The sequence below is a fragment of the Medicago sativa genome, chromosome 7 (genome assembly GCF_051527215.1).
Source record: "Medicago sativa cultivar Bolivia chromosome 7, Bolivia_mono, whole genome shotgun sequence".
Taxonomy (NCBI): Eukaryota; Viridiplantae; Streptophyta; class Magnoliopsida; order Fabales; family Fabaceae; genus Medicago; species Medicago sativa.
The window spans coordinates 83,372,136-83,433,083 of NC_140755.1; the positions used below are offsets into that span (position 1 = coordinate 83,372,136).

The 60,948-nt window shown below is 38.3% G+C and overlaps 4 protein-coding genes, 1 long non-coding RNA gene and 2 pseudogenes across 7 annotated transcripts; 6 read left to right on the plus strand and 1 right to left on the minus strand.

The window, feature by feature from the left end:
- The first annotated feature begins 5,938 nt into the window (after nucleotides 1-5,938).
- Nucleotides 5,939-19,863, plus strand: LOC146909358 (uncharacterized; annotated as a pseudogene).
- A 13,833-nt stretch (nucleotides 19,864-33,696) lies between these two features.
- On the plus strand, nucleotides 33,697-37,774 carry LOC146909359 (putative glycosyltransferase At5g03795). The gene is made up of 3 exons (XM_085726593.1): nucleotides 33,697-34,411; nucleotides 36,218-36,824; nucleotides 37,125-37,774. The coding sequence occupies exons 1-3, from the start codon at nucleotides 34,057-34,059 to the stop codon at nucleotides 37,618-37,620; spliced, it is 1,458 nt and encodes a 485-aa protein (XP_085582719.1). The 5' UTR covers nucleotides 33,697-34,056; the 3' UTR covers nucleotides 37,621-37,774.
- A 1,628-nt stretch (nucleotides 37,775-39,402) lies between these two features.
- On the plus strand, nucleotides 39,403-40,867 carry LOC146909360 (uncharacterized). Of its 2 annotated transcripts, none has more exons than XM_085727538.1 (2): nucleotides 39,403-39,468; nucleotides 39,742-40,867. In XM_085727538.1, exon 2 carries the CDS (start codon nucleotides 39,865-39,867, stop codon nucleotides 40,693-40,695), a length of 831 nt encoding a protein of 276 aa, XP_085583664.1. In that variant the 5' UTR covers nucleotides 39,403-39,468; nucleotides 39,742-39,864; the 3' UTR covers nucleotides 40,696-40,867. The 2 variants fall into 2 exon arrangements, with proteins under 2 accessions (XP_085583664.1, XP_085583663.1); XM_085727537.1 differs by having other exon boundaries at nucleotides 39,827-40,867.
- Nucleotides 40,868-46,469: 5,602 nt separating this feature from the next.
- LOC146909361 (receptor-like kinase TMK4) lies at nucleotides 46,470-49,482 on the plus strand. The gene is made up of 2 exons (XM_085727535.1): nucleotides 46,470-47,960; nucleotides 48,149-49,482. Exons 1-2 carry the CDS (start codon nucleotides 46,556-46,558, stop codon nucleotides 49,270-49,272), a joined length of 2,529 nt encoding a protein of 842 aa, XP_085583661.1. The 5' UTR covers nucleotides 46,470-46,555; the 3' UTR covers nucleotides 49,273-49,482.
- An 825-nt stretch (nucleotides 49,483-50,307) lies between these two features.
- Nucleotides 50,308-54,199, minus strand: LOC146909362 (cation/H(+) antiporter 15-like). Its single transcript, XM_085727536.1, has 4 exons — nucleotides 53,779-54,199; nucleotides 52,584-53,600; nucleotides 51,721-51,975; nucleotides 50,308-51,578 (listed from the first exon to the last, which is right to left on the minus strand). The coding sequence occupies exons 1-4, from the start codon at nucleotides 54,004-54,006 to the stop codon at nucleotides 50,559-50,561; spliced, it is 2,520 nt and encodes an 839-aa protein (XP_085583662.1). The 5' UTR covers nucleotides 54,007-54,199; the 3' UTR covers nucleotides 50,308-50,558.
- A 269-nt stretch (nucleotides 54,200-54,468) lies between these two features.
- LOC146909363 (uncharacterized) lies at nucleotides 54,469-57,176 on the plus strand. Its single transcript, XR_015019713.1, has 2 exons — nucleotides 54,469-54,736; nucleotides 56,203-57,176. It is a non-coding gene; the product is annotated as an uncharacterized LOC146909363 (long non-coding RNA).
- Nucleotides 57,177-58,074: 898 nt separating this feature from the next.
- LOC146909364 (hydroxycinnamoyl-CoA:piscidic acid hydroxycinnamoyltransferase pseudogene) lies at nucleotides 58,075-59,864 on the plus strand (annotated as a pseudogene). The gene has a single exon (XR_015018199.1). The product of XR_015018199.1 is annotated as a hydroxycinnamoyl-CoA:piscidic acid hydroxycinnamoyltransferase pseudogene (transcript).
- Nucleotides 59,865-60,948: the final 1,084 nt, after the last annotated feature.

Consider the following 60,948-nt stretch of genomic DNA (forward strand, 5'->3'; position numbering starts at 1 on the left):
GTTCATCAAGAACTTCATCAATATTCATCATCACCAAACCCTAACCAACTCAATTTTCTACCAAAATTCATCAATCGAAGCCTCAGATTCAACATAACCGATTGAAATTCACAGAAACTCTCAGAAATTCATCATCATCGAGTTGTTAATCCAGCAAAAGGTCACGTAATCACTTGCAATTCGAATGCGAGTTTGTTACAAAGTGTAACAAACTCAAGCACGATCGCAAGGACGCGTGTGAGCCAGAGAAGAAGAAGAAATTGAAGTTGAATTCAACTGGAGAAGAAGAAGAAGAGAACTAACACCGATTTATTTTCGGTTTGCAGAATCAAAAGCGCTTACCAGAGGAATCTGAAGTTCTCCGAAGAATTCTTGTTTGAATCTCCAAATCAAACTTAGGTAATCTCTCAAAACTCCTTCGTTTTCATCGCAAAAGCTCAACGAGAGTTCGTAAGAACAAATAAACGGTGAATCGAAGCAGATCAACAAGTTCTAAGACTTGTTCTTTCAAAGAACTTTGAAAAAGATTAGAAAATGTTAAAACCGAACCCTAAAATGTAGATCTACGAAGATTCACTGTTTATTTTGTAAAACTGAGTTCATATTCGTAATCAGTGTGAAAAAACAAGTGGATTAGGGTTTAGATCCAGGCAAATCGAAGTTGTTTGAAGTGTTGCCGGAATCTGGAATTCACGGCGGTGACGATGAAGATTCCGATGAATCTTCATCTTCCCCAGCCGTTTCTTTCCAGAAACCGGCGAAGGGAAGAACACCGGTGAGGAGAGAGGTGAGAGCTTCTTTCACTAGGAGAAGTTAGAGAGAGAAAGAGAAGAGGAGAATGAATTGGACCGGCCTTTAGGCATTTATATAAGCACCTGAACCGGTCTGGTTCAACCGGTCCATTCCCTTTGCATCCTGGCCGTTGGCTCTAGGGTTGATCCATCTGGATCAATCCTACGGTCCCTGTTGTTCCCCAATCTGTCTGGATCTTTCTCCTTTGAGCCTGAGCTTCTTTTTTCGTTTTCCTTTGTTTTTTTGCTATGTACACTTGTTTTCTTGCTGATTGAACCCCTGCATGCTTGTTTTTGTGCTATAAAATTCCTAAAAAATTTGTTCAATGTTTTCTTGTTATTTTCAATAAATTTTGATGTGTTTTACATGTTAATCTTGATAAAAAATACATGAAAATAATTTGTTCCTTGTTGATTCAATTCTTTTTCATTTCTTGATAAAAATCTTGTTAAAAACTTCTAAAATTTTGTGAACTTCCTTGCAATTAGTTTTGACACTTAAAACTTGTTTCTTGTGATATTTTGGCATGTTAAAATTGATAAAAATATATGTGTAATTTTCTTGTGATTTTTGTGTTACTTTTTGTTAATTTTTTGTGAATTTTTTTGCATGTTCTTGATCCTAAAATCTCACTATGATCGATTGATCCTTGATATGTGAATTTACAATGTGTATGCCTCTGATTTGGTGCTATTCTTTACTGTTTTGAGGTTTGATTGGTGAGTTGCTTGTTTTACAAGTTATGTGAATACTTTAGTATGTGAATAAATTGTGAAATAGGCTTATAATGAGTCATAATTTTTTAGAGCTTGATATTGCTTTGTAATTTTCATGTTGTGGCTGAAATAAACCTCTTGAAAAGCTTGTCATAACATGAGGATTATGGGACATGATCTTGCTTTGATATTATGGTGCATATTAGGCATATTTTACTACCTTTTTGATTAAGTTTTTTTTTTGCTTCTTGCTTGTTAATATTGCAATTGTGTCTAGTATTTATTTTGCTTATATTTTCTACCACTCTTTGCCTTATGCTACTAACCCTCTACTTCATGTTTCATACATCCATAAGCATCTCATCCCCCATCCCATATTCTTAGCTTTTGTTTCTTGCCCCTTTAAATTTTGCCAAGACTTGGCATGTAAAAACTTAGGGATTTTGTAATTTTCATTATACTTTTAAATTCTTGTAAGACCATAGCATGTAAACTAGGGCATATGTAAAGGACAATTGACTCTAATGATGTACACCGACACGAGCACCGACATATGCACACACATCACATGGATAATTTAGATGAATGTTTAGGGAATGTATGCTTTAGATGTATGCTTAGGAATCACGATACTTAGAAAAATTCTCTTTTCCAAAAAAAAAAAAACATGAACAACTTCACTCAAATAATTTTCCAAAGAAACCTTGGGATCAAAATCCCATTGAATTTTCCCGTTATTTTCTTAAACAAAAACCTTAATGAATTTTTAATCATACTTAGACCTTTTTGCAAAATAACTAATTCCACCTCTCATTTTCCAAATCTTATGCCCTTGAGGCCTCTCTCTCTTATTCTTCAAAATTATTCCATTTTCAAAATTAAAATCAACCAACAAAAACAAAAACATTTTTTGGAAGAGAACTACATGGAGTTTGATCCCTTAAAAGGGTATGTAGGCAAGAAGTCAAAACTTCTCCAAGTCCAATAAAACAAAAATTCAAACACCTTCTTCTCCCTCCAATTCTTAACCTAGCAAACCTTTAGGTGTAAATGACACTTTCAAATAGCATTTAAAAATAAAGCGCGCGCGTAGAAAGTAAAGACGGTTCCTATAGGATACTATGGTCGTTATGGGTGCCTAACACCTTCCCGTAACGAAAACAACTCCCGGACCTCGATTCTCAAGGGTTTTTTTTTTCTTATTTTTCCCATCCCAAGAAAAAATGAGATATCAAAGGTTAAAAAGGTTCAAACTTAATCAATGTTTGACACCCGAAAAACCAAGATAAAACAGCTGGCGACTTCACTGGGGAGATTCGAGAGTTACGCCTAGTCTTTATTTTCACGCTTGCGCTTTTGTTTTTACTTGTTTCCTTTACTTGTTTTCTTATGTGAGTAAATGTTTAAATTCTTGCTAACGTGTGGGGGTGAGAATATCAAAAGTCCTACACCCGGGCTGAGTGAACTTAGGATTTAGGGGGGATATAATCGACAATTCATTCCGAGGGTTGCCTCGTGTATTGGATTATGCGATCAATCCCACATAGCTGAGGCATTTTGGGGGTGATGTTGTCGGCGCGTGTTGTCGCGTTTAGGCACTTTAATTCTAATTGTTCTATGACGCTATGAACCGTAGATAACCGAACCCATCCATGGCCATTTTCTAGGATGTAGTGCGGAGGCTAAACCGAGTGTTGTCTCGAGTTTTAGTCGTCACGCGATACTACACTCAAGCTAGACCTTCTTACGGATAATCACGGAGCGAGTGTTTGTCTCGTGACACCATGATATACGTGGGAGAGGTTGCGACTTGGGAACTTTTTAGAACCCGGTTACTACTATCCAAAGCCTTAGATTCACCGGACACCGTGTCCACCCATGACTCCTTGACTTTGAATCTCAACCCACCATGTTTTCTCCGTACTTGAACATGATCATGCATACATGCATAAACTTTTTCCATGCATTTATCGAAGGGCTTAGACGAATTGAATTTGTAAACATTGTAGGAATGGGGAAGACTAAGTCCTACAAGTTCAAGGAGGTGGATTTGGCTAGTTTGAGAGATTTGGCACTCAAGATCAAGGATCCGACCGGTTTCCGACATCGTTACGGGGCCTTACTTACTCTTCTCCGGACTAATGTGGATGAGAAGCTTGTACACACTCTAGTGCAGTTTTATGATCGGGACTATCGGTGCTTCACTTTTCCCGACTTTCAGTTGGTGCCCACACTCGAGGCTTATTCTTGCTTGATGGATCTATCTATTGCTAAGGGGGTACCTTTCACGGGTCTTGAGCATCCCCCTACTCCTTTGGTTATTGCCCGTGATCTCTATCTCAAGACTTCCGATGTTTCCAAGAATCTTGTCACTAAGGCTCACATCCGAGGATTCACTTTGGAGTATTTACTTGAGAAAGCCAACCTCAAAACGACTTGTCAGGACACTCTTGAGGCTATTCTTGCACTACTCATCTATGGGCTTATTCTCTTTCTGAATCTTGATGACTTCGTGGATATGAATGCTATTATGATCTTCCACTCCAAGAATCCGGTTCCTACTTTGCTAGCTGACACATACCATGCTATTCACGATCGATCCGGCAAGGGTCGTGGATACATTCTTTGCTGTGTACCTCTCCTTTATAGGTGGTTTATTTCGCACCTTCCGAAGTCTTTCCATGATAATCCAGAGAATTGGACTATTTCATAGAGGATCATGGCTCTCACCTCCTAATGAAGTGGTTTGGCTCACTCCCGCTGCTAGAGTCAAAGAAATCATCTTCGGTGGTGGAAAGTTTCTTAATATACCTCTTCTTGGTACCCGGGGTGGAATCAACTATAACCCGGAGCTCGCCTTGCGACAATTTGGTTTCCCAATGAAAGAGAATCACATCCATCTTGCTACATCTCCTTATTTCTTCCATTACTCTAATGCTCCCACAGGAATAAGAGAAGATTTCATAGAGGCTTGGTCCAAGCTTCGGAAGAAAGAGGTAAAGCATATGGGTGTGAGGTCCGGTATTGCTCATGAGGCCTATACTCAGTGGGTGATAAATCAGGCCGAGAAGATTGGCATGCCTTACCCCGCCATGAGATATGTGTCTGCATCTATTCCAACCATGTCGTTGCCTCTACTACCACCTACTCAGGAGATGTATCAGGAGCATCTAGCTATGGAGAGCCGAGAGAAGCATCAGTGGAAGGCTAGATACTATGAGGCTGAGAATTTGATCATGACTTTGGATGGAAAAGATGAACAGAAGACTCATGAGGTTTTGACATTGAAGAAAGAGTTGGCTAAAGCTAGGAAAGAAATTGAAGAAAAGGATAAGTTGCTTATGAGAGATTCCAAGAGGGCTAGGGGTGCCCGTAACTTCTATGCCCGATACTGCAGTTATGAGTCTGAGACTGAGTCCGAGGATGATACTTCCACTTCCAATGCTTGAGGATTTCTGTTTCCTGTTGTTATTTCCAGTTGTTATTGTCGTTTTACATTTCAAAGTCTATCTTTTGGCTTAGTACTTCAAAGGGAGTTATCTTGTAAGACCTTGTGACGTTTGAATGTTTCAGTTTGTTTAGTAATGTTTACAAAATTCTAATTTGTCTAAAACCCTTCGATAACACAAAAAGAGTCTTTTTGCATATGCATTTACACATCTCATGCATCATATGCATTCATTGGTCACAAAAGACTTCCCTCGTGCTCATTGCCTCCTGGTTTTTCCGCCGCAGTCTGAAAAGTGGCTCGTGCACGCAAGATTCACCAACCAGATAGAATTCATCAAACAAGATTATACAAGAGAAGAAACATGGCTAACTTTGAAGAAGAGAATGCTCAGCTCCGTGCCGAATTGGCTGCTATGAAAGAAGACTTGGCTAAGGCTCATGACGCTATGTCTACTCTGATGGCTGCACAAGAACAACCAGCCACATCTGTTCCAGTTTCTACTGAAATGATTCCATCCATCCCATTATCCACTGTGGTTTCTGATGCTCGGTTTGTTATGCCCAATGGACGCCCTTATGGACTCTCAGCTTTCTATGCTCCCAATACTGCAGCTAGTATTTCTGGTATTGCCCATCAAGGAAATATTCCCGCAACAACTTTCGCTTCTACATCTATCTCTATGCCTCAAGTGACTACTGTTGTTACCGATCCTGTTGTGCACACTGTGCAACAGGTAATCGATGTGGACACTCCGCGTGGACAGGACCCTATAATGGAAGCTATGAAAAAATAATTAAGAGAGCTAGCTGGGGAGCTCCGTGAGGTCAAGGCTAGTCGTGGGAACGGTGTTTCTGCTAAGGCTCGTGATCTATGTCTGGTATCCCGATTTGAGGTTCCTAAGAAGTTCAAAGTGCCAGATTTTAACAAATACAATGGATCTTCTTGTCCATATAGCCATGTCATTCGGTACGTCCGAAAGATGGCCAACTATGCAGATAATGATGCGCTGATGATCCACTGCTTCCAGGATAGCTTGATGGAAGATGCGGCAGACTGGTACACTGGTTTGAGCAAAGACAATATCCATACTTTTGAAGAACTCGCTGCTGCTTTTGAAAATCATTATGAGTTTAACACCCGCTTGAAGCCGAATAGGGATTCTCTTAAGTCTTTGTCTCAGAAGTCAGATGAAACCTTCCGTGAATATGCTCAGAGATGGAGAGGGTCAGCTGCCCGTGTTTCTCCTCGGCTTGATGAGGAAGAACTGACACAGACATTCCTGAAAACTTTGAAGAAGGAATATGTTGAAAGAATGATAGTCTCTGCTCCGAATAATTTCTCCGACATGGTTACTATGGGAACTCGTCTAGAGGAGGCCGTTAGAGAAGGTATCATTGTTCTTGAAAAGGGTGAGTCCTCAGCTAGCGCGCCAAAGAAGCATGGTAATGGCCACCATAACAAGAAAGAATCCGAAGTAGGGATGGTATCTGGTAACCAGGCTACAGCTGCTGCTCAGTTACCTCTGCCCTACCAATACATGCAGTACTCTCAACATCCTTTCTTCCCACCATTCTACCAGCAATATCCTCTGCCACCGGGTTAACCACCAGTGCCCGTTAATGCCATTGCTCAGCAGGTACAACAGCAGCCTCCTGCTCAACAACAGCAGCAACAGGGTCCTCGACCCAAGACTTATTTTCCACCAATACCAATGCGGTATGCTGATCTGCTCTCAACTCTACTCGCTAAAGGCCACTGCGTCACCAGACCAGGCAAGCCTCCGCCTACGCCATTGCCTCCTAGGTTCCGACAGGATCTCACATGTGAATTCCATCAGGGCGCTCAAGGCCACGATGTGGAAGGTTGTTATGCTCTGAAGTACGTTGTAAAGGATTTGATAGACAGGGGACGATTGACTTTTGAAAATAGTGTTCCTCATGTTCTTGACAATCCACTTCCAAACCATGCTGCCGTTAACATGATCGAGGCTTTCGAAGAAGTTCGTGTTCCTCGAGAAGCTCCCACTTTAGATGTCCGTAATGTTGCTACTTCTTTGGTGCCGCTACATGTCAAACTTTGCCAAGCTTCTTTGTTTAATCACGATCATGCTTCTTGTTCAGAATGTCTTCAAAATCCCATGGGTTGTCGTGTGGTGCAAGATGATATACAGAGCCTAATGGATGATAAACACTTGATTACCAGTGATGTTTGTGTGATTGTACCAGTGTTTCATGATTCTCCTACTGGGAGTGGGCCCCAGGCAAGGAATGTTGAACCCTTAGTAATCAGGTTACCTGGCCCGGTATCTTATGCCTCTACCAAGGCAATCCCCTACAAGTATGATGCAACTATGATTGAGAATGGGGTAGAATTGCCTCTGGTATCCCCAGCTACGGTTGATAACGTTGCTGAAGAAATTACAACTCTAAGAAGCGGAAAGGTCCGTCCACCCTTGTTCCAAAAGAAGGTGGTTACACCTGTTGCCACAGTAACTCCACCAGCTGCTCCTCCTGTTGACAAGAACGCCGGACCATCAGGCCAGTCTATTGAAGAGTCTAATCTGGACGAAATTCTGAGGCTTATTAAAAAGAGCGATTATAAGATTGTAGACCAGCTGCTGCAAACTCCGTCAAAAATATCCATCTTGTCTCTGCTCCTGAGCTCAGAAGCTCACAGGAAAGTGTTAATGAAGGTACTGGAACAGGCCTATGTTGATCATGAAGTCTCTGTGGATCAGTTCGATGGAATAGTGGGTAACATTACTGCTTGCAATAACTTGGGGTTTGGTGACGATGAGCTCCCCGAAGCAGGGAAATACCACAATTTAGCTTTGCATATCTCCGTGCACTGTAAGTCTGACATGATATCCAATGTATTGGTGGACACTGGATCGTCCTTAAATGTAATGCCTGAGTCTACACTGAGCCAGTTGAATCATCATGGACTTTCTCTAGGGAGAAGCAGCTACTTGGTTAAGGCGTTTGACGGATCTCGTAAGGATGTTCTTGGAGAGGTAGATCTGCCAATTACCATTGGTCCTGAGACGTTCCAGATCACTTTCCAGGTCATGGACATCAATGCTTCTTACAGTTGTCTCCTCGGAAGACCGTGGATTCACGACGCTGGGGCAGTAACTTCTACTCTGCACCAGAAGCTCAAGTTTGTGAGGAATGGTAAGCTTGTCACTATACATGGTGAAGAAGCGTATCTGGTTAGCCAAGTGTCTTTCTCTTGTGTTGAAGCAGGGTCCGCTGAAGGGACGTCATTTCAAGGCTTGACTGTTGAAGGTGCAGAGCCCCGGAGAGTTAGTGCTAGTATGGCTTCATTGAAAGACGCCCAAAAAGCTGTTCAAGAAGGGCAAGCTGCTGGCTGGGGCAAAGTGATACAGATTTTGGAGAACAAGCGTAAAGAGGGCCTTGGGTTCTCCCCGACCTCAGGCGTTTCAACAGGAACTTTCTATAGTGCTGGGTTTATTAATGCTATTGCTGAAGATGCTACTGAAAGTAGTTATGTGCCTACGTTTGTTGTACCAGGAGGCACCGTGAGGAATTGGGAGGCCATTGATGTTCCTTTAGTCATGCATGCTTCATGTAATGTGTTTTGTTGCTCATGCTTTTCATTGTTTTCAAAATTACAATCCTTTCGCTCTGCCCGAGGCGAAAGTGATATCTTTGTAAGGGCATGTTTGTTTCGGCATTGCCGTTATCAATAAAAGTTGTCGTCTTTCCCGCGAATCTTTGTTTCCTTTTTACTTTTAATGCCTTTTTCTTGGAAATGATGGTAATGCCAGAAAAAACCAAAACATCTGTATTTTCTTATTAATTTCAAAAAATCTGCATGAAAAACATTTTTCTAAAATCATCCCAATCATATTATGCAGATTAAACCATAATAAACCCGTTGAACACAGTGACCCTATGGTTCCTCCAAATTTTAAACTCCCAGTATATGAAGCCGAAGATGAGGAAGATGATGAGGAGATACCGCATGAGATCACTCGATTGCTTGAGCAAGAAAGAAGTGCCATTCAGCCTCACCAGGAAGAGATTGAGCTTGTCAACCTGGGTACCGAAGAGAACAAGCGAGAGATCAAGATTGGTGCTGCACTTGAGCCAGAAGTGAAAAAGAAGATTACTCAGCTTCTCCGTGATTATCCAGATGTCTTTGCATGGTCCTATGAAGATATGCCGGGTCTAGATCCCAAGATTATGGAACATCGGATACCGACAAGACCTGAATACCCACCCGTCAAACAGAAATTGAGAAGGTCTCGTCCAGACATGGCTCTTAAGATTAAGGCTGAGGTGCAAAAGCAAATTGATGCGGGCTTCCTTATGACAGCTGAATATCCTGAATGGATTGCCAACATTGTACCAGTACCAAAGAAAGATGGGAAAGTTCGAATGTGTGTTGATTACAGAGATTTGAATAAAGCCAGTCCGAAAGATAATTTCCCATTGCCTCATATTGATGTACTTGTTGACAGTACTGCTCAGCCTAAAGTGTTCTCTTTTATGGATGGTTTCTCTAGCTATAACCAGATACGGATGTCGCCTGAAGATAGAGAAAAGATGTCCTTCATCACTCCGTGGGGAACGTTCTGTTATAAAGTGATGTCGTTCGGCTTGATAAATGCTGGTGCTACCTATCAAAGGGGTATGACTATTTTGTTTCATGATATGATTCACAAAGAAATTGAAGTATATGTTGATGACATGATTGTGAAATCAAGTGATGAAGAGCATCATGTTGTGTATTTGAAGAAGATGTTTGAAAGATTGAGAAAGTACAAGCTGCGGTTGAATCCCAACAAATGCACATTTGGTGTAAGATCTGGAAAGTTGCTAGGCTTCATTGTCAGTCAAAGAGGCATTGAAGTTGATCCTGACAAAGTCCGAGCCATCAGAGAGATGCCGGCCCCTCAAACTGAAAAGCAAGTCAGGGGTTTCCTCGGACGCCTGAATTATATTTCAAGATTTATATCTCACATGACTACTACCTGTGGACCAATTTTCAAATTGCTCAGAAAGAATCAGCCTGTTGTATGGAATGATGAGTGCCAGGAAGCTTTTGATAGCATTAAAGAATACTTGTTGGAACCACCTATCCTTGTCCCGCCAATGGAAGGAAGGCCTTTGATTATGTACCTGTCAGTGTTAGATGATTCCGGGGGTTGTGTTCTCGGTCAACAAGACGAGACTGGAAAGAAAGAACATGCTATCTATTATCTAAGCAAGAAATTCACCGACTGTGAGACTCGGTATACAATGCTTGAAAAGACTTGTTGTGATTTAGCTTGGGCCGCCAAACGCCTACGTCATTATATGGTGAATCATACAACTTGGTTGATATCCCGAATGGATCCAATCAAGTACATCTTTGAGAAGCCTGCTGTTACTAGAAAGATTGCACGTTGGCAAATGTTGTTGTCTGAATATGATATTGTGTACAAAGCTCAGAAAGCAATCAAAGGAAGTATCCTTGCTGAGCATCTTGCTTGTCAACCTCTTGATGATTACCAGCTGATTAAGTTTGATTTCCCTGATGAAGAGATTATGTATCTAAAAGCAAAAGACTGTGAAGAACCATTGATCAATGAAGGGCCAGATCCCAATAGCAAATGGGGATTAGTCTTCGATGGTGTTGTTAATGCTTATAGTAAAGGGATTGAGGCCATTATTGTAACTCCACAAGGGCACCACATTCCTTTCACTGCACGAATAACTTTTGAATGCACGAACAACGTGGCTGAATATGAAACATGCATCTTGGGCATTGAAGAAGCCATTGACATGAGAATCAAACATCTTGATATCTACGGTGATTCCGCGCTTGTCATTAATCAGATAAAAGGTGAATGGGAGACCCATCATGAGAAGCTGATCCCTTACCATGACTATGCAAGACGTCTGTTGACATACTATACCAAGGTTGAGTTGCATCATATCCCTCGGGATGAAAACCAGATGGCTGATGCCCTTGCTACTCTGTCTTCTATGTTTCGTGTGAATCACTGGAATGACGTGCCCGTAATCAAGGTACATCGTCTTGATAGACCCGCTCATGTGTTTACTATTGAAGATATGCCAGATCAGGCTGATGAAGATGTGAATGATGGAAAACCTTGGTACTATAATATCAAACAATTCTTGCAGAATCATGAATATCCACCTAGTGCTTCCAACAGGGATAAAAAGACCTTGAGGAGATGGGCTAGCGGATTCCTTCTGGACGGAGAAATCCTATACAAGAGGAACTATGATATGGTCTTATTGAGACGTGTTGATGAACAAGAAGCCGAGAAATTGATGCACGATGTACATGACGACACCTTTGGGACCCATGCTACAGGTCATACTATGTCAAGAAAACTGTTAAGAGCCGGCTATTACTAGATGACTATGGAGCGTGACTGCTACAGACATGCCAAAAGATGCCACAAATGTCAAATCTATGCTGACAAGATTCATGTGCCTCCACATGCCCTCAATGTTATATCTTTCCCATGGCCTTTCTCTATGTGGGGCATTGACATGATCGGAAGAATTGAGCCAAAAGCTTCCAATGGACATCGTTTCATTCTAGTGGCGATTGACTATTTCACCAAGTGGGTTGAAGCTGCTTCCTATGCGAATGTGACCAAGCAAGTGGTAGTGAAGTTTATTAAGAATAACATCATCTGTCGATATGGTGTTCCCAACAAAATCATTACTGACAATGGCTCCAATCTGAACAATAACATGATGCAAGCTTTATGTGAAGAATTCAAGATTGAACATCACAACTCTTCTCCTTATAGACCTCAGATGAATGGTGCAGTTGAGGCCGCTAACAAGAAAATCAAGAAGATTGTTCAGAAGATGGTCACTACTTACAAAGACTGGCATGAGATGCTACTTTTCGCATTGCATGGTTACCGTACTACTGTGCGCAGTTCAACCGGGGCAACACCTTTCTCTTTGGTGTATGGCATGGAAGCAGTTCTCCCTCTGGAAGTAGAGATTCCGTCTCTTCGAGTGATCATGGAAGCAAAGTTAACTGAGGCTGAATGGTGTCAAAGTCGGTATGACCAGTTGAATTTGATCGAAGAGAAACGCATGGACGCTATGGCTCATGGACAGTTGTATCAAGTGCGAATGAAGAATGCCTTTGACAAGAAAGTCCGACCTCGAGAATTCAAGGAAGGCGAACTTGTATTGAAAAGAAGGATAAGCCAGCAACCTGACCCAAGGGGCAAGTGGACACCTAACTATGAAGGTCCTTATGTTGTCAAAAAGGCTTTCTCTGGTGGTGCCTTGATCCTTACACACATGGATGGTGTTGAACTTCCGAACCCTGTAAATGCCGATATAGTCAAGAAATACTTTGTCTAAAAATGTGAAAAAGAACAGCGTGGTAGGTCGAAAACCCGAAAGGGCGGCCTAGGCAAAAATGCGCTTCCCGGTGGATCGAAAACCCGAAAGGGCGATCCAGGCAAAAGTTAGGGACAAAAAAATGAATATGAAAAAGCTCGCTGAGATTGTACGCAACTCAGGCAAGAATGAGCGTCTCGATGAGCCGAAAACCCGAAAGGGCGGTTCATGCAAAAATGAGATTGATAATAAAAGACAAGTAACTATATCTGGCAAATCACCATCACCCCTTAGGGCATCTGCAGCTGTCAATGATCGTCTTCATCAGAAGCTTCTGTACTTGTGAATTCAAAATTTCTATGAAATGTAGCGGTCATCGTGTTCAATGTACCACCAACCAATAAAATTACCATTTTCCAAGCTTTGTAAATCCGTGGAGTTATGCCTTTGGTTGACTCTCACTCTTCTACATCAATTTGAGCCTGTGCTTTTGTTTGAAACTCTATTTTCTTCCTATTTTCAATACTATATACAAAGTATTTTCTTTCTATTTGATAATGTCAACGTCTGAAACAAACATTTTTGAAAATTGAAAAAAATCTTTTCCGTCTGTTTTGAAAGCAAACATGAGCAATAGGGTGCATTCCAGTGAAACATGCATGAATAAATGAGTGTCAATGTCTATTTCAATACATGTTACAAGCAGGTGGTTCCCCAGGACGATCTGTGGTCAATGGCAAGAATGAAAAAACAATGAAAAATGAAAAATGAAAAGATGAAAATGAAAGGCTCGCTAGGTCGAAAACCCGAAAGGGCGGCTTAGGCAAAAATGAGCACCCCGCTGATTGACAACCTATGAAGGCAATTCAGGCAAAAATGGGGCAATGAAAAGAATTTATTCCTGGCGAATCGAAAACCCAAAAGGGCGGTTCAGGCAAAAATGGGATTGAAGATTGAAAAATGAAAAAATGAAAGAATGAAAAGCATTGACCACATATGCGAACATCCAATGTTTACCCAGCACCGACACGCCTAACAATGGCGACTTGTATCAAAGAATCTTCCAAGGTCCCTCTTCTACAAGTTTTGTATGTGATATGATATATTGCCCTCAGCCATGGCTTCGATACGTCTCTCAACGACGGTCTCTCCAAAGAGGATTCTGGTGTGTATATGTTATAGCACGAGCCACCGCGTGCCCAATCTTCCAATGTTTTGTCTGTCTCTGCGAAACTTCTCTGCCAAATCATAAACCAATCATGCATTTCCAAGCATTCATACATGCATAATCATGCATTTTATGTGCTCATATATTTGATAATATTGTTATACCATACATACATGTTGCATTTCCAATCTCAATTTCAATTTAACTCAATCTCAACTTCCAATTCAATTCAATTTCAACTCTCAATCCAATGTCTATGTCTATGCCTATGTCTACATCTATGTCTCTGTTAAACTCTCAATTCAACACCATGTCTATGTCTATGTCTCTGACTATTTTCAACTTCCAATGTCTCTTTCAATGTCAACTTTCAATTCAATTCAAATCAATGCTAATCCACTCTCAATTTGCTTTTGGGCCAACAATAATGGTCATATCTATCTTCAAATTAAGTCAATGTCAGTCTACCCTCAATTTGTATCTTGTTAAATCAAACCTCCAATGTATCTTGCTATATGTCTTGTTATTGGTCAAGTGGCTAGTTCGATCCAAAGAACAGCTTGTACCTGCTTATATGCCTGTGTTTCCGGTCAAACGACAAGTTCGATCCAAAGAACAGTTTGTACCCGGCTTATGTTTTGCTATCGGTCAAACGACAAGTTCGATCCAAAGAATAGTTTGCACCTGCCTATAGGTTGTGATAGTGATCAAGCAGCAAGTTTGATCCAAAGAACAGCTTGTATCAGCCTTTTGTCTATGTCTCCAGGCCAAACAGTAAGTTCGATCCAAAGAACAGTTTGTACCTGTCTATCTGCTTGTGTTTTCGATCAAGTAGCAAGTTCGATCCAAAGAACAGCTTGTATCTACCTATATGTCTATGTTTCCGGTCAAGTGACAAGTTCGATCCAAAGAACAGCTTGTACCTGTCCTGTATTTCTATTCCCCGTCAAGCAGCGAGTTCAATCCAAAGAACAGCTTGTACTCACCTTCTGTTTGTATTACATGGTCAAGTGGCTAGTTCGATCCAAAGAACAGCTTGTACCTACCTTTTGTCCTCTGGTTTGTCTACCCTGTCGATGTCTACCAAGATCCCCAGTGGTATGACATGCTTTGTAGACTCCAGTTGTTTGTCTTGCATTCATAATCAAAATGCTGCATGGCATTCATGTTTTTGAAAATGTGAGAGCGTATTTTTATGTCCAAAAACAGTGCAAATGTTAATATTTAAGTATCTTCGTCCCGTCAAATCAAAGACTTCGTCTCTTGACCCTCCGGACAAAGAAACTAAAATAGGGGCAGCTGTTATACCCTAATTTTGGACCTAAAAATACTTGCTCAAAATATTTTTCCATCTCAGATATGTGTCTATTACTATTGAGTAATTGCCAATTTGATATTGTTTACCCTGATATTTTACTATGTTTTAGCTGCATGTTTTACTGTCTTTGTTTTGAAAATATTTTCAACTGTGATTTTGACTGTGGTTTTCTTGCATATCAAGCCATCCAAAATGTTTTTCTTGCATATCAAGTCATTTGAAATTGTCTCTGATCAATTGCATATTTCTCTGCATCTTATTTCAATGTTATTTGCAAAAATTCATGAAAAAGGGCATTTTAGTCATTTCCTGCATTCAAACTCATTAAAATCTCTGAAAATTGTCTCTGAGTCTTTTCAATTGGTTGGTATAAACCTTTGTTCCAATTCTATGTTAAAATCCATTTCAAAAATTGCATTTAAGTCATTTTGGGTCAGTTTAGTCCCCAGGGGCATTTTGGTCATTTCACATAAAATTTTGACAGAGAGAGGTTACTTTAAAGTACCTCATTTGGTAGTTGGTTCATTTTAGTCCTTTTGTTGATTTTATTTTTGGTTTCACTTTACGTTATTTTCAAATTACCAATTTTAACAAATTTTGTTATTATTTTCATTTTGGTCCCTATTTTTCTTTTATTTTTATTTTTAGTCCTTTTTGTTATTTTTTCTTAGTCCTTCAATTTTTGATTGATTGAATTTTAGTCCTTTAGTGTTTATTTTGCAGTCCAGTCCTTTAGTTTTAATAATTGCAGAAGGGTCCCAAAGTTCCAAAAATTGCAGAAAGGCCCCTATGGCAAGAAACTCAGCAAGGCCGAATTTCTCAAGTCTAGGAACACATGGCAGCAATCCATTGGCTATCAAATACACATGTCAAGCTATAAAAGGATCCAATCATCACAATTCCAGTCAGATTTGGCCAACTCATCAAATCACAAGAAACAAATCAGAGTTTTCTCTCTCTTTACGGTTAGATCAAAAGCTCAACAGAATTGAAGAACGTTGTTGAAGTTCATCAAGAACTTCATCAATATTCATCATCACCAAACCCTAACCAACTCAATTTTCTACAAAAATTCATCAATCGAAGCCTCAGATTCAACATAACCGATTGAAATTCACAGAAACTGTCAGAAATTCATCATCATCGAGTTGTTAATCCAGCAAAAGGTCACGTAATCACTTGCAATTCGAATGCGAGTTTGTTACAAAGTGTAACAAACTCAAGCACGATCGCAAGGACGCGTGTGAGCCAGAGAAGAAGAAGAAATTGAAGTTGAATTCAACTGGAGAAGAAGAAGAAGAGAACTAACACCGATTTATTTTCGGTTTGCAGAATCAAAAGCGCTTACCAGAGGAATCTGAAGTTCTCCGAAGAATTCTTGTTCGAATCTCCAAATCAAACTCAGGTAATCTCTCAAAACTCCTTCGTTTTCATCGCAAAAGCTCAATGAGAGTTCGTAAGAACAAATAAACGGTGCATCGAAGCAGATCAACAAGTTCTAAGACTTGTTCTTTCGAAGAACTTTGAAAAAGATTAGAAAATGTTAAAACCGAACCCTAAAATGTAGATCTACGAAGATTCACCGTTTATTTTGTAAAACTGAGTTCATATTCGTAATCAGTGTGAAAAAACAAGTGGATTAGGGTTTAGATCCAGGCAAATCGAAGTTGTTTGAAGTGTTGCCGGAATCTGGAATTCACGGCGGTGACGATGAAGATTCCGATGAATTTTCATCTTCCCCAGCCGTTTCTTTCCAGAAACCGGCGAAGGGAAGAACACCGGTGAGGAGAGAGGTGAGAGCTTCTCTCACTAGGAGAAGTTAGAGAGAGAAAGAGAAGAGGAGAATGAATTGGACCGGCCTTTAGGCATTTATATAAGGACCTGAACCGGTTTGTTCAACCGGTCCATTCCCTTTCCATCCTGGCCGTTGGCTCTAGGATTGATCCATCTGGATCAATCCTACGGTCCCTGTTGTTCCCCAATCTGTCTGGATCTTTCTCCTTTGGGCCTGGGCTTCTTTTTTCGTTTTCCTTTGTTTTTTTGCTATGTACACTTGTTTTCTTGCTGATTGAACCCCTGCATGCTTGTTTTTGTGCTATAAAATTCCTAAAAAATTTGTTCAATGTTTTCTTGTTATTTTCAATAAATTTTGATGTGTTTTACATGTTAATCTTGATAAAAAATACATGAAAATAATTTGTTCCTTGTTGATTCAATTCTTTTTCATTTCTTGATAAAAATCTTGTTAAAAACTTCTAAAATTTTGTGAACTTCCTTGCAATTAGTTTGACACTTAAAACTTGTTTCTTGTGATATTTTGGCATGTTAAAATTGATAAAAATATATGTGTAATTTTCTTGTGATTTTTGTGTTACTTTTTGTTAATTTTTTGTGAATTTTTTTGCATGTTCTTGATCCTAAAATCTCACTATGATCTATTGATCCTTGATATGTGAATTTACAATGTGTATGCCTCTGATTTGGTGCTATTCTTTACTGTTTTGAGGTTTGATTGGTGAGTTTCTTGTTTTACAAGTTATGTGAATACTTTAGTATGTGAATAAATTGTGAAATAGGCTTATAATGAGTCATAATTTTTTAGAGCTTGATATTGCTTTGTAATTTTCATGTTGTGGCTGAAATAAACCTTTTGAAAAGCTTGTCATAACATGAGGATTATGGGACATGATCTTGCTTTGATATTATGGTGCATATTAGGCATATTTTACTACCTTTTTGATTAAGTTTTTTTTTGCTTCTTGCTTGTTAATATTGCAATTGTGTCTAGTATTTCTTTTGCTTATATTTTCTACCACTCTTTGCCTTATGCTACTAACCCTCTACTTCATGTTTCATACATCCATAAGCATCTCATCCCCCATCCCATATTCTTAGCTTTTGTTTCTTGCCCCTTTAAATTTTGCCAAGACTTGGCATGTAAAAACTTAGGGATTTTGTAATTTTCATTATACTTTTAAATTCTTGCAAGACCGTAGCATGTAAACTAGGGCATATGTAAAGGACAATGGACTCTAATGATGTACACCGACACGAGCACCGACACATGCACACACATCACATGGATACTTTAGATGAATGTTTAGGGAATGTATGCTTTAGATGTATGCTTAGGAATCACGATACTTAGAAACATTCTCTTTTCCAAAAAAAAAAAAACATGAACAACTTCACTCAAATAATTGTCCAAAGAAACCTTGGGATCAAAATCCCATTGAATTTTCCCTTTATTTTATTAAACAAAAACCTTAATGAATTTTTAATCATACTTAGACCTTTTTGCAAAATAACTAATTCCACCTCACATTTTCCAAATCTTATGCCCTTGAGGCCTCTCTCTCTTATTCTTCAAAATTCCATTTTCAAAATTAAAATCAACCAACAAAAACAAAAACATTTTTTTGGAAGAGAACTACATGGAGTTTGATCCCTTAAAAGGGTATGTAGGCAAGAAGTCAAAACTTCTCCAAGTCCAATAAAACAAAAATTCAAACACCTTCTTCTCCCTCCAATTCTTAACCTAGCAAACCTTTAGGTGTAAATGACACTTTCAAATAGCATTTAAAAATAAAGAACGCGCGTAGAAAGTAAAGACGGTTCCTATAGGATACTATAGTCGTTATGGGTGCCTAACACCTTCCCGTAACGAAAACAACTCCCAGACCTCGATTCTCAAGGGTTTTTTTTCTTCTTATTTTTCCCTTCCCAAGAAAAAATGAGATATCAAATGTTAAAAAGGTTCAAACTTAATCAATGTTTGACACCCGAAAAACCAAGATAAAACACCGTTCACACGGCGTATCCGGGAAGCTCCTATCCCTCGCGGACTGGAAAAGCCGCCGCAAATGGACTCGTACGACAGAACTACCGATCCGGACGAGCACATTGAGAACATCGAGGCAGTTCTCACTTACCGATCGGTCCGGGGCGCCGTTAAATGCAAGCTCTTCGTCACTACTCTGAGGCGAGGAGTCGTTACGTGGTTCAAGAACTTGAGGAGAAACTCCATCGACTCTTGGAGCGACCTCTGCAACGAGTTCACCACCCACTTCACCGCGTCAAGGACGCAACCAAAAACGGTGGCTTCCCTCGAAGCCATCGTCCAAGGAAGAAGCGAACCTCTCCGAGACTACATCGAGAGGTTCAACAAAGAAGCCGTCCAGGTCCGGGGCGCAAATGAGACAATGAAGCTATACCTCATTGCCAAAGGCCTACGCGACGAAACGGACGTCAAGAAAGCTATCCTCCTGGATCGTCCAAGGACTCTCAACGAGTTCCTAGCGATCGCCAAGATCTACATCGCCTACGAAGAGGCTTTGTACGCGGACAACCTCAACAAGGTCAGGAAGGAGGAACTTGCTGCTGAATCCTCCAAAAAGCCCTTCCATGAGAAAAAGAAGGAAGGCAAAACTGCTCGCGAAAGCAAGAGACCAAACGGTCACTTCACCGAGTACACTCCACTGGCTATGTCAAGGGAGAAAATCCTCTCTGAGATCGCTGTAGCCGATCTAACAGAAGTCGGCATTAAGCCGCCAAAGGCTCCAACTCAAGAGAGGAAGAGAGTCGACAAAACAAAATACTGTCGGTTCCACAAGTGCCACGGACACACAACCGACGACTGCATCCATCTGAAGGACGCCATCGAACTCCTCATCCAAAAGGGTCGACTCAAACAATACGTGAAAAATCCAGAATCAGAAAGGAAAGCTGTCGATCTCGTCTGTGACAGTTCTGAACTTGGCCGAACCATCGCCATGTCCGTGGAACATCTAGGTGATTTCCCAGACAACGTGGAAATCACCCCCTATTCATGCACCTGGGAACAGTTTCCGACCGCCAACATCATCACTGGAGGGACGCTGAACATTTCCATGGGCAGCATGAAGAGGAAGTTCCAGGAGCTCATGGACGTCAACACCATGGCCCCATCCATCCGAGGGGGAAGGCCACCCTTGGCTTTCTATGACTCCGAACTGCCTGGTGGAGCTTCAAATTCTGCCATCCCTTTGCTCGTGCGAGCATCGATGGCCAATGCAGATGTCGGATGAATCTTGATAGACACAGGGGCCTCATGCGACATCATGTACACCAGCCTGTTCAGAACTCTCCAACTGACGGAGAAAAACCTTTCTCCCTACGTTGGGGATGAACTCTATGGCTTCAACGGCTCATCCACTCAACCATGGGGGTACGTGGAGCTACTGGTCACCTTCGGCGAAGGAGAGGCCAAAAAGACAATAAAGATCCCATTCCTGGTGATCGACTGTCAGTCTCTCTACAATTGCATTATAGGGAGAACTGGGCTCGCCCAGCTAGGGGCCACATGTTCAACCGCTCATCTGAAGTTGAAATACCATGCGAAAGACGGCATCTTCGCCTCACTCAGCGGAGACATCGAAGCTGCAAGAAGATGTTTCCCCCAAGCCAACAAAACCCAGAACTCGGTTTCCCAACCCAGCAAACCTACTGAGGACAAAGGGAAAGCTGCTGCGAGTACCCTGGACGCTAACTTGGTCGAACTTGACCCCAGGTTCACCAAGGAGGACCTGAAGGAGCAAAAACGGGAGAAGAAGGATCCGCTCAACGCGAAACTTCTTCGACCTGTTCCTGATGGTGAATTCGAGCTGGCCCCGTTCGGCAACGACCCCTCGAAGAACATCAAGATTGGCAAGGATCTCCCCGAACTTGTCAAGAACCAGCTGGTCGCCTGCCTCAGGGAAAACGCTGACCTGTTCGCCTGAAGCGCAGCTGACATGCCCGAAATTGACCCCAACGTCGCCTGTCACCAGCTTACGGTGGATCCCGGAGTTAGCACTGTAGCCCAGCGTCGTAGGAAGCAGTCTCCAGAGAAATCAGAGGCTGCAGAAAAAGCTGTAAAAGACCTCCTAGAGGCAAAGTTTATTTCCGAGGCCAAATACACTACCTGGCTCTCCAATGTTGTACTCGTCAAAAAATCTAATGGAAAATGGCGTATGTGTGTTGACTATACCGATCTTAATAGGGCCTGCCCTAAAGATGCATATCCTCTTCCTAACATCGACAAACTCGTTGATAATTCCTTTGGCTATAAACTTTTATCCTTCATGGACGCCTATTCTGGGTACAACCAGATACCCATGGCTGAAGAAGATAAAATGAAAACAACCTTCATGACCGAATCAGGGAACTATTACTACAACGTAATGCCCTTCGGTCTACAAAACGCGGGGGCTACTTATCAACGGATGATGAACAGAGTTTACGACAAGGCACTTATGGGCGACATTCTAGAGGTTTACATGGACGACATGATCGTAAAATCCCAACAAGAGGTGGATCTTGTCGCTCATCTCAAAAGAGTGTTCGAGCAAACTCGGAAATACAACATGAGACTCAACCCAGAAAAATGCACGTTCGGAGTCCAAGCGGGTAAATTCCTCGGTTTCTATCTTACAGAAAGAGGAATTGAAGCAAATCCAGACAAATGCCGCGCATTTACCGAGCTTCCAACGCCCCACTCCAAAACGTGCATCCAAACACTCAACGGAATGCTGACCGCTCTCTCCAGGTTCGTTGCAAAGTCCGCTCAACACGCACTTCCTTTCTTCAAACTCTTGAGGAAAGAAACGAAGTTCGAATGGACTGACGAGTGCGAAGCTGCCTTACAGCACCTCAAGGAAACGCTTTATGCGCCACCAGTGCTATCGCAACCAGATCAAGGCGAAGTACTGTACCTATATCTCTCCGTTTCCTCTGACGCGGTAAGCGCCGTCCTCGTCAGAGAAACGGCGGAGGGGCAGAAACCAGTATACTTCACCAGCAAAGCATTGTTGGGACCTGAAACAAGGTACCAAAGGATCGAATAGGTGGCCCTCGCACTCCTCACCGCAGCCAGAAGACTAAGGCAGTACTTCCTAGCGCACACGGTGGTAGTCCGGACGGACCAACCCATCAGGCAGATCCTGGGTCGTCCAGACGTGGCTGGTCGGATGATGAAATGGTCACTCGAGCTATCCGAGTTCGACATTCATTAAGAATCCAGAAAGGCACTAAAGGCTCAGGTGTTCGCCGATTTTCTCGCCGAAATGACTTTCCCAACTAAGGAAAGCCCTGAAGAATGGACCGTCTTTATAGATGGATCATCTAACGCCAAGGGAAGTGGAGCCGGAATAATCATCGAAGACAACAAAGGTATCGTTGTCGAAATTTCCCTCGCTTTGTCTTTTCCTGTTACCAATAACACTGCAGAGTACGAAGCCTTCCTAGCTGACTTGCGGACCGCCAAAGACATGGGGCCACAAGGGTGAAAATCTTTACCGACTCGCAACTAGTGGCTTCCCAAGTCACATGAGAGTTCCAAGTAAAAGAAGACCACCTCCAAAAGTACGTCCAGTTAGTACTAGAGAAAATGAAAGAATTCGACGCCGTAGAAGTAATTCACGTTCCCCGCGAATAGAATACTCGGGCAGACATTCTTTCGAAACTCGCAAGTACACGAACTGCGAACGGAAACAAGACAGTAATACAAGAGGTCCTCGACGAGCCAAGCATCCAGAATAGAGGGACTCTGCATCAAGAGGTCAACTCGATCATCGGACTGGAAGATTGGAGGGGACCCATCTCTCGATACATAGAGAATGGAGAGCTCCCGACCGATCAACAAGAACAGACAAGGTTGAAACGGAGGGCCTGCTCATTCACTTTAGTGGAAGGAACCTTGTACAAAAGAGGTTTCAATATTCCATTAATCAAGTGCCTAGGACCCAATGAGACCCAAGAAGTCCTCGCCGACATCCACGACGGCATCTGCGGACAACATCTTGGTGCAAAAGCTCTCGCAAAAAAGGCCCTACGAGCAGGATACTACTGGCCTACCATGCTGAAAGACGCCCAAGACTACGTGAACCTCTGCGATAAATGCCAGAGACACGAGGACATGCACCTAACACCCCCTGCTGAGCTAACGTCCTTGGTCTCACCTTGGCCTTTTGCATGGTGAGGCATCGACCTTCTGGGACCATTCCCCAAAGCCGATGGGGCAACTAAAATATCTGGTCGTCGCAATCGACTACTCAACCAAATGGATCGAAGCAGAACCATTGGCTAAATCACAGCTAAAAACGTACTCCGCTTCTTCAAGAGAAACATCTTAGCAAGATTCGGAGTGCCAGCATTAGTGATATCCGACAATGGTACACAGTTCACGGACCAACGGTTCCAGGACTACCTAAGGAATATCGGCATCAAGCAAAGCTTCACCTCCGTCGAACACCCTCAAGCCAACGGTCTCGCTGAGGCTGCAAACAGGGTAGTTCTGCGAGGAATACGAAGGAGGCTAGACGCGGCCAAAACACAGTGGGCGGAGGAATTACACGCAGTCCTCTGGGCCTACAGAACTACTCCCCATTCCACAACTGGCGAGTCACCTTTTCGACTCACGTACGGGACGGAAGCGGTCTTACCCATTGAGCTAACCGAACTCACATGGCGTACGGACGCCAGCACTAACTTCCCGGCCAACACGGCAAATCTACGTGAAGAACTCGAATTCGTCGACGAAGTCAGGATAGGGGCAACCTTGCGAGAGGCAGCACTAAAACAGAAAATAGCTGCTCGCCACAGCAAGAAAGTCATCAAAAGAGAATTCGAAGTAGGCGACCTCGTCCTCCTGCGAAACCAAAAGGACTCCGAAGAAGGGAAGCTCGCCGCCAACTGGGACGGCCCCTTCAGGATCCGGATGAAGACCGAGACAGGAGCTTACGGGCTCGAAGACCTCCATCAAAACGCAATTCCAAGGACTTGGAATGCAGAAAAACTCAAAAAGTACTACACTTAGATGGCAAACAACGCCAACTCACTCTAATGTATGTACTTAGTTCGATACAACGAACTCATCGCTCCCCGTCGAGCAAATAAACGGAAGAGGAAAGTCGTGCCACTCCGAATCCAAAAAGAAAAAGGATGAGAGGATTCTACATAACAAATTCTCTTACTCCTAAGTATGTACGCTTACCGCTGCGACATCACTGCTCGACATGTTAGGTAGAACCCCAGCTCGCGATGGGTGTTTCACGCCTCAGTGGAGGGAACTTAGAAAAATTTCTCTCGTTCATCCGCTGTTACACGTCCATAACTTTGGACACACATTCAGATAAACGATCTCTTGGATGTGCAAACACTTCTAACTAATGCTCCGCGTAAACGGTTAGAAAACTTCTTGCATGAGCTCTTCCTTGCAAAACTACGCAAAGGTAAAAATTTTCCAAGCGAAGTCAATTATTACCTGGAAAGCAAAAGGCACAACTTTGATTTCATCAAGTCAAAGCTACCAAACGCCAGGCGGGCGCACAAGACTCCCCAATCATTAAGTCACTTCGTCGAAATAATGACTGCGGGGGGTAGCCCGTCCCGCTACACTCAACTTAAAGAGCTTTGCGATCCAAAAAGCAGACAAGTTTGAAAGTTGAACAACTAAGAGCATACGAATTATTGCAATCTGTCAAAAACACAAGGCAGATAGATAATCCGCTCCCGACAGCAGCTAAGAGCGTACAAATTATTACAATCTGTTAAACATACAAGATAGATAGATAATTCGCTTTCAACAAATACTTCAAACAGTAGTAAAGCCTCACACAACGAGCATGCAAAATTCAAAACATCATATCGGAAAATAAATCATGCATTTCAGAAACAAATGTTTAAAAGAAAATAAACGTACGAGCCACAAAGGACCGTATAATGTCAGTGGCACGAAGGCCAGTCAAGCAAAAGTAAAATATATTACAGGGCAACACAAAGCCCGGGCTTTTCAGACATGCCCTCGCCGTCTTGGTCGACAATCTCACCATTCCGCACATACTTCAGAAAGCTAAGCCCGTCCTCACCGAGCTGTAAGCCAGGGTTCACTACCTTGAGTTGCTCGATAGCGTTGTCAAAACCATGACGAGCAGCACCTACAAGGTTCCTCTCCAGTTCTTCAAGCCTGTACACCAAGGCAGGACGGCCCAGCACCGCCGTATCCTCTGTCTCATCCTCAGCAGGCTGAGTTGCATCACGAAGAGCATCTTCCAGAGCCCTTTTCTCTGCAGCGAACTTGGTACGGACCTCGGTCAGCTCACGACGGCAGCAGGACCCCACTTCAGCTTTCTCCTCCAGAAAGGCTATTATCTTGGCCAACCACTTCAGCGCGGCCACCTCCGCCTCAAGATCAGCTATTCTCTTGGTCGTCACCTCCCGCTCGCGAGTAAGAGCATCTGCTCGAACAGCTTCCTCCTTGAATGAGTTGTTGAGAAAGACGGCGACCTCAAAGGCTCTCATAGCACCAACAACCCCCTCGGTCACGGCACGAGTCCGGCCAGCAGTGACCAAGTCACGAATGGCCTTCAACTCAGAATCGCCAAGGTACAGAGAAGCCCGAGGACCAAAGCGATCCGACTGGGACCACACCTTCGGTAGCTGAAATAAGCCTTCATCAGCAGAAGGAACACCCCGGGAAGGAGCAACGTCCTGAACTTGAACCTGCTTACCCTTGTCAAGGGCAGCAATCCTCCTCCTCTTCAAGGGGACTTCCTCTTCCTCCGCCGGATCATCTGTCAAACGAGCAGGGAACCACGCATCCGCCATCCTCTCCCGCTGCTCATCTCTTCTTCTGCTGCCACTACCTTGACCGGTCACTTTCTGGTTAGCCTTGTTCACTTGGGAACGGATATGGGACATCTTTCCTGCACGTGAAAAACAAGGAAGAATCGTTAGTCAGGAACTCAAGGTAACGAGCGGTAAAGAAAAACACATCAGCACTAGCATACCTAGAAGAGCTAAATGATCCTTGGAAAACACCAGAGAACGGGTATCAATCAATCGGGGCTTGGTAACAGGATTTCCTCGCAAATCCATCACAGGATCGCCGCCATCATCGACCACCACCGATCGAGAAAAGAGTTCACAAACCTCACTAGTTTGGCGAAACTATCTTTGTCCCGCTCGGTCAACTTGTCATAACTAATCCTATACATGGCGGGCTCATGCTTCAGGTGGTCACGACTCCAGTTATAACGGATTCGAGGAACGCACGCAGGCCCGACACCGCCCCCCCGCGGGGCCTATCGACCATCTTCGAGACACTCTGAAGCGCTGTTTCCGTTCGAGGCCTCACCAGGAAGAACCTCTCACGAAACTCGGCAACGCCGGCACCAAAAACCTCAAAGAGAGAGGTGCGCTGATAAAACGACACCCAGCTACAACCGCCATCTGTGTCCAGATTCCGTCGGACAGCAAAGATAGCAAAGAAGAGGTCTCTCGAGGCAGAAAGTCGGAGGAAGCGACACACCAACTCAAAAGCCGACATATAGGCGAAGCAGTCGGGTCTCAATTGGGAGGGGCACACCTCCAGCCACTCTAGAACACCGATCTGGAAAGAGGAAAAGGGGAGCCTAAAACCCACTTCCTTAAAAGTCGCTTCGTACATGGGGAAACGATCTCTTGGGAAACGCGAGCATACTCGGTCCGCAGCCTTGGGGAGGAGGATCTCCCAATCTTCTTTCCTATCTATTGGATAATGCGGAACCACCCCAGCGCCGTCTACCGCAAACTGGGATGCCGCCCCTAAGATCTTCCCGCTTATCCAAGAATCAACGGACATTACTCCTGTGTCCCCTCTTAAGTTCTCACCTCGATCAAACCTGGAAGGAGGAAAACAGGGAGAAGGTCACTATCGTCTTCTCCAAAGCTAAGGGGTTCAATCGCGAAGAAAAATTCTAGAAGGTCCGGGGGCACTCTAAAACAGTGAAAAAGGCCTACGTTACGGCTAACCCTAACCCTAGAAGCACAAGCCTGTCGCCAATGTTTCTCTAAACACTAAACAGAAAAAAGACAGCATACCTACAAACTCTTTGATGCACGGTGGAAAACGCCTGAACCAACGGCGGAAACCACCGAGTCAAACTACTCCTGCCCCAAGAAGCATGCATTCCTACGGTTTCTAAAAGTAGAACAGAAACTAAAATACAAAAGTAAAAAAAAAAAAACGAGTCTCAGAACTCTGTCTGTGAGGAAGAAGAGATTGAAGTTGCGGTTGGGATGCGAAAACTCGAAAGAACTTTGCCTGTGGAAACTGTGGGAAAACTCTAAGTCTCTGAGAAATTCAAAAATACAGTGACTCTCCAAAACAACAGTGGAGTTATTTATACTCGTTGCACGAACCACCCAAAGGTCACAAAGTCTTTCCGGTGCATCCCTTCACTCGCTACTCCTCCTCTAAAGCACTGCTTCGACGGCCCAGATTCGATCATACCCCTTCATCTAAGGGCTATGGTCCTTCACTACGTTTCTCCAAACGTCAAGATCCAATCAACGGTGATGATGGCACCTCAGAAATACAACCCGGGAACACGCTGGAAACTATAGGCACTCAAGTGCTACTAACAGCCTACACACGTGTCACTCAGAAACCAAAGGTCATGTCCCCTCAACTTCTTCCTTGAGATGCTGGCATTAATTACGGAATGACATCCGACCAATCTGCCTGACGAGGGAATCTTCCCATCCGATCTCACCGCCGGACATACGTATACCGGACTCCGCCACATTGACAGGCGAACTTACATCGTTAGAGGGAGAACAAGCGCTTCGAGACAGGCGAGCCTATCTGGCCCAAAGCCTCAACATTCTCAGTCCGCCTCGCAAACGATCCTCCAAGTCAAGGCACGCATAAGTCCGCTAAACGAGATCCATCTCTACCTCTAGCACGGGGGTACATACCAACTGAATTTCCTTTGAGATCGGCTCCTTACGAGCAAAACGCCCGCACTTAAGTCATCACTCTTTATCAAGAGCAACGACTTGGGGGGCTACTGTTCTGGACCGACCAAAGAGATTCTTGGCCCATTTACTTAGGCTCAATATCATTCAAAGCCCACACTCCACGTTTGGCATTATTGCTCACAACGTACCCCCTCCCCTGAAGGGGGTGCACGAAGCAAAGAGACCGGTTCAAACGAACCCCAACGTCTCTCTTGCACGTTGTGCACGTTCCCGCAATAAAATCTCTGGCGGTTACACTTCCCACGATTTCGTAACCGCCAGAGCCAGGTGTGCCTCCTTAACGGCTCTGCAGCCCTCCACCTCTATAAATAGGGGACTCCCCGCAGTCCCCAAGGTAGAACTCTATCTCCTTCTAAAACCCTCACTCTCTGATCTCTACTGACTTGAGCGTCGGAGTGCCTGTAGGTACACACCCCCCATCCGCTCCAAGAAGCATCCTGACGCATTACACCACCGTCACAACCACCGCATTCAAAGCACTGGCAGTCTCCTTCTGATCAGGTACGATCAGTACATATTGTGCTCAATTAATATTAAGGTAAATAGTATTATAAAAAAAGATAAATATAAATATTAAACTTAAAAAGAAAAATAAATTTATGATTGAACCTAAATTTAAAAATAAATAATAGAACAATATCATACCATACCATGTGAAAGTTCATATGAAAGATATTTCCTTATTTCAAAAAAAAAAAAATGAAAGATATTTCTTAATATAAAAAAGACGATGGAGTAAAAATAAAAGGAAAATATCAACTTAAATGTTGTAAATTAATTACGTTTAAAAATGAAAAAAATTAACTTCTATCCGCTACCAAGTAACCAAAAAAAAAAAAAAAAATTGTGTGCAGCTATTTGAATTAAAGTTTTTCATTTTTTTCTTTTCCTTTAAAAAATGAAAAGTTAATTTAAATAGTTGTTACAAAATGTTAACTCACTCGTGTAACCCAGAAAAAATGTTAACTCACTCATATGTAAATGTTAGTTAACTCATTGGTTCTAATAAACAAAACGTGTTTAGAGTAGACAATATTTATATGCTTGACTTCTTTCACAAAAAAATTTATATGCTTGACTTAGATTAAGTTTCTTTGATATGAAATGAGTAGGAGTGAAGACTCTTGGTTTTATTTGATAAAGAATGCTTTTGATATCCTTCACACAATAGTAGGTAAACCGATCTTTACCAAAAATAAATATTGAATAACATAGAACATACATTAGTTTTGAGTTTTGACCGTTGAAGTTTTCATTAATTTTTTTTTTTTTGTTACAAGGCAAAAAGAAACATAAAAACGAACAAAAAAAGGAAAAGAAAAACACAAAGAAACTACTCTTTATAATACAAAGCATCAGTCAAAGGAGATACAAGAGATCTATCAAAGGAGAGGTATGGTAAATCAACTCAATATCTTAATAGACTCAAAGTTTTGCCAAAGAATCCGCACAATGATTACCCTCTTTATGAGTATGGCAAATAATGTTGTTGCTCTGCCCAATCAAATGATTTACATCTTGAATCAAGACCACATAAACATTAAACTTCATTGTTGGACCTTTGAGAAGGTTGATACAATGCAGAGAGACATAGTAACAAACGAGCATAGTTATATTCATGGTTTTTGCCAAAATTATATCCTGATAGATAACGTAAAGTTCAGCATAAAGGTGTTAATTCCAAATATAAAATATTTGGTCGAAATCATGATTATATTTTCAACAAGTTATATGGGTTATTTTGACATGCTGCAAAGTGCAAAAAGATTTTGCCTAAGAGCATACAAACTTCGATATACTTCATTTTTTACCAAGTGTTTTATGTGTTGCATTCATATGGTTTTCGACCAAAGACAAGTAGAAATAATCTGAAGTTATAATTGGAGTGCAATAAGGCAAAGTGGAGCATGTAGCAGCAAATAAGGCTGAAGTGCATGGAAGTTATTTCTACTTTTAATTTAAACCGAAGGGTTTAGTGGTAGTTTTTCCTACAAGGTGTGTGTGTGTGTGTGTGTGTGTGTGTGTGTGTGTGTGTGTGTGTGTGTGTCTATAAGAACAAAGGGTTGGATCCTATTTTCTAAAAGCCTTGTAACACCCACGCCGTGTTGGCAAATGGGTTTAGGGGCGGATAGAGATGGATTTCAATCACCCTTTACATTCACTGCAATTCAATATTACTTTGTTCTTGCTTTATTTTCCTCTTTCTTTTGCAATTTGTATTTCTTTTCATCTTTCTTTATTTTCCTTTCTTTTGAGTATGCTCACTTCAGCATTTTTCTATTATGCTGTCATAAGACAACTTGTTACTAAGTTGTAGGATGCAATTCTAACATTAATAAAAACAATAATTTTGTTCTTAAAGAATTCATGAAGTGATATCATAAATTGCGATACTTGAAGGGACATTATAAAGAGACATTTATCCAGACCTGAAGCATTGATGGATAATGAAGTTTACATTACCAAAAATCGGTGTAAACAACTTGATGTCAAATAAGTCATGAATATGGCCTAAAAATCCTAATAAATGAAAGCTTGCATTATTGTGAACGACTCCACCAAAGCCAGCTCTAACGGGAGTGTCCACCCAACTACCGTCATCATTAAGGATGACACAAAAATGTTTATCTTTGTTCCACTTAATTAATTTGTCATCTAGAACAACATTGTAGTCGGGAGCAAAACTAAGGTTTGAAAAAAATCTACCATACTGTGAATGTTGTAGGAGAGAGTAGGGAGTCAATGGGTACCCATGGGGATGGATAATATGATACATGTCCCCGCCCCATTGGATAAATATGATATATGTGCCCGCCCCGTACCCTCGTGTGTACCCACCATGCAGGTACCCGCGGGTATTGAGGTATCCATGGGTACTCATGAGTACCCATGAATTTTTGAATTTATTTATTTTTTGGTACAAATAATAACTTTTTTTAATTACCAAAAAACTTCAAATTTTAAACATCCATACACAATCCATTCAAAATTTCATAAATCATACATAATCCATGGAACATTGATGATTCTTACATAATCCATAAGATATGTTTTATGATGTGAATGAAGTGGAAACGGTGAACTAATAATATGAATTAAAAATTAAAATAGGTTATTAATGAGGAATCTTAGGTGGACGGTAAAATTTACTTAATAAGGTAACAACTTTAAGTAATATATATATTGCACCCACAGTGAGTGTGTTCTAGCAAATCCCATATATATATATATATATATATATATATATATATATATATATATAAGGATATTTTACTTAATTTATTATCGGGTCTGGGTACACGTGGATATGAGTACAATCAAATCCGTGTCTGTATCCATATAATAATGGGTAGTCAAATACATGTTTAGCTATCCACCTCGTGCCCGTGACGGATTTTACCCGCGGTTACCCGTGGGCATGAGTATTTTTGCCAACCAATTCTTATTGCCTAAACACATAGGATTACGGTGACGCCAAGTCCTCCAAACAGTAGCAGCAAAGAGGAAAGAATGGGAGCTCATATAACTGACCTTCGAACAATCACTCACATCCATATTTATGGAGAAATTCACGCATGGAAGCCAACATGGTGCCAAATAATTCTTGAGAAATTACGGTCACAAGCACATGGAAGGAATATCTCATCTTCAAGACCAAAACGAGAGCAAACAATCAATGGTGCAATATTCACGTGGTTGAGCAATAGACACAATGGTTGTATAAATATCACATCGCTATTTTCCCCTCGTCAACAAACCTTGCTTCAAATCAAACACGCATAAAGCTTTTTCATCATGATCATGGACGTGTTTCTATCGCAAGAGCTTCCGTCTGAAGAGTTCGACATGCTGCAAAATAGTAATAAATATATTTTATTACTATTTTTAGAAATTTGTTCCATTTTTCAGTTGATGTTGTGAAAGCTTGAAAGGCATGTCGAAACAAAATACACATACGAACTGGATACAACACGACACGAACAAGCATACACCAGCAAAAATTTGAGAAAATAGATTCGATTAAGCATGTGTTGTGCCTATGAAGCACAAACACGACTGATACTTGAATTGAGAATTAGACATTGTTAGGTACCTATTTATTAATTAAAAGGTCATGTTAACTTGTGTATTTAGGGCACAAGTTAAGGTGCTAATAAATTTTATATTGAATGTATAACTTTTGCAACTTTTAAAACATTGAATGCACAAGTTTTAAGAAAAATCTTCTACATTTGGTTTCTTAACTTATGTCTCAAGGGTAGAAATTAATATTTCTCTTAATATGACTTAAATATGTTATTGGTCCATGCACTTTCACCTTATTTTGGTATTAATCTCTGCATTGTTTTTATCTGCATAAGTCTTTACACTATGTAAAAATTTTAAGCTAGAGATTCCGAACAAAATTCTTGACTTTAAGCAAGAGTTCGCGATCAAAGTTCTCCACCATATGATTTTTCTATTTCATTTTCTAAAGGTTTCTAGATGCCTTTTATTGAAGGTTTGTTATCTCATCTTATTTCATTGAAAAAAATGATGTTTAAACACCGGTCACTTAAGAACTTCAAGGGTGTTGGGTGTTGACTTAAACATGTTATTTAATATGTGTATTACTAAATTAGTTCTAAAAAATTGTTAAATAAGTTTTTTTTTTTTTGATTTTAAAAAATGTTAAATAAGTTTTTTTTCTTCTTATAAACATTTCATATGTTGTTTTTAGTCCTTCTAAATAGTTCTTAAAAAATTGTCATTCAAATGCTTATAAAAAAATGGTTCTTCAAATATTGTTTATAAGTATTTTTGTTCATGTTTTCAAGTAAACTCAGGTGTATCCTTTATAATTAGATTTTTTTAACAAAACAATATTTAAATATGAATTCTTAAGTGAAAAAAACATAAAAATTCATATCTAATTCATTCTTTATTAAAAAAATCTAAACTTTTGCATAAAAGATTTCTATAATGTGTTAAACTTGGTTGTAAAAAATAATTCAAAATTTTAAAAAATACACATGAGTCGACTAAAAGTAGAGAGCCAAAATGCTAATAAAAATATTTAAAGGACCATTGTTTAAAGAAAACTTTTAGAGAGACTACTAAAATATGATCAATGGCAAAATTAAACAATTATTTAAATAGCAAACTCTTATTTAACCCATTGAACAATTTGGTTTCAAAATTTTATGAATGACAAATTTGCTTTCTAATTTAATACTATCATTAATGCAGTCCCATGATCATCATGGTCAAAAAAATGTCAAATTGACATGTTGAATAATATTTTCTTTTATCATTAGAAATCAAACTTGGTACATTGAAGTTTATAACACTCCCACACCCTGGATTATAATACACAAATTCATCTTTGTTCTATTTACTTTGTTATTGTTCTCGACCGGTCAAAGACCTGGGCCCATTTGCTTAGGTCCAATAACAAACCAAGCTCAAATGCTGCATTTGGCAAATTATTCTCAACACATCCCTTCTCCGCAAGAGGGGGGGGGGGGGGGGGGGGGGGTGCTCGGAGCAACTAAGATATGTTCAAACGAACAGTAACGTCTCTTTCCCACGTTCCCGCGAATATCTCACCAGCAGTTGCACTTCCCCGGTTTCGTAACCGCCGGGCACACGTGTGCCATTACAACGGCTCTGCATCCACCCACCTCTATAAATAGGAGGCTCTTCGCAAACTCCAAGATAAAATCTTTTTCACTCTCAAACCCCCCATTCTGAACCTCTACTGACTTGAGCGCCGGAGTGTCTGCAGGTACACATCCCCATTCGGTCCAATGCTCACTGAAGTATTATCACCTCCGTGAACCACCACATTAAAGAAAGCACCGACAACCACCTTCTGATCAGATACAATAGTTATATTTATTGTCGATTTACAAGAGAGATAGACAAATGTGCTAACCTAATGAGATCCACTAAATCACAAATCTATTTCTTGCGTCTTTCACTCTCTCCTAAATAGACAATAACTATATGAAGGTAAAACAAAACCGAACTTATAGTACACACCAATAATTGAGCTAGCAGCCATACAAAAATTTATTAAATGAATTTGTAAAGAGAGTGAATTGAGTATAAGTGTTCTATTTCAATCATTAACACGTGATTTCGTAAATTTAGAAATTGAAGTTGACCAATAACCAATCCCTACAATTTTATTATTAGATTAAAAATTGTGATTCCCTCGTTATGCTAATTTTTAACTGAGTAACTATAAATTATAGACTAAAATAGAGATTCTTTAGTTGATTATTGTCATGGTAAACAGATTAACTGTCTACTAATTAATGTCATGATGGTTGATAGGTATTAGTTTGCACGCCACCTCCTGTTACATTAGTATATAAGATATTGCACACAAAACTGATTAATACTTACAACATAATTGAGACATATTGGATTGATTTTATCTCCCTCTCCATGCCATGCTTCGTCCTTCTTCCCTTTACCAATACTCTCATACTCATGTTGCAAGTTCATTCAAGAGCTTTTTCTTCTTCATTCCAACTACCTTAGCTCTCTTAACCATATTTTCCATTCTCTTCTATGCTTACTATACCTCAATCATCTTCACACACCATCGTCCACATAACCACCAATCCACTCTTAACTTCAAATCATCATCTCCAAAATTCATTCTTCCTTCTCCAACCCCTCACTTAACCAATACCTTACACAACAATCATTCTGATCAGTTCATCAAGTCTCATACTTTCCAATTGGGTCATGGCCTTGGACCACAAAGTCAACGGGGTTTGCCACCCCAATCCAGCTCAAAGGGTATGCAAAATGTTTCAATATTTTTTTTTAATATTGTTGTTTGTTAATATGGTTTGTGTGGTATAATTTTTTTATTTGAGTTTGACTTTGTCAAAATAAATACTATATATCATATTATCATTCATTTTAAGGTGGCTTTTGTTGGAAGAAGTAGAAACTTGTTTAGTATTCAAAGTTTAAGTCTTTCACGTCTCTTGATCCATGAGATCATTTTTACAACCATGGCATGCTGTTGTTGAACCTTGGAAATTGTTTAACTAATGCATGATATTGTGTAATGTATTCTATGTAGATGTAGATGTAGATAACTCGTACTCTTTCTCAATAAGACAAACATAATTATGTGGACCTTTCTCTATTTTTGGAAATGTTGTGGACATTATTTGCTTGCTGTAAATGCATATTGTTATATACGACAATGAACACGTTACATAACACATGTAATTTGTAGTTTACTTTTAAATATGTGTAATTGAGATGAAGCTGGCATTAGGGCATGAAATTCGAACCTTCCATCAAAATAGAAAGTTTCAAAAGATTGTGTATCAGTAACTGACGCAATCTATCTATAAGGACTGATTAATTAAGAATGTACTGCCATTTTAGTTTGCAATATTGTATATTTTCTTTTTTCTGGTAGAAAAAGAGGGCCAAAGCCCTGCATTATTTTATTCTAATATTCCTAGATTGGTAAATGGCTCACGCTTTTGGCACCCTATAAGAAATGGTTGTAGACTAAAATAAAACATGGTAGAAATTAGGGATGTCAATTTTATACAAACTCATAATGTGTACGAGTATATTATAAATAAATTATAGTAATTTTAAATATGTATTAATTTATTTATTTAATTAAAAAATTATTGAGTAATTAAAAAAATTATAACTTTAAATTTCAGATAATTTTTTTTTGTCTTAAATGCAATTTTTTTTGACAAAAGCTTAAAAGCAATTTTGATCCCTCTATTTTTAAAATTGTTAACTTTTCGTACCCCTATTTCTAAAACCGATTTTTTGATCCCCTATTTAAAAAGTCAAAAAAATATTTTGGGAATAAAAAGATGGTATTAAAATAATGCAATCAAATCCCAAGTATCATAAACGAAAAACATGATAAACAGAGCCACTCAAATAAATCCAATTCTTTTTTAAATTTCAATAATAATTTGTTATTTAATTTTTTGATAGTTGTAATATAGAATTTATAATTAAAATGACATGGAAATGAGATGTTAAATGATATGCCATGTAGGCAATGTCACATAAGCTTCATGTCATTAATGAACATGGCACATTATTTAGAGAGGAGAAAGACCAAAATATTTTGTTGACTTTTTAAACAGAGGGATCAAAAAACCGGTTTTAGAAATAGGGGTATCAAAAATTAACAATTTTGAAAATAGGGGGATCAAAATTGCATTCAAGTTTTTATTTTATTTATTTTTTTTTTTTTTTTTATGTATGTGTGTTTAATCATTGTATATAGAATCATATACACTTTTTGTTGTAAATATGATTCTAAATTTTGTTTTTTGAAGGAATGATTCTATATTTTGTTGTTTTTTCTTTTTTGATCAATTCATTCTATATTTAGTTGTTATAAGTAGAGATTATAATCGGTCCATTAATCAGCTGTGTTAGGTTAACAATTTAGTGCTTTTACTCTCATACGTTTGAAATTATATATTAAGAACCAATTTTTCAAAATTCTATACCTTTTTAATGCAAATTTATCGAATATATTAGTATTCACTATTTGTATGAACTATAGAGTTCATATGTGAGCACATGTTTTTGTCATTGCAGGACAAAACACACACGAAAACTCTGTTTTTGACGGTTCAGGAAAATTTAAGGAAAACAACAATGTGTTCCATGATAGAGATATCTTTCTAGAAGACTATAAAGAAATGAATAGAAGCTTTAAGATATATGTTTATCCTCACAGAAAAGATGATCCTTTTGCGAATGTGCTATTACCCGTGAAAACTGAACCCGGTGGCAATTATGCCAGTGAAAGTTACTTCAAGAAAGCGCTTATGAAGAGCCATTTCATTACAAAAGATCCAACAAAAGCAGATCTTTTCTTCATGCCTTTTTCCATAGCAAGTCTACGGCATGATCGTCGAGTTGGTGTGGGAGGTATCCAAGATTTCATTAGAGACTATGTTCAGAATATGATTCACAAGTATCCGTATTGGAACCGCACCGGTGGCGCGGATCACTTTTATGTGGCATGTCATTCAATTGGAAGGTCTGCTATGGATAAAGCACCTGATGTGAAATTCAATGCCATTCAAGTTGTTTGTTCATCAAGTTATTTCTTAAGTGGTTATATTGCTCATAAGGATGCATGCCTACCACAAATTTGGCCAAGAAAAGAAAATCCACCCAACCTTGTTTCATCAAATAGGTACCATTTCTTCCTCTTTCTAGGTACATTTATTATTGACGTAAACCTAATCCACCTGATTGATTCGACATCAACATGTTTTATATCATCGGAATGAAAAACTTGACCATCACCACTTTTGGGTCTAAAAATATGAACTAGACAACCAAAACTAGATTTTAAATTAATAGAGGACCAACTCCGTTAGTGATTAAAAATAGGAGGATCAAAACTGCGCAGTTAAGTCTAAAAAATTTCTAAAGAAACATTTCGACTATGATTTTATTACATGATATTTTTTTGCTTTTGTAAAAATGACAGGAAAAAGCTAGCTTTCTTTGCCGGAGAAGTGAATTCGCCAGTACGGATAAATCTTGTCGAGACATGGAAAAATGATACAGAAATCTTTGTTCACAATGGAAGACTAAAAACACCATACGGTGATGAGTTATTAGGAAGCAAGTTCTGTTTTCATGTTAGAGGCTATGAAGTGAACACAGCACGTATTGGTGATTCATTATACTATGGTTGTGTTCCAGTGATCATTGCCAACTATTATGACCTTCCTTTTGCAGATATTTTGAATTGGAAAAGTTTTTCTGTTGTTGTCACTACTTTAGATATACCTTTATTGAAAAAGATTCTGAAAGGTATAGTTAGTTCTGGTGAGTATTTGATGCTACAGAAGAATGTGTTGAAGGTAAGGGAGCATTTTCAATGGCATTCACCTCCACTTGACTTTGATGCATTCTATATGGTTATGTATGAATTATGGCTTAGACGAAGTTCTATACCTATTGTTTTGGGGGATTCATAGGAACTGGACTGCATTTATTTAAGTATTGCATTGGTTGCTTTGCAAAGTAGAGTTATATTATTCGGAAATAAATGATTTTATATTATTTGTACAAAATTGCTACCAAAGTAGTTCACACAAGATCAATAAAGTAGCCATATGTTTGCGTTTGATATGTGAAAGAGTAAGTAAAGTATATAACAACACAAATCAAAACAATACAGCGACAAACTTTTATAATACTGAATAATTTCTTGTCTTGTATAGTTTTTGGTGGGCAAAATGCTATTTTTGTATTTGAGACAACCGGTATGTAGGACAAAAATTTGTGCTATGGTTTAGTGAGGACATGAATTTCAGTTTTCGTATAGTCCATTGCCTCCAATTCATCATGTCCCTGAACCAGTTTTACAATCAAATGCAACTGAAGTTGTCATGTTCTGTGCTTCATTTTTTAACATATCAAACACATTGAATCAAAATCTACCCATACGAGCAAGACATCGATTCTACAACACATCTATTAAATCTCCAACCGATCATTTATCATGCCACATAATCGACTATTTTAATGTTAAATAATACTACCTCCGTTCATAATTATAAGACTCTTTTGAGAATTTTTTTGTCCATTTTTATAAGACCCCTTTGGTATTTCCAATTACATTAATTATTTCTTTACCAACATACCCTTATTTATTTTGCATCTTTTTCTTCAATCAACAATAAATATTATGTTGAAAACATAAACCAACTCTCTCTCTTAAGGATAAAATTGTAAAAACAATAGTAATTATATACAAATTTAATATTACCACCAACTTTCTTAATTTCCATAATTTTGACAAAAAGGTCCTATATTTAGGGACAAAATTGAGGTAACTATGGGTAAGGTAAGGGCGAAATTTACAAATGATTGGTACTTTTAGAGACCTTTTGTTGAATTTCATTACATTAAAGAAAAGTTATGCTAACCAATGTTCTATTTAAGAAAGTAAAATATAGAAACTATTCATTCATAACAACAATGTTTTAACTTTAAAAATTTTAAGAAAACCACTTTTATTATATATAATATTTTTTATAATAGTTTTCTTAACTAGTGTCTCAATATCATTGTTTGACATTTCCTTAAGAATAAAGTGAGTTCAGCTATAGATATTTTTTTGACTAATTTTTAAAGTCACAACAACTTTATAAGAGTTAACTCATCGGAACATATTTAGGTAACATTAAGTTTTGGTGACATTAATGTATTTTAATGAGAGAGAATGCTTTAGTAATGTTTTTTTTTTTTTTTAAGGAAGCTTTAGTATTTTTGACGAGAGAATACATAGGTATGAGAGATAGAGATAATATCGCCAATGTCATCAAAACTTAATGTCAACCCAAGTACAATCGTAACTCATCTTAGTACTATTATTGTCCAAACACACGTAATGTTGGAGAGTTCTGGAGGGATTATCGCACCTCTATACATTTGTAAGATGAAAATAATAATGTTTTAAAAAATTCAATCTAGATTTAAAAGAAAAAAAAAGAATTCTAAATAAGGAAAGTAAGGGAAAGCCACGCACACAACACGGGAGAAAGGTACAGTGAGAAATCAAGTGGTTGAGTTGGAATAGGAAGGGTCCCGACACGACCGACATGACTATCTGTGTTGAAAATGAAAACTGCTTACTCAACTTTTCGTTGCTTACGCGTAAATACGAGTGTGGCTGCCACGTCACAATATCTTACACTACACGGATAATAATAATGAAAATCTTATAAATACCACAATGTACACAAACTCATTCCAACACATTTCTCAATCTGTTTCTTAGTTTCTTCAAACCGAAGCATCATCATTGTTCACTACTACAGGTACTATTAATGGTTTTTCTTACCTTTATCTTACTTTTGTTCTATTTTCATCATATCTGCATTCATCTATACACCAAATTAAATTAGAACATGTAGCTGGATTTTAATTCTGATTTTATTGTTTGTACAAAAATTCTTAGACTTTGTATATGTTATTATGGTTTCAGATCCGATCTTGTACATGTTCCAACCAAATTTCTGTTTTTTCTTCATCAAGTTTCTCTTGTGTGATGTACTTAAATGTTAAAATTGAATTGTATGCATCATTTGCAGATATCCAAATTGGAGAACCAAAGTATAGAATCAAACTGTTAATTTACATCAATATTTGACATCACAATACACATATATGTTTCAGGGATCTGTTAGATATCAGTGTGCCAAGATACTATAGATATGGAAGACTCCACTCAAATCAAGATTGAGGATAAATCTGCAGGTGGTGTAAAAGAAGATAAGGTTGAGATAGAAAAAGATCTGGAGATTAAATCAGTAGAGAAAGAGAAGAAACATAAGGATGAAGATAAAGATGGGGAGAAAAAGGAAAAGAAGGATAAGGAGAAGAAGAAGGAAAAGAAGGACAAAACTGATGTAGAGGAGAAGGAAAATGAGGGCAAGGATAAGAAGGACAAGGAGAAGAAGAAAAAGGAAAAGAAGGAAAAAGATGACAAAGTTGATGTAGAGAATGTCAAGGGTGAAGAAGATGGTGATGAAAAGAAGGATAAGGAGAAAAAGAAAAAGGAAAAGAAGGAGAAGGGAAAAGAAGATGGAGACAAAGATGGTGAAGAGAAGAAGTCTAAGAAAGACAAGGAGAAGAAAAAGGAAAAGAAGGACAAGAATGAAGATGATGAGGGCGAGGATGGTGATGGAAGTAAGAAAAAGAAGAATAAGGATAAGAAAGAGAAAAAGAAGGATAAAAATGAGGAGGAGGATGAGAAAGAAGAGGGCAAAGTATCTGTAAGGGATATTGATATAGAAGAAACCGCGAAATGTGAAAAAGAAGATGATAAGAAAGAAGGTAAAGAGAAGAAGAAGAAGAAAGAAGACAAGGAAGAGAAGAAGAAGAAATCTGGAAAGGAGAAGACCAATGATCCTAGTAAGCTGAAACAGAAGCTTGAAAAAGTGAATGCAAAGTTAGAAGCACTCTTGGAAAAGAAGGCTGATCTAGAAAGGCAGATTAAAGAAGGTGAAGATGGAGGTCAAGATATTAACGTGAAGGACAAGTAAGAGATATATAGCATTGCAGGATCATTTACTGTAATCATATAATATAATGTATCAATACTATGTTAACTATGTTTGCCTTGGTGAAAGGTTTTGTTTTGTATAATAAAGCTGTTTTCTTTATTTGAGTGAAAAATGATGCATTTGTGCATATAATGAAGAGACTTATCCAAAACTCTATCTACATTAATTATGCACCGTCTATTTCCATCTTGTCCAGTACCACTCTCCTTTTTTATTCAGAAATCAGGACCAGATTCTAGAATTCTGACGACAATAATCTTACTAATATCATAGGTGTTACTGTTACTCACTAGGCTAACTGAATCATCATAATCTATAGTTTTTCAAAATACTATACTATCATTAAAAGTTATCTGTATTCCCTAACAATATACCAGTGAAAACTACACTTCAATTTACACCAACATTTTTTGGTAACTTCTCAATTACACTTTCCTGCACTACTTATGCTCATGTTTTGCTCTGTCAAGCAATATGGTGGCATCAGACATGCTTTCCACTCCTGTATATGTGCAGCTTGTAGAAAATGAGTTTTATTTTTCTTTGTAATTAGCTATGAAGCACGGATACAGACAAGGACATCAGACATGACAGTGACATTGACACGCTGACACGACACAAGTCCGACACCGGGACATGGCTTATTCGAAGAGTGTCTGTGTTTCATAGGTAATTAGTAATGCTCCTTTATTTTATTTTAAGGTATTGATTGTTGTATGGTTGGTTGAATAAAGTAAAAAGAGGGATTTGTCACTCTTATGTGGAGATTTTCATAAGGGGGTCATATGGGAGCTCTCATCATTATAAATTCCAATGAGGTCCCATAAACTTAAAAAATATGCAATTTGGTTTTAATGGTGAGACCTCATGTATAATTCCCTCGTATGAAATCCTCATCCAAATCATAAAAAAGATAGTCTATCCTTAGTTTATGGAGATATGCATCAATTTCATACTTTGGTCTATCTAAAGACCTTACTGGTCAAGTCCTTCTGCTGTTTGTATATCAGACTGATGCTACTATGGGAGATTAGAGACAGAGTAGTAAAATTTAATTATCTTATTGATCTTGATGTTTTCTTTCTTTTTATATATAGGATAAGAAGTAGTATTTTTCCGTACTTGTCAACAAACCTTAAAGTAGACGGCAATTGAAGAATCTACAATCAAATTTACATATAACCTATGCTAAAATTATGAACTGAACCCATGTACAACTGTGGGCGAAAGATCCAACCATATATGACAACACAAAAAATACTTTTATTCGACTGTTTATTTTATTTCCTACATTATGTGAGCTATCTAGTTAACTTATTTTTAAAGAAAACAATTGTTGTGTGGATAAACTACCAATTTTTTTGTTGTGGGATAGCATATTTTGGTATTGCTTCCTACTGCTATTTTTTGTGGAATAGTTCCCTTTTTATTGAAGTGGATTTTTTTTATCAACTCATTGGAGTGGATTTTAACTGCAATAGATGTTTTATGTTTGGTTTTGTGCTTACAAGAATTGACAATAACCACTCTTGTGTCATCTTTAATGTTGACGGAAGTTGGTTGGGTTCTCCTACAAGGGCTGGTAATGGAGGATTTAAGAAATAATGCAGGTTTTTACTTGCCAGGATTCTCCGGCTACATCTAAAATTCTTTTGATAATCTGTTTGCTGAACTCTATGCCATATATCAGGGCCTTTTGCTGGCCAAGAACACGGGTATTAATGATTTAGTTTGCTACTTCGATTTTCTTCATTGTATCAACATCCTTAATGGTGTCCCATGAGGTTTCATGTTTATGTTGTTTTGATTCAAGATATAAAAGAGCTTTTTGAGCAAGAAAATGTTAGGATGAATAACACCTCTAGGAAGGGAATCAATGTGCATATATTTTGGCCAAACTTGGTGCTTCATTAAACTTCGAGTTTCTTTGTCACGAGTCTCCTCCGATGGATCTTTTTAGTTTTCTTTGGAGTGTAGCTCTCTTTTTTCTGTTTTTTTTCTTCCTTTTCTCTCTTTTGTTTTAGCTTTGTACACAGAAAAAACAAGAATTGATTTTGGATAATAGTAAGTTGAATTTAAATATGTTCGGATGTATTTATATAAAGGAAAATGCTGGTTTTTACAATCAACCACAAGAAACTGAATTATTGTACCACTTGCTTTTCGTTATAGGCCAAATCATTTTTATTTTTATTTTGTATAAAAAAGAAATAGTCTTATTCTTTGCTTCTAAGTTTAGGTAGAATCAATTATACAAGCAAAACCAATTATCCTTTGAATCATCTAAACATGATAAAATCAATTCTACAACTTCAAAAATCACTTTTAAGTTTTAACCCTCCAAAATTGAAACCAAACAGATGCTAAATAATTTTGTTTTCAAAATTTTGGTTCTAATCTCTCATAGTTCCTCCTTTTTTTTTTTTTTGGTTTTTTACACATTTCTCTTTCATTTTGGTTGGCACTCGCTCATTTACTTTTTGATGGCTCCGCGTTTCAATTTTTCTTTTTATCTTTAAAAAACGGTAGAAGATGCTTAATTGACATGGATGCTAATGACTCTTTTTGTAAATAATTAAAACTAAAACCTCGTTTTCTTTGTTGGCTACAATTATTAGACCAATGTTGTGAAAGTGACTCAAAATTGGAGTTTGGAGGCCAAAATTGATGTTTGCTGAAAGTACAAATCGGTGGCCGATTTGGAAAATCGGTGGCCGATTTTGGCTGCCTTTTGGGAGGCTTTCTGTTCGGGAAAAATCGGTGGCCGATTTGGAAAATCGGTGGCCGATTTCGCGTGCTGTTATTTTTCAGAAACGTATTTTTGGGCCAGATTTGTTACAATTTTATGGGAGTTTCTTTTACTATAAATATAGGCCTTGTATCAGACTATTTTGAGAGATAGAGGGGGCTGAAACAAGGGTTTAGAAATCAAACTAGGGTTTGTATAGAGTTTGTCTCTTGGCAACAAACTAGGGTTTGAAGGTTGATTCACCTTGGGAAACACTATTAGGATTGAGTCTCTTGGTTACGGGAAGAGGCTGGGATTTGGGTAGAATTAGGCGGGAGACTTATTCTTGTAACCCATTGAAATCTCTTTTGTAACGTTACTCATCATATAGTGGAACGGAGGGCTGCTCTCTCCCCCAGACTAGGTCAATTTGGACCGAACTGGGTAAACAGATTCTTTTGTGTTCTCTCTGCTTTTCTCTCGCTGTTTTTCTACTTTTGCTTGTTTAATTGCAATTCACTTTGATATTGGTTGCTTAATTATCCCTTGCTCCACACATCAAGTTTGTTATTGGTGTGTTTTCTCATCGAATCCGCAACAATTGGCGCCCACCGTGGGGCAAGGGTCAAAGGATAATCAAGTACCATGGGTTCGAAGTGGGATATTGAGAAGTTTACCGGAGATAACGATTTTGGGTTATGGAAGGTAAAGATGGAAGCGGTGTTGATACAGCAAAAGTGTGAGAAAGCTTTGAAGGGTGAAGGTTCGTTACCGGTCACCATGACACGAGCGGAGAAGACCGAGATGGTGGACAAGGCCAGGAGTGCCATTGTCTTGTGCCTCGGAGATATAGTTTTGAGAGAAGTAGCAAAGGAACCAACCGCGGCATCGATGTGGGCAAAGTTGGAATCTTTGTATATGACAAAGTCTTTGGCTCATCGGCAATTCCTAAAGCAACAACTCTACTCATTCAAGATGGTGGAGTCAAAGGCCATCATGGAGCAACTTACGGAGTTCAACAAAATCCTTGATGACTTGGAGAATATTGAGGTGAATCTTGAGGATGAAGATAAAGCTATACTCTTGTTGTGTGCTCTACCTAGATCTTTTGAATCGTTTAAAGATACCATGCTCTATGGAAAAGAAGGCACTGTTACCTTGGAAGAAGTTCAAGCGGCTTTGAGAACCAAGGAGTTGACTAAGTCGAAGGACTTGAGAGTTGATGAAAACGGGGAAGGCCTAAGTGTTTCAAGAGGGAATGGTGGAGGTAGAGGTAACCGAGGAAAGAGTAGTAACAAGACAAAGTTTAAATGCTTTAAGTGTAACAAGATGGGTCACTTCAAGAAGGATTGTCCGGAGATTAATGGTAATTCCGTACAAATTGTCTCTGAGGGTTATGAGGATGCAGGTGCTTTGATGGTGTGCTGTTTAGAGGATGAAGGTGATGTTTCTCACCTTGGGGGTGATGCCTGGTAGAGCGGTGATCGTCTGGAGAGACGTTAAACACTCAACATCAGCCTGGAGAGGCGGTGGTAAGAATACTCATGATCAGCCTGGAGAGGCGGTGGTAAGAATACTCATGATCTACCGGTTGAGGTGGAGGTTCAAGGAAGACATAGTGGGATGTACTCATTTGCTAGTTGAGAGGTTGGAAGCTCAGCTTTAGGTGAAGTTGAACACACCGGGAGTGGTACGACTATGGAGGACCTTGGGTGCTATGCTCTAGTGGTGAGCAAGGGTTTTCTTCATGAAGACGGAAGGCATTCCGGAGGTTGAAGAATGTATAGCACGGCTTGTGGAATTACCCTAAAAGTCCAAGGGTGATTGGATGCAAGGTGATCTTCAAGGAAGCGGGAGATGTCTCGTATTGAAGAGGTATGGTGTAGTCTTGTAGAACTACCTGAAATTCCTAGTGTAGTTTGGATACAAGGATCTTCGAGAAGGCGGAAGACATTCCGATAGCTGAAGAGGTTAAGGTGTGTACTTGTGGAACTACCTAAAATTCCTTGAGTAGTTTGGACACAAGGATCTTCAAAGGGGCGGAAGGCATTCCGATGATTGAAGAGATTAAGGTGTAAACTTGTGGAGCTACTCGGCGTAGTGGGAAGCAAGGGAAAGAGCAGCAAGGTGTTGATGTTAAATGGGCATCATCACTAATTTGGAGTCAAGGTGGAGATTGTTGTGAAAGTGACTCAAAATTGGAGTTTGGAGGCCAAAATTGATGTTTGCTGAAAGTACAAATCGGTGGCCGATTTGGAAAATCGGTGGCCGATTTTGGCTGCCTTTTGGGAGGCTTTCTGTTCGGGAAAAATCGGTGGCCGATTTCGCGTGCTGTTATTTTTCAGAAACGTATTTTTGGGCCAGATTTGTTACAATTTTATGGGAGTTTCTTTTACTATAAATATAGGCCTTGTATCAGACTATTTTGAGAGATAGAGGGGGCTGAAACAAGGGTTTAGAAATCAAACTAGGGTTTGTATAGAGTTTGTCTCTTGGAAACAAACTAGGGTTTGAAGGTTGATTCACCTTGGGAAACACTATTAGGATTGAGTCTCTTGGTTACGGGAAGAGGCTGGGATTTGGGTAGAATTAGGCGGGAGACTTATTCTTGTAACCCATTGAAATCTCTTTTGTAACGTTACTCATCATATAGTGGAACGGAGGGCTGCTCTCTCCCCCAGACTAGGTCAATTTGGACCGAACTGGGTAAATAGATTCTTTTGTGTTCTCTCTGCTTTTCTCTCGCTGTTTTTCTACTTTTGCTTGTTTAATTGCAATTCACTTTGATATTGGTTGCTTAATTATCCCTTGCTCCACACATCAAGTTTGTTATTGGTGTGTTTTCTCATCGAATCCGCAACAACCAAGATAGATAGTCACATGCTGAACACGTTCCGAGGCAATTATTGTAATTTTAAATTCACTAATTTTTTTAATGAAAACACGCATCGCACGCTTTCTTTGAAGGCAATCAGACCAAGAAGATTGTCATGGTTACATTTACATACAGAGATACAGTCAACTCATTCAACCGTGGTGGAATTATATTCCTTCCTCTATAGTCTAGTAGTTAAGAAAACATAGTGTTACATAGTTAGTAAGTAAGAAAGCATGAACACGTCGGTATTGTTTTCCATCCTCTTATTCATGATTGTCGTTGCCATTAGTAATGCAGAAGATGAAGAGGCAAATTATATGTCCGACCTTTTGAAATCACTAACCTCAACTCCCTCTAACTGGTCTAACAAAACTCACTACTGCAAATGGAATGGTATAGTTTGCCAATCTAGTCGAGTTGTCGCCATCAACCTCCCATCAAGCTCACTTACTGGGACACTCCCTTCATATCTCAGTGCCCTCTCTAATCTTACTCACATTGATCTCCACAACAATTCACTCACCGCTTCTTTGCCTTGTCTGGCAAATTCCACCATGCTTGAAACCGTGTACCTTGGTCACAATAACTTCACCTCCATCCTAGACTTTTGCTTTGTATCGACAAATAGTCTTAGAACCCTCAACCTTAGCAATAACTTGAATCTCGTCCCATGGATGATTCCGTTGGATTTAAGTGATTCCTCGTTGTTGCACACCCTTGATCTCGAAGCTACAAATATCATAGATTCCTTGGAATCGGAAATGTTTGATTGGTTTCCGAGTTTGCATACTGTTTTTCTCTCTAACAACAACATCACCGGACCTCTTCCCGTGTCTCTTGGGAGTTCTAGAGTAAGATATTTACGACTCTACAACAATTTATTTACGGGTACAATTGATGTGATATCATCCATGAGATTCTTGTCTCAGGTGTGGCTTAACAACAACAGGTTCACGGGTTCAATTCCTAACATGTCCAATTCCACTCATTTGTTTGATCTCCAACTCCAATCAAATTTCTTATATGGTTTAGTTCCACCTTCGTTGTTCACTCTCTCTAGCTTGAACAACATCTCTTTAGACATGAACTTTCTTCAAGGACCAATACCCGTGTTTCACAAAGGTGTTAAGGCAACTTGGGAGTCAAATAACTTTTGTCGAAGTGATGTTGGACCTTGTGATCCCCAAGTGATGATTTTGCTTGAAATTTTTCAAGTTGTTGGGTATCCTGTTTCTTTGTCAAGCATAAGGAATGATGCTTGTTTTGATGGGGTGATGATTAGGTGTCAGAGAGGAAAGATTGTTAGTATTGATTTAAGGAATCAAGAACTAAATGGAACCATCTCTCCGGCATTTGCCAAATTATCAAGTTTAGTAAATTTGACTCTTGCTGACAATGATTTAACTGGTTCAATACCACTCGCTTTTACAACTTTGCGTCAGCTCCAACTTCTTGATGTTTCCAATAATAATCTATTTGGACAACTTCCTAAATTTTCGTCCAAGGTTAAGTTAATTACTAGAGGCAATCCTTTTCTTGGCCAAATTATTTCTCAACAATTAGGTGGAGGACAAAATGAAACTGCTTCTAGTCATGGAGGGCCATCTAAACAAAGACTTACACCTGTTTGGATTGTAGGTATGTATGTATATAATACCCATTCTATATTTAAACATTTTACCCATTATATCTGAGAGATTTAACGATTTAAAGTTACTGATTATATCTTTACGAACATTTTTTTGACTAGTTATTTTTACCAGCATTACTTTTTTGATGATAGAATATTGTTCATAATTATCATTCAAATTTTTGAAACAATGTAGGGGCATCGATGTTAGGTGTCGGAATTGTAATACTTATTGTGATTATTTTTAAACGCAAGAGGTATTCTATTTTAGTACAGAGGTGGATCTTCAAGAAAACAATGAAATCTACTGACTACAATGTGGAGGATTTCATACAAAGTTATAACATGTCAGTGCCAATCAAACAATATAGATATGCAGAAATAAAAAGAATGACAAACTCATTTCGAGATAAATTAGGTCAAGGAGGATATGGTGTTGTGTACAAAGCAAGCTTACCCGATGGTCGTCAAGTGGCAGTGAAAGTAATAAATGAGTCCAAGGGAAATGGAGAAGAATTTATAAATGAAGTTGCTAGCATTAGTAGAACATCACATGTGAACATTGTCTCACTTTTGGGTTTTTGTTATGAGAACAAAAGAGCTCTGATATATGAATTCATGCCCAAAGGATCATTGGATAAGTTCATCCTTAAAAGTGGATCTCCTGATGCTATTTGTGATTTGGATTGGAACACAATGTACCAAATTGCTACAGGCATTGCTCGAGGACTAGAATACTTGCATCAAGGATGTATTTCAAGGATTTTGCATCTTGATGTTAAACCCCAAAACATTCTTTTGGATGAAGATTTTTGCCCAAAAATCTCAGATTTTGGACTAGCTCAAATATATCAAAGGAAGGATAGTATTGTATCCATACTTGGTACAAGAGGAACTATAGGATACATAGCACCGGAAGTATTTAGCCGAACATTTGGTGGAGTTTCTCATAAGTCCGATGTATACAGTTATGGTATGTTAATACTAGAAATGATCGGGGGAAGAAAGAATTATGACACCGGAGGGTCATGTACATCTGAAATGTACTTTTCAGATTGGATTTATAAGGATCTTGAGCTAAGTAATAACCTCAATTGTTCTGCAAACTCAGAAGAAGAAAATTATATGGCAAGAAAGATTACTATGATTAGTCTTTGGTGCATTCAAACGAATCCATCAGATAGACCATCAATGAGTAAAGTGATAGAAATGCTTCAAGGACCACTTGAGTCAGTGCCATATCCTCCAAAGCCTTTCTTATACTCTCCTGAAAGGCCATCATTACAAAGTTCATATGTGTCTTCCAACAATTTGTTATAGACAAATTCAATCCTACTAAAGAATGGTTCCAAAAATCAAATAAGTTCAGCAAAGACAACAGTGAAAATGTGATTGTAATGAAATTATATTGTTCGTACTTGAGTACAACACTTTGCATATTTTGCTTGAAATTTAAAGCATTTTCATATGTTTCTAGTAGGTAAATTTCTTGCTGCTAATGAATTTGAAGATATTACTTTATCGATACAATGGGTTGGGTATTTGCAATTTTTTTTTTTAATATAGTTATGTTAGTAATTTGATCTTTCATCTGAGTTTGAACATATGTTCTTTTACTCATTCAACTCCTTTAACTTTTAGTAAGTTGCAGGCCTCATGAATACTTTCTTGCATGCCATCCGATTGTACACGTTTTACAGGCACAAATTTAACACTTCATTGCTACTATGTTTCTAATCTATTTCTTAAACAAAAATTAACATAAATCATATGTTGTGGGGGACTTGTATTCTTTTCTTTGCTGTATTGTTTCTCGAATTCAAATCCTGATCGGAATGATCATTGACCAGTCAAAATGTATTTGGTCTTAATTTGAGTTAAATACGTTTTGACTGTTGCTTATATTTAAAACTGGAGGGTATTAATTAATAATGCAACTGGCAACTTCTCAATTACAATATTCCTGCACTACTTATGCAGTTGTGCTCATGTGTTGCTCTGTCAAGCAATAAGATGGCATTCCTCAGACATGATTTCCACTCCTATATATGTGCAGCTTGGTTCAATGGTTTGTATTAGAAAATGAGTTTTTTTTCTTCCTAAATAGTAAAACTCCTTAGTTTTAGGAATTGATTGTTATATGGTTTGTTGAATAAGTAAAAATAGTCTATCATCAATTTTATACTTTGGTCCATCTATAAAGACCTTGTTGGTTTAGTCTTTTTTCTGCTTGTAATATACTCACTTTCAGCTTTTATGAGTGAAGTATATCACACTGATTTTTCTCCTACTGCTTTGCCATTGGTTTCTCTTTATAATTAACACTACACTACTCATTATGTTTTTTAACACTACTAAAAAGAACATAACTTTATTGTCATACCATCATGGGAAAAAAATGACTTGATATCTCAAAATTCAAGCTTATAACTTCACTCTCAATTCTCTACCTAATAGAATTCTTCAAAGAAACAAGAAATATGTACAAGTCAGTTTTTCAGCACTTGTCATGTTATGTACCAATCCACACAACAGTACCTCTAGCCACAAAATCATCACATACATGTTCCAATGACAAGATTTCCACCATTCACCTCAAATGTTCTTTATGAAATATTGTGATCAAATGTCACTGGTGGAGGAAAAAACGCTTGCTCCTGTGGATCCATAACACCAGCAAAAAACTGCGCAGATGCAATAGAAACACTGCGTTCTTTTTTCCACAAACCATTACTTTCAGCCTCTCTTTGAAATATCAAAATGGATGTTTTAGCAGCAGAATTCAAATCTGTCAAAGTATCACCAAGAGGACCCAACACAGGCTCGTCCAAAACAGGATCCAACGTTTGTGCCAATGACATCTTCCTTTTATGTCCTCTCCCAATAATATACAAATCAAACCCTTTATTCCCTATCTTATTTAAAAGCCTCACAGTTTCCTTCTCATCTTTCACCGCTTTTTCTAAATATCTCACTGTCGGTGTATCAACTGTTTGACACACAAACTCTCTTAAATATTCTCTGTCCATTTCACCAAACTCATCTTCAGGATTGTCCCAAACTAGCCTCACCACTGTTAATTGAACATCCATGTTCCTACTCATTCTCCAAGCATAAGAAAGTGCTTCACGGTCATCAACACCACCAACGTAGAACATTCCTATTTTCTTCACTTTAGAATGCTTCTCACCGCCAAAATCACGGTCGACGAAAATGGCTAAACAACATGGTGCTTCTTTTGCTAGGTTCTCCAAAACTATTCGTTTCTGATCTTTGCTTGCATGGTCTCTGTTGAAGATGTTGACGGCTCTAGCGGTGGCTGTGCCGGCGCCTAATCCGTCATAGGTTGGTTGTTTGTAGAGAGTTGTTATGATGAGGTTGACGTGTCTGCGGGTGCAGAGGTTTATGATGTCTTTGTGCATGGATTTGTAGTGGGAGACAATTCTGAGTTTGTCAGCAAAGATGGCTTGGCTGAGGTTGTCAAAGCTGCCGAGGTTGTCCCCATTTTCTCGCTTCAAGCTGTATACCTTGCTTGAATTAGAGCGAAATGATGGCTTCCGGGCGTCTCTTATGATTAGCGATGAAGTTGGTCGGTCTGTCATCTTGACCAATTCCACTGCCAACACCTGAATTTGAAATTATAATGTCACAACTAAAATATTCACAAAGAAATTCAACCCATACCTGAAAATTAGGAGAGTTGTTCGATAGTACAAACTTTGTACCATGAAAACTATACGAAAAGTATTGTAAAGAACACCCTCATACCTGAATTGGGGACCTAACTGATGGACTCGATGCTTTGAGAAGGTCGATGATGGCATCCGCATCGTGTTTTGAGTGGACACAAGCCAACACTCTAAGCGGTGAGTCAGGTCGTGTGCCGTGCATACTTTTCCTTCGACTTCCAAGAAGTTTGCTTGTGGTAAGGATTTTTGCGATGATAGCCAAGACAGGACCAGCAATAGCTGTCATTAACCAACATGCCAACAACATCACCACATATGTTTGGCTATTTAGTTCCTACATCACAAGTATATATATGCATACACTTTATGTTACTATATTTTGTACAATAATATAACAAACCTAGCAGTTTTTGGATCACTAAGTCCCTCTTAAGCATACCTAATAAATAAAATTAAATTACATGGAAATAATCAAAAAAATAATTATTGCAGTGTATCTTGAGTTTTCAGTTGTTTCAGTTTTTGCTTATGTCAGAAGATCAAACATTAAATGGATGGATGAATGGTATGAAAAAGGATATGATATTGGACAAAACATACGCAATTTCTCATTTCCTATGACTAAATCTAAGTCGTCGGATTAATCAAATGACTAAGGGCGTTGATCTTAAATTATTAGATTAATCTAATGACTGAGATTCTAATGGAGAGAGTCAGGAGCAATTGTAAAAGATCTAGCTATGTGAGCCTCACTTCCTTTTCTTTTCTTTTTTGTATGGATCACTGCTTAATTGATCGAACTTGTAAATTTCACAAGGAAATAAAGAATGAGATGAAAAAGGAGTGTGGTCTGGTGCCATTTAAATTTCTGAATGTGCAAATAAACCGTAATCTATACTATATAATAATTACTATATATGTTAAGGTTGTTTGGTAACTTACTAGTCTATCCATGGCAGTGTATAAAATGATTAATGGCATTGTCCCTTTAGTGTTCATGAGGAGTGCAAGGGACAATCCTTCTAAAAGTGGCATCTGATATAACCAAGAAACTGCAAATACAAATATCATTTTTACCAAGCAAGCCAACACAATAACAATCACAACGGTTAACCAATGTGTTTCTAAAGCCAAATCTTGAATAATAGTTCTCTCCCCAACAATGAGAAAAAACAGTGGCATCATGAATGCAGATACAAAATCGAAAACCTTGTCTTGAGCCGCATTGTTAAGCGCACCCTTTGGGATAATAACTCCTAAGAAGAAAGCACCCGTTATTGACTGTGCACCTAACCCATGCGAGATAAATCCAATGACCAAAACCACATGAAGAAGAAACAGCACTTGTGTCTCAACAAACTCGCGATCACCATTTCCAACTTTTTTAATAAGCCAATTAGCAAAAGGATGGACCAAATAAAAACATACCAACTCAAATGCGAGGACGACAAGTAGTGACCAAAAAGAAGCATAATAGAATTGTGTTAGAACCATCAAAAGGAGTGTCCAAGAGAACAAGTCATTAATCAATGAAGAAGTTAAAGCCAATTGTCCATTTTCTGTTAGCAGAAGCTTTAAATCTGAAAGGATTTTAGCAACTTCAGGAAACTCACTACTGCAAGAAAGTGCCATTCCCCAAAATATTGCACCTCTCATGTGTTTGTCACTATCTGAACGTGGCAATGATTTCTGACCCATGTCGGTTACAAGAAGGTAGTATAAGCCAGCACCAATTGGTAAAGTGAAGACTACACCAGCAATTGCAACAACCATTGCTTTCTTATTGTAGTAAAACCTTGTAATTGGTTTCAAGTCTACTTCTAAACCAACCAAGAACACATAGTAAACAAGTGTTAATGCTCCCACTGTCTCTAATGGTAACATATTGCTGTAAGGGAATATGCTTTTGAATACAGAATTCCATTTTCCCAAAGCAGATGGACCTACTAAAAAACCAGTCTAGCAAAACAATCACAAAGATTAATCAATGTTTTTCATAAACAAAAAATATAGAATGGAAATTGTAAAGGATATTCAAATTTATTAGGTAGAAAAATAATAACAAAAAATAATGAACCATTACAACTATTAGCCAAGAAATAATAACGAAATGAAAGGGTTAGAAGAATATACTTACAAAAATGTTGGGAACAATACGAGGTACATTGCATAATGCAGAGACAAAGAGGAAAATACGATTGAGTAATAAGATAAGAACAAATTGAAGAACAAATACAGGCAGTGTTTCTTCTAAGGAATTTTCATTCCAAATCGATGAACTGTATAATACTGTCTTATTGAAACACACAAGCGTTGTTTTGTCGGGGTTTTTAATAATGGAATATGTAACGTTTGAGGAATTCATCAATATTTATTCAATGATGATTTGCATGCACAATTTTACAATCTTTGAAATTGCATGCAAATAGGATTGATGAGATATTGCACAATTGTGAAGCACAATTTGAAATCAAATCCATGAAGGGGGATAGCTTTTTTGTCCCCCTTCTTTACAAAGAGAAATGTCAAAAAGTGTAGAACATAAGGAAAGCCAAGGTGGCACATTCCAGGTCAATGCTGTAGCATGGTGGTTAAGAATTAAGATACGGTTGTCTTCTTAATTTTAGAGAATCCATATTTGTTTTTTTCCTTGACAAATTGTTTTCTTGTGTTTACATATAATCCCATATTGGTTTTGTTTGGCATAACCCATAAACTAATTGTATTTTGATAGGGAGTTTATAACTTATTTGTCAGAGGTTGTTTAAAACAGCGTTTAAACTTATAAATTATTGTTTTTTCTTCCACTTTTACTCTTACTATTTTAATCAAAATCTATTTTTACCCTTTATAATTTATTTTAATTTATAACGTACTACATTTTATTGCTTTTAGGCATCTTGAGATTCGTACAATATAGCTTAATTTATAGACGCTATGAATTGGGGTTTTTTCAGCACCGCTAGGGTTATGCAATGAGCACCGCCAATACAATTCCAATCCAATCTTGATTACGATTCTTTATACTTGGTTCACGTATTGGATTTTTGGGACTCGTGGTTATCTTTTCAATCACCACCGATTGGAACTTTCTGGTATCGTTTTTCACTTCTCCAATTTCTACTGTCTATTTTTCAACTTTGTCTGATTGTTGTTACTAGTGCTTCTGCTATGCCGTTAACATCTACTGAATTCAAGAATTTGGTTTTTTTTGGTAGAACATGTATCTTTATGATCGCCTTCTCTCCTAGGGTTAGTAGCGCCGCCGCCGTTCATCCCTCGTGAGTGTGTTGTTGTGGTTCGGTAGGTCATGCCTCACCTGAACATTTGCTCTGCTTTATGCCATTCATGTGATCGTGTTCCTTATAGGAGTCCCTTATCATCAATTTGTTTTCTTCTATAAGGCCTGCCAAGGAAAATGAGTCTAATGGCGTGGAATTGCCGGGGTGTAGGTAGCCCGAATGCAGTTCCCGACCTTAAGTACCTAGTTCGGCATTTCAATTGGAACTTTTATTTTTAAGTGAGACTCTAGCAGTCTAGCTAACCGAAATAAAATTGAAGAACTTCGTTTTTTGCTTGGTTACATCTTCACTTCAAGCCCCGTCACTGTGCACAAAGGAAACAACTATAATAATATGATTAAGAGACAACTACTATTATTTTAGTTGTTTGGGGCACAAAAAAACTTAGCACTGACCTTGTGTGTATGTGCTGATTCTATAACATCCGAGGCTAATGAGGATGGGGAGTGGTCGCTGGTGCACAAGGCATGACAACGAGCGGCTCTAGCGCCTCTCTGATTTATTAATCTCATCGAGAATAGTTTTGCGATTTAGTCTATCATGAGCTGTAGAACTAACAAGCTTTTGTGCTAAAGCAACATGTTGTTCTGATAATCACAAGTTTTTCTTTGATAACCTTGTTAATGAATCAGAAATAGCATGCAAACCTTCATTAGTTCTCGTCAGCCACTTCATACAGTCCACGAATTCCACGAAGTCATTCTTTGGGATGGATGCAGTAAGATATGCTAATTCATCCAGATCCGTGAATAAATGAAGTGGCTTGATAAGCTTGAATAAGTCTTCGTCGGTGTAGCCATGTTCATGGATTTTCTTGAGGGTAAACATCTCTGGATCAAAACCGATTTGAATTAACAAGGAACATGCTTCACTGATTATCACTTGTCACTTAGGAACAAATGCTTCATCTAAGAGAACATTGTCGAGCCATGCGATCAAATTAGTCGATTGCAGAGAAGGAGAACGATTAGGGTTCTTTTTTTTGATGGGTGTGTGTTGTAGTGTTGTTAATAACTAGGGTTAGTTGCCCCTTTCTCAAGAAAAGGGCATTGGGTTATCAGGACCATTTTTTTAGGGAAAGGCTCATTTATTCAATACTGTTTTTTAGGACTTCATTCTTATTTTCATTGTTAATATTTTTTAGGCTTAATTTTGGATTAGTTTTTAGATTTTAATCCCTCTATTTCTGAATTTCAATTTTATCCCCTCTATTTTGTCAATTTTTGAATTAGACCTAACACCTAAGTTAAATATATCAGTGTAGGAACAAATGCTTCATCTAAAAGAATTGACTGAGCCATGCGATCAAGCTAGTCGATTGTAGAGAAGGAGAACGATTAGGGTTTCTGTGTTCTATTTTGATAGGTGTGTGTTGCAGTGTCGTTGATAATATCTAGGGTTAGTTGCCCCTTTCTCAAGAAAAGGGCATTGGGTTATCAGCCCATTTTTTTGAAGGAAAAACTCATTTATTCAATACTCTTTTTTTAAGGACCTCATTATTCTTTTCATTGTTAATATTTTTTAGTCTTAATTTTGGTCCCTCTATTTTGGATTAGTTTTTCGATTTTAATCACTTTATTTTTGACTTTCAATTTTTCCCCCTCTATATTGTCAATTTTTGAAATTAGACCTAGCATCTAAGTTAAATATATTAGTGTAAGAATCCGTGTTAAGTAAAGAATGACTCGTTATAATTCAGATAGTGACTTCCATGTTTTATTATATATATAACTAACATGTAGTTTGGTGAATAATAGTTAATATAAAAAAAGGAGATTTGGAACCATTTTTCAAGTTGATTTTCTAAAGTAAAAACAACCAATAAAAATATAATAATACAATGTACCATTTTTTATAAAAAAAAATAAAGGCAAAATTACACAATTTGTCCCTTAACTTAATTTCATATAACACTTTCGTCCTTTATTATTATTTTTCGATTTAATTCTTTATGTTATAAAATGTCAACATTATTATCCTTTTTATCAAAACAAAATAAAAAAAACTCATTAAAAAGACTTATAAAAAAAAACTCATCTAACTCATAAACAAACCCAAATCTTCATTATACAAACATATAAACTCATATTTCATTCAAAAATTCTATAAAAAATGATATAATATTGAGATTTTAAAGCATTAATGATTAAATCGAGAAAAAAAGAGATTAAGAATGAAAATGTTAACTACAATTTAGTTAATAGAAGAATTGTGTACTTTTGCAAAAAATAAATTAAATATCAAATGGATGTTTTAGCGGAAATTTGTAAGATTTTAGTCCAATTAATGTTTATATTTAAATGTTTAATTTGTATTTATTTATTGTTGGAGGATGATAATGATAAAATTTGAAAAATTCTTCTCGCTATACCAAGTTATATATATATATATATATATATATATATATATATATATATATATATAACAATTTAAGGTTGAGGTCGATGATTGTAGTCTTTCCAAGTTATATATATATATATATATATATATATATATATATATATATATATATATATATATATATATATATATATATATATATATATATATATATATATATAACAATTTAAGGTTGAGGTCGATGATTGTAGTCTTTACATGAGGAAGATTTTTCTTAATATGACACAAACGACGTCTACTCATTTAGTTCAAGACACATCAAATAATGTACAAATTAAATTGTTGTCATTCATTTTTTAGTAAATCAAACACACTTTAACTTCTTTGTTTTATTTTCTTGTTGGATCTTAGATCCTCTTTTGTACCAAAAAACACATGCCAACTTCGTGTGGTTCTCATGTCTGCGCATGTATCTATCACATACCAATTCAAATTTGTACTCTCTTCCCATGCCAGGTTTCGACCAGTTTGGCATGAAAGGTAAATATAATATTATTAAATATATGTGGGTGAGGAAAATGAATCACACTGTTCATAATTTGTCACAAGAGGTGAAATCCAAACCAAAGACGCTAGTTGCAAAAATCAATTACAGTTTTGCATTTGTCATTTTCTTAAATTAAAAATCTTTTAAAATATTAATATTAAGTGTATGTTCGGTTTAACTTTCCATAATTGATTCTAACCTTTTGTACGAAAAAATAATAACTCAAGTTAAGAGCTTTCTAAAATAAATTTAGAAAAGGATAGGAATAGGGATATACACCTAATTGCTTACGTTGATATACACATACATCAGCAAGAAACCACTTAGCCTCTTTAAAACACTACAAAGACAAATCGATAACTCTCAAGAACACAACAAACATGGTGAGTGTCCAATCTCAATTCATTGTCATCCCCTCCAAACCAACTCCTAATCCAAAACTGTTCTCATTATGTGAACAAATCAAGCTTCGTACTCATGCTCCTCTCCTCTATGTCTACAAACCACATAATCACAACAACATCTCAACTTTTCTTGAAACACTTAAAAAATCCCTTAGCCAAGCTTTGGTTACTTACTATCCACTAGCTGGAAGGTTGTGTTGGATCAAAGAAGGAAGATGGGAAATTCATTGCAACGCCAAAGGAGCACTTCTATTAGAAGCCAAATGTGAAGAATTAACCAATTTGAACCAGTTGGGTGATTTTGTACCAACTAATTTGGTATCACAACTCATACCAAACATTAATTACAATCTCCCCATTGAAGATATTCCCTTATTGGCAGTGCAACTTACAAGGTTCCATTGCGGTGGTTTTACATTAGGTGTTGCCTTATGTCGAGCCGCAATTGATGGAACCGCAACCATGCATTTCATGAACGCGTGGGCTAAGTTGGCACGTGGAGAGAATTTGGGTCCAAATGAATTTCCATGTCACGATCGAACCATGTTGAATTCGCGCAAACTCACACATTCTCCATCCTTACATCGACATCATCATGAGTTTGACGCGCCTCCTATTCAGGTAGGTCGTGATGTGGGCAACACTAGAGAAGTGAGTGTTGCTATTGTAAAACTCACGCGAGAACAAATTTCAATACTTAAGAAAAATGTTAACTCTCGCATGAGTTTTCAACCCACCTCCAAAGATGTCCGTAGGACAAAACCTTACTCAACTTTTGAGGTTATTGCAGGATATCTTTGGAGGTGTGTCAGCAAAGCACATTGCATGGGAAATAGTGACCAACCCACAAGGTTGTCCACATTAGTTAATTGTAGAAACCGTTTAAAACCACCTCTTCCTAGTGGTTATGCTGGGAATGCAGCATTTCCAACGGTTACACCAACTCGCTCCTTTAATGATCTTATTTGCAAGCCTTTGAGTGATGTGGTTGAAGATGTTAAGAAAGCACTTGAAAGAGTAACGGATGAATATGTAATGTCAGCACTTGATTACATAGATAGGGAGAAGGACATGGATTTATTGAGATATAATTTTCACTACCCAGCAAAGAGTGTGTGTAAGGGACAATACAAAGGAAATCCAAATCTTTTTGTTGTAAGTTGGATGAATTTTTCGTATAAAGATGCAGATTTTGGGTTGGGAGAACCTGTTTATTTTGGGCCAGGGTACATGGATTCTGAAGGGAAGGCATTTGTTATGAATAATAATGGTGGTGATATTGTGGTGGCGATTTCTTTGGAGGCATCTTGTATGGATAGTTTTAGGAAATATTTCTATGATGATATCAAAGAGGTGTTTTCTACTTCCAAATTGTGATGGATGACGTGGTCGCAATATTTGGTCAAATGTAGTGATTTAATTGGGAAAGAAAGTCGTGCAATTGTTTTGACTATTTTTGTTATATATAATTAAGTTTGAAATTAAGTTTTGATTTGAAAATTAAAAACTAAGGTTATTCAAATATGTTGAAACTTGAAAGGTGGCTTAATATTTATGATGCAGTGACGTGATGCATCATGTTTTTCTTTCGTTTGTAGTATCAAATGATTCTATTCTCAACAGCAACAAATCCCAAATTACCACCATCTATTCATTGATATCACTAGTCTTATGTGCAGTTCTTTTTCAGGTGATTTTCTTAGTTCTAGTCAAATTGAGGTTTATGTTTCAGCAACGTTTTCTGCCAGTTTATAGCACTCATTCATGCAACACTACTCTTTCATAAAAGTTGGAATTCTTGAAAATGGAGAAGAGGAAGAGGAAATGTAAAGAGACTTAGGTAAGAAATACATGTTAATTTCTTGAGGGTGCATTTGTAGTTACATAAATTTAATTTACTTCTGTCAAAAAATATTGTGCAAACTCTAAGTAACTGCACTGCTAGTTTCCCTATTCCCTAGATACATTAACCATCATCTCACTAGTATGGGACACTTGAATGATTATATACGATGACACATCACATGGATAACCTTACCCACCTTTGTGTGATGGGGGATGAAGTTGCACCATAATTTAACTATCTAATATTTTAAGATTTAAGTCGGGATTTTGACAACAATGCTATCAACAACTACTATATAGTAACCACATTCACTAGAATTAAGAAGAAAAAATGGTTACCATCTACCGTTCATACACTGTATGTGGGTCGACCCACAAGAGATTGAAGAAGACATGTTTTATCTTGGTTTTTCGGGTGTCAAACATTGATTAAGTTTGAACCTTTTTAACCTTTGATATCTCATTTTTTCTTGGGAAGGGAAAAATAAGAAAAAACCCTTGAGAATCGAGGTCCGGGAGTTGTTTTCGTCATGGGAAGGTGTTAGGCACCCATAACGACTATAATATCCTATAGGAACCATCTTTACTTTCTACGCGCGCGCTTTGTTTTTAAATGCTATTTGAAAATGTTATTTACACCTAAGGGTTTACTAAGTTAAGAATTGGAGGGAGAAGAAGGTGTTTGAATTTTTGTTTTATTGGACTTGGAGAAGTTTTGACTTCTTGCCTACATACCCTTTTAAGGGATCAAACTCCATGTAGTTCTCTTCCAAAAATGTTTTTGTTTTTGTTGGTTGATTTTAATTTTGAAAATGGAATTTTGAAGAATAAGAGAGAGAGGCCTCAAGGGCATAAGATTTGGAAAATGT

Coding starts and splice junctions, on each gene's coding strand:
- LOC146909359 (XM_085726593.1), top strand. CDS start 34,057: ATGCTTCGTCCTTCTTCCCTTTACCAATACTCTCATACTCATGTTGCA. Junction 34,412..36,217: donor ACCCCAATCCAGCTCAAAGG/GTATGCAAAATG, acceptor TTGTCATTGCAG/GACAAAACACACACGAAAAC. Junction 36,825..37,124: donor AACCTTGTTTCATCAAATAG/GTACCATTTCTT, acceptor TAAAAATGACAG/GAAAAAGCTAGCTTTCTTTG.
- LOC146909360 (XM_085727538.1), top strand. CDS start 39,865: ATGGAAGACTCCACTCAAATCAAGATTGAGGATAAATCTGCAGGTGGT.
- LOC146909361 (XM_085727535.1), top strand. CDS start 46,556: ATGAACACGTCGGTATTGTTTTCCATCCTCTTATTCATGATTGTCGTT. Junction 47,961..48,148: donor TACACCTGTTTGGATTGTAG/GTATGTATGTAT, acceptor GAAACAATGTAG/GGGCATCGATGTTAGGTGTC.
- LOC146909362 (XM_085727536.1), bottom strand. CDS start 54,006: ATGAATTCCTCAAACGTTACATATTCCATTATTAAAAACCCCGACAAA. Junction 53,601..53,778: donor GTATTGTTCCCAACATTTTT/GTAAGTATATTC, acceptor TTGTTTTGCTAG/ACTGGTTTTTTAGTAGGTCC. Junction 51,976..52,583: donor ACACTGCCATGGATAGACTA/GTAAGTTACCAA, acceptor CTTGTGATGTAG/GAACTAAATAGCCAAACATA.